The sequence below is a fragment of the Benincasa hispida genome, chromosome 4 (assembly GCF_009727055.1).
Source record: "Benincasa hispida cultivar B227 chromosome 4, ASM972705v1, whole genome shotgun sequence".
Taxonomy (NCBI): domain Eukaryota; kingdom Viridiplantae; phylum Streptophyta; class Magnoliopsida; order Cucurbitales; family Cucurbitaceae; genus Benincasa; species Benincasa hispida.
This window is the reverse complement of record NC_052352.1, coordinates 64,579,638-64,651,726: the sequence shown is the minus strand read 5'-3', so window position 1 is coordinate 64,651,726 and position 72,089 is coordinate 64,579,638. Positions and strand designations below refer to the sequence as shown.

Here is a 72,089-nt window from a genome sequence, read left to right as displayed (position 1 = left end):
GAGATGCCAAAGCTTATCGTATAGGAAAATGCCCAATCGTTTAACAAAAGCTATGCGTTCATCTAACTAAAGCTATGCGATCGTTTAACTCATCGTCCAGCTGAGTGTCTATCATGTAGAAACACTCCATGATCGTCTAGTCTCTCCAAGCTGTCGTTTAGTAAATCTGATTTACTTGACAACTTTTCTGTGAGAACTTTCCGAGATTGGAAATCTCAAATCAACATTCTCTAAATTTAGGAAAATATTTTTTCTTTTATCTCACGATTACCATGAAACTATCAATAACCTCTCACTCATTTGGTTATTAGAGAAAAAAAGATAATTATCCAATAATTAATATTATTATAAATATAAATGATAACCAACTTACCATATTATATTTATAACCTATAGTTTTAATATTTCATCTCGTGAAACATACAAACCATAACTCTTTTTCTATTTCATGGAACTTAATGTAAATCTCATTTACATTAACCCTCCACTTGATGTATCTCATATACCATACCGATCATATCATATATAATTGAATTACCTCTTGTCAACTTGAACATTTCAAATCAACACCAAGAACTCATCCTTAACTTGAATCCATTGAGCTACCAAGGGGACCTTATGGAGTTATAGCTCGAAGCTCCAACGGTATGTGAATAACTAACTAAACTCTTTAGTCATGGGATCCACCATCCGTTAACTGCCAGACACTCCACTAAAAACCGACAGCTGAACTCTCCTTACTACAAATATATTATATGTTCATCTTAACCAATCAACAGTGCAACAACCATTCACAAATCGCTTGTAAGTACAACTCGGCCAATAACCGTTATGCCCCTATAGTTACATCTAACTCCTTAAGTACCATTGATCTCTCTAATGAATAGAAGTCATAATCCTACTATGACTGAGTCCTCTCTTCTAAAAAGAAGTTGTGGCCGCTATGTTCAAGCCCCGGAATCAGCCTTTAAGTGAGCAATCTATCTACTTACCACTGCTTCAGGGAAGGAGTGAATTCCATCTTGTATAACTGAGTTTCCAGCTCCTAAATTAGACAAGTCCCTAAAAAGATAGGCATGTTGAGTTGGCAATCTGGCCACTCTCACCCATACTAATCAAAGGACAACCCTTAAAGGCAGAAGTTTCCAAAACACTCAAGATTGAGGTCATGTCACCTATGTTCATTTAGGTGAGATGTAAGTCTTTAGTATCAACGGTGTTATATACAGAGACGAATCATCTCGTGGTCTGGTCTTATACAAACTCTTTGTATAGGACACCCTGCTTGCATGTCTCCACATGAATGGTCAGGATCTACCATCTGTAGTAGTTTACAACACATGCAAACCTCTACAAAGCGGGTCGTATCCGGAGTGTCACAAGGATCAGGTATCCCACCTTAATCCGTATACTACAGACTTATTTAGGTTATCACTTAAGGCATGATCCACTTGTATATCTCATATGCATGCTTAAGTTTACATACAATAACCATGGAGCTTTGTTTATTGGATATGAGTAAATACATGAATGAAATAACGCTTATTTTATTCAGAAACAATGTGTATAATTACAAACAACGAGACTACAGGAGAATTAGAACACCAATCCTAACAGCTAAAATATATAGTGATGTATTTTATTTAGTAAGAACAATTGCTTCAGACTAACTAAAGAAAATGTAAAACTTATCATCATTTGGTAGCTTTTTTTATTCAAGTTCTTATTGTTAGTTTCTATTGCCATTTGGTCTTGTCACAATTGAATATTGTTCTGCTGATTTTTTCATGTTTGCTGTTAATACTTTGCCTACTTGTTTTTTATTATCTGTGTGAGTTTATGTACTGTTATTGACTATAGTTCTTCTATGTATTTCATCTTGAGTAAGCTTGAATGAGTATTCTTTTATGGATTTATCTTTTCCAGTTGATATTGAATAGTGTTCTCTTGCTTGGCTCAAGTAGCCAAATGATTGTAGGTAGGCCAATAGTACCAAGTGAAGTTGTGCAACTCCCTTAGTTGGTGGAGTTCAATTGGAGTGTCTCTTTGTTCTTGTTTTCTATCCCTAAAACTTGCTTGTGGGTTTTTTTTTTTTTTTAGTTTCTGTATTGTTTGATTGTAAAGAAAAGACATCAAGAAAGAGGCAAAATAAGTATGTTTCTATAGTGGACACTTTGAACAAGTGGAAGAAAAAGGAGGCAAAATGGGTATTTGGGTTTGTTTACTTCAAGATTTTTGTTCTAGTTTAGTACTTCAAAACTCTCCTTGTAGGTTTCTTCAAACATTCTTCACATAGGGTAGTGTAGGGATTTGTGGAGTCATTTCGCAATTCTTGAGAAATAGAAGTGTTATGCAATTGTTTCTATTATTGTTCAGAACAATTTGTGAACTTGAAAAAGCAACAAAATTTAATTTCGTATTAGAGAAAATCTCTTTTTTCAAATACTACAGGTCTTGAAGAACATCACTCGGAGAAGAGCAAATGTCAAGAACATCATTGTTGTTTATGTTTGAATGTCTGAAGAAACCCACAAGGAAAGTATTTGTAAATCATTGTTGTTTTTGTGACAACTTTTGAGATTTGAAGTACATTGTGAGCTAAATTTGCTTATTGATGTATATGTTCTTGTATATTCACTTTTTGGGAATTTTGATAGTTCTGTTAAGAACAAGTGGTTGTGGAATATTATTGGGAGTGTGTTTCTTTGAACAGGGTCAAGGTAAATTTTTGGTTTTTTTGTGGTAGCATCGTTATACTGTTGAAAATTTTTCATCGTCTTCATAGCTCATATCTAGGTAACCAAGCTTCTCTTCTTTGAGATATTGAAAAAGAAGATTCTTTCATTTATTCAACTATCGAGTTTTCTTGTTTTGCAGGTGCAACAAAGGAGTAAAGATTTGGTACCGCAACCTCTTTATGCTTTTTCTTGGGGAACTCTAGATCCTACACATTCACAACAAAAATTTTGCCTTGAATGTACCATTTATGCACATTAGTAATGTAAAGAGGTTACAATTATGAAAGTTTGATTTTTTTATCAACTTAAGAATTATACATGACATGTTTTAAGCCTCAATCACTTTGGTAATATAAACAGGTCAAAGAACATTATTTAATTTGAAAGGTTGGATAAAAGACAAGGTATGAGTTCTTACCCCTTGTTTATACAATGTAACATTTATAGTTGTGCTACTAGTGTGAGTGCATGTTTTTCTATCATATGAGTGCAGGTTTTTCTATACTTCTAGTGCTTGCATCTACCCTGAATTTAAGCAATTGGAAACTAATGTTCATATTTGCTTATGTGTTAATGATTTGGAAATGAAATAACTGTTAGACATGTGCTTATTAAAATCGTGTTAACGTTTGTTTCGTAGCCCCAAGATGCTTATGGTTTGGAGAAGCTTGCTACAGAGGAGTTATGCAAACATTATACTAAGGATTTCGGTATTGAGTGCCAAATTGGGAGGTTCCACAATATTTATGGTCCATTTGGAACATGGAAAGGTAGATCCAAATGCAAGAAATGGTTATGTTATCTATGAACAATTCATAATTTAAGATCTAATGTTATTGGTTCATTCATATAGGTGGAAGGAAAAAGGCTCCTTCTGCATTCTACAGAAAGGCCCTCACTTCTGTAGACAAGTTTGAGATATGGGGAGATGGTATTCAAACAAGATCTTTCACTTTCATTGATGAATGTGTAGAAGGTGTCCTGAGGTAAGAAAGCTTGTTGTCAATTCTATGTTTAAAATTTGTTCTTTCTTGGATTTGGTATAATCTTAAGCACCTCAAGAGTGTTCAAAGGTGGAAAGAGTTTAAGACATTTGGAGATACCCTTCAAGGACTTTTGGGATTAGTTGGGATGGGCTATGAACATAATGCAAAGGGAAAATAACCTTAATTTAAGTAGTTTTTGGCTTATTGGTTTCAGCTCAACTCTAGCTAAGGGAAAATAATTAGTGTATATTTTGTGTTATGAGTAACTTATGTTATATAAACTTTGAAAGGTTGGAATTGTATATTGAGTTTGTGAAGATGTGCAACATTGAAGAACAGATGACATATTTTCCTGATGTGCAACATTCTTTAATATATTTTTATAAATTCTTATTATATGTGATTTGGAATCCTTCTAAATCTAGGGTTTTCAAACAGAGGGATCAAGGATTTTTTGTCACATCCCTTCTAGATTACCCTCTTAATCCAGAAGAGGATGTAATGACAGTAATTACCAACCCTTTTATGGCACTTATTGCCTAACTAACCTGTTTAACCTACTTAGAAAAACCCTGGAATAACATAATAACATTTAAGAACTAGTGGAACTTAAAACATTTAAAATAACCTCAGGGCTTCATACATAGCAAACTTATATAATATATATATATATATAGAAGCAAGGTTCAGTGGTCTCACACTTATTACTAGTCCCTAATATGAAGACACATGTGTACAGATATTAATGGAATAGACACCTAAACTTTCTCTTTCACCTGAGTCTTTAAGTGGCAGAGCAATAGTGTAGTTAACCTCTAGGGAGATGACTACTACCTGGGAGAAGGAAAACATTTAAACGAGTGAGCTACTAACCCAATGAGTGACTAATACATCATAAACATCATGATTTTAAACTGAAACTGCCAAGCAAACTTATATTTAAAACTTTCGAGCATAACATAGCTTAAAACATAGCTTAACATAATCTTTAGTTGAGAGAGAACCCTTTTCCTCAATCCCTTAACATTAAACCTTAGTTGGTGTGAAGTATTCTCAACACAAACAACATCGAATCTACCTACGTGCATGTGGTTATTACTAAGTACCGTCAAAACCTTAGATAATATTGCCAAGATACCTTCTCATTGTCCTTCAGTATCGGGTTCTAATAATCATCATAAACTCTTACTTTGAAGTAAATCGTACTTTGAAAGCATAACATTATAAACCATATGCTTAAACATTCTTGCTATAAAGCATCACTTTCAATGCATGCTTTTTGAATAATAAGTATTGAAATACTTAATTCATGCTTATAAACTTCTTTGAACTAGCACGCGTTAATGGTTTCATGAAACATGGTTTGCTTGGAGATCATTTTAAACATTCTTTAACATAAGCAAGCATGAGTCTAAACATTTAAGTAAGCATGTGTTACTAAAACATTTGGAAAACATCAACTTTGTCACTCACAGCCTTGGGCGTTCCTTCTAGGGTTGATAAGCCCTTCCTATTAGCGTTAACCCTGTGGAAATGAATAACATGTTTAGCTAGTGTCTTTAATCTTCTTGTGAGACTAAATCACTTAAATGATCTTAACATTTAGCTTTAAACATCAATTTTCCTCTCAATACATACCTTCTTATGCATCTAACACTTAGGAAAATTCTGAGTAGTTAAGCCTTAGTCATGCGACCAACATAGCAATTCATGCGCCTATCGCATGTCCTATGCATTCGTCCAACGCATCAATGCACAGCCAGCGCCCCTTGCACCCAGCATTTCGCGTGTTTGCCCACACAGCTCACCGCCCACTCACCGCTCTCTTGTGCGCAACACACTATAATGCATACCTTACACACAGCTCAGCACATACCTTGCACCTAACCAGCTCCTCGTGCGCGTTTGCAGCCTACCTGGGTTGAGCAGCCTGCTTGCTCAACGATTGCAGCTGCCTGCTTGTTCAACCACAACCCAGTTTCAATTTCCTTCTACAAACTTGTTTAAAAACATCTTAACTTGCGTACTTTAAAATTTGAGCTCTTAATTCCTTGTGATTTGTCCGGAAACCTCAAATCTCTATCACTGACCCAGATTTATCTGAGAACTTGACCTTCTTGCAATCTCCTTTCAGATTTCAACCTATCTTTAGGAATTCTCTTCCAGCAACCCTAGAGCTTCAATTACACTCATCAAGCTTTTCGATTGGCTCTAGAATCACCTGTTTAGCACAAGTAAAAAGCTTAAACTGAGCCTTTGAACTGAAGTTTCTTTTTTATACTAAACACAGCATGTCCTCAAATCTCTCTTAAGCTGCCAAATCACCCACTAAGTAGGGTTTTTTTAATTTCGACAGCTGGTCCACAAGGACGAATGACTAAGTTGTTGATCACCGTTTGATCAATGCAAGGCTTCACATTAACTCACCATTGCTTGGCACAATCAATCCATAATCCTTGGCCTACACATGGCCACAACGTATCTAGCCATCACTTAGTCTAGTGCCAACTACTGACTTTCTTTGCCATGGCCTTGCTTGAACATCGCATAGACTCAACCATCGCTTCCTCCCCCGCAGGGCAACACCTCAACGCGTAGCTCACTAGCCAGTGCCATCGTATAGCCACCAGCCAGCGCACGCCTTGGTGTTTCATGCGTCTGTCACTTTGCCTAAGCCATCGCATAAACTTACTTGCCCACACCATGCATCTGGTCATCGCACGCATGCCCAATCTCGGTGCATACCTCAATTAGGTAGCTCTTTGCTTCGCGCGTTCTGCATCTACGCTCATTAGCGCATACGCTCAACCCCTGTGCCTATGGCCTTCATGCTCTTGCGTGCGCATCCTTGCCTATCTAACCTCTCATGGTCTTAACCAACACATGCCTTTGTTCAACGCATGACATCTCATGCAACCACCACTTAGCCTTATGGCCCATGCCTCCAATGCGCCTAACTAGCTTTCGTGAACATGGCTACCATACCCTAGGCCACATCCTTCAATGCATGGCTATTTTAACTTCCACACTTAGCCAAAAATTTCCTTACAAAATGCCTCATTGTCATGCTACCCGAGGCCATAACTAGAACATTTTTCCTTCTTTTTCCTCTTCAAGTTTTTCCCTACAAACATATTAATAACTTATTCTTAATATTGATTAACATGCTAATTATCATACTTAAGTAGGGATAATAGGGTTCGGGGTTTAAATTTTTTTCCCTTTTTTTTTTTTTCTAATGTTAATTTCTTGGTGAATGGTTTAATGTAAGTCTCTACTTTCAACGTGTTGTTGCAATTGACTAATTTATGTGTCTCCCACGTTCATTTATGGTCTTTGCTGCTATAACGTTATTCATGGTTTGATGGAGTGTGTGCTTTGTTATGAGATTTTAGGGTGAAAAAAGTAAATTTGATCCTTGTTTCTCTTTGGACTTGAAGATTCTTGTAACTATTAATTATTTTTTAATTGAATAGTGGGGTTTTGAGGGCGTAGTATTTTGTACACCCTTGTATTCATTCATTTATTTTCAATGAAATCGGTTATTTATGTTGCTTTCTTAGCTTTTAGGTGTATAAATTACATGGCCAAGGACTGTTGAATGTATGTTTTGGTTTCTACTTGCTGGTGTAGTGACATTAATGTGCATATAATACATTTGCTAGTGGTTGTAGTCTAATTTGCTTTTCCTTCTGTCTCTGCTGTGTTTGTTCTGGTTTCTACTATGTTTATCTCTCCAGTACTCTACACACTCCTATTTTGAGCTAAGTTTCAATTGATATTAGTTGTAATACAAGCACTCATGGAATATCGGGAGAACATTTTGCATTTGTAAGTCTCAAAACTAGTCCTGTGAAAAATATGAGTTAAAGTTAGCTCTAAAAGTAATATTTTAAATTTGAAATCTAATTACCTAGTCCACCTATAAGCTTAGCTTGCATTCAGTCAACTGTGTCAGGATTAAGGTAGGTAACATGATCTACCAATATCTGTAGTTAGTTTCTAAACTTCACCTAACCTTTGAATGGGAATGATAAGCTTGCTTGGTCTTTGCCTAATTATACCACCAAGATTGTGTCATTTGAGGAAAAAGAAGAGGATTACAACATCATTCAAAATTCATAGAAGAGGATTACAGCATCATTCAAAATTCATAAAAGACTAGGTAAAAATATTATGAGTAGAAAGAAATTTAAGTAACTACCGTAAATGTTAAATATGGTGATAGCAAAACCTCTTAATTACTAGGCCACCTAGTACCACATTGTGTTGCTTGGACAGCTATTGCAAACTTAGAGATTGATGCATATTATTAGAAATAAGGGGCTTTGTTGATATATTATAGCCCCGAGGGTATTTTAGTATTTTATTTCACCCTAGATTTATTTCCTTTTTAATATTAGGGCTTGCTAAAGCCTATAAATATGGCTTCTCTTATAACTTTCATTTCTTGGTTTTTTCTCCCTATTCTAGGGTATTCCACATAAACTTAGTGTTATCTATTTTCTATCTTTTGAAATAGTATCAGAGCGTGGAGATGAAACTCTAGCCGCCATTGGCGAAAACCAACAGGTGCAAGATAACCTTAGTTATGCACTAGCCCCGCTTCTGCCACAACTACCGATGGGGCTACCGATCATCGCCACTACTGTCGTCGACACTGCGATTTGGACGGTAGTAGCAGTGCCACTGCCCTTTTTTATAATGTCGCCAGCGCTCCTCCCTTGTTACCGAGTGTCTTCGTTGTTTATCCCTTCAACTTTGCTACCGGTAGCCGAAACATACACCTTGAAGCCGAGATTGGTGAGTTTTCTACCTACCACAGAGGTAAATCCCCTGGTTTGGCAACAAACCTCTTGCAACCGCCAGGAACCTACGGCTGCTTTCCCTTCCAGTCGCAAGCAACCTACCTGCAATCATCGGGCCTTCCTCATCATCCGCTACCTTATAATGTACATCGAGGTTCGATTGGTTTATCTTCGGTAATGGTTCAACAACAATTGGCTAATCTTCAGGCAAGTTTTCAGCAATAAATCGCTGCTCTTGAGGCAGCCCTAGGTGCTTCCACAAACTTAAATTCCAGTACAGTGAATTCTGACATTCTTGCTAAGTTTATCCCTCGTGCTCAGAAGTGTGTCTTAATTGGGTATCCCCTTCACCAGCAAGGTTATAAATGCTTCCACCATTCTTCCCAAAAATACTTCATCTCCATGGATGTAACTTTCCTTGTGTTGTGGTTGATGTCTTAAATCATGTAGAGATCTATAATTTGTAAACCTTGTATGAACAAACTTTTCTATGATTAATAATATTTGATATTTTATTCACTTTGTCTATGAAATATATGATATTTTAGTTGCATTAATGATGACATGCAGAAATGCATGTCATCTTAGGTCTTTTATTTAGAATTATGAGGGCTGTTAAGCAGAATATGCATCAGTTGTGTTAGGAATTCATGAGAAAATGAGCTTGCGGTGTTCAACATTGAAAATATCGGTTAAATCATTATTATGCGTTCAATTATCTATTTTTGTAGCTAATGCAGGAAATGGATTCAACGCGGAAGCTGGACTATCGCATAGACGACCGCATGCGGAGAAACTCTCAATCGCAAAGGCGAATGCATTCGATCAATGCATGGGTGTTGTGGTAATCAGCCGCATGTGTCCATCGCATGGGAGTTGTGATCGTCAAGCGATTGCAGTCATCGTGTAGAAGTTGTGGTATTAAGCGAATGCGGTCACTACACGATTGTGGCTACACGATAATGCATAATAGAGGGATCAATGTAAGGTTGGTGGAATGAATGCATCAATGCATACCTCGGAAAAATCAAAAGATGATGTTGACATCTCACCTACCACGCCATTAGCAGCAGAGACTCAGAAAGGACTAACGTGCTGCGAATGTCAGAATCAGAGCAATCCATTAATGCTGTCGACGATCCAAGCTCTATATAAAGAAGCCGATGAGCAGAATTTTAACTTATCCACGGTTTTCGCCTGAGGTTTGCCTTAGGGCGGATCCTTGTGATCCAGACAAATGTGTGAGAAGAAAGCTTGAGAGTTCATCATCTCCTTCATCCATTTTGAGTGACGACTAGAGCCTTCGATCGGAGCTAGATCTCGAGAGAGTTAGCTCCACCGCCCATCCATGGCACCACTGGCAGCCTTGACACACATCTGCTAGAAGCAAGAAATTGCTTCCAGCTGGTCATTTCATTTTCTCCTTTTCTTATATTGTATTGTATTACATTTTGTGATTAAGGAATTAATACATTATGTGTTTAATGCATTTCTGTGTTTCCTTCGATTCCATCTCCATCTTTCTCTACTTAACATTCTTAACTTTCATTGCATCACTTAGTGAGATTGCTAGAGTATCACATACTTAGTCATGTGGATTAGAGATATAAAGCATGTAGTAAACCACCGAGAGGTGTGTGTTGCGTAAGTGTGTGAGAAAACCTTATTTGCTTAGTGTGAAGCTGTAACAACACTTGTCTATAAGCAGACGCAACGCTTGTCTATGAGTAAAGTGAGCAACAACTAACTACCCGGGAGGGTAAGTGGTTGGTCGCATTAAGCAATGTAAGCTATTGTTCACTAGAGATAGGAATAATCTTATGTCAGCCAAGTTTATGCAGTTACCTTGTCTTATGAGTGCATCATTCATCACTTAGGCATGCTTGGGAGAGTAGTCTAAAATCCAAATCTAAGACTCGAGAGAGTGGATTGGAACGCATAAGCAAGAATGGGAACTTAGAAATAAGCTCTATTTGCTATCACACAGCGTATGCACCCTACAGAGAGGATATTGCATGCGTCCAGGAAGTAGGATATAGTGGTGATATGCGGCTATCACGCTCATGTGGCGAAAGCACTTGAGTGGGTTATGGAGGTTCAGGCATAGGCTTTTCGACACTATCGCATATACATCGCATGCATCCTAGAATTAGGCTCAAGTGTGTGTAGCATGATCGCATAGCTTGCGTTGGCTGAGGTTGCCCTTGCGGTCAAGCTCAGTGTTGCAGTGAAGACATCTCCACATTTTATCTATTTTTCCATCCTCTTACTTCCCGTCAAGAGTTACCGTGTCTCTACCTCTCATTCATATTCTCATTGCATTGTCTGTTAGTTAGAAGTAGGAGTAGTGTTAGCTTAACAACCCCTCCATCATTCTTTTATTCAACCGCCGCATGCACATACCGCATACATCTAGCTACAAGTCCCTGAGTTCGACCTCGGATCACCCGAGAAACTTGCGTTCGTGTTATACTTGGTGTGAGCGCAAGAAAACTTGTGACAGGAACGCATGGTCATCGCATACATTTGTTAACGCATATTGCAATTCTAACATATGACCATCGACGCATGATAATCAACGCATACACTAAGAACATGCATCGCATATTGCGTCCATGGAACTTTAGTTGTCAAGTAATTGATAGCTAATTTTCCGTCATCAATTAACCACAAACTAATAAACTAACATCCAAGGTTATCGTTGTAACTTAAACATATATGTGGAGACATACAGGTGGATCATGTTTAAGTGATTACCTAAATGGTCTGTAGTATATGGATAAGGCTGGGTACCTTATCCTGGGGACACTACAAGTATGACCCACTTTGTAGGTGTTATAAATGTTGTAAAGTGCTACAAATGATTTGATCATGATCATTCATGTATTAGACATGCGAGCAGGGATATTCTATACAAAAGAGTTCGTATAAGAACAGATTACGAAATGTTTAGTCTCGTTATATAATACCATTCATAATAGAGATTTTCATTTCACTAGGATGACCATAGGTAACTGATAACTTGTAGAAATATAAGTTATTGATGCTGCCTTATTCAGATATTGCGGTCAAAAGAGAAGAAATATGCGTCAATTGTATGAAAATTAGCTCAGAAATACAATAAATATAAATTATCGCAATTACACCCACTAACATCATTAAGATGGTAGAAGAGGATATTTCTACTCTGTTTTGCAGGAAACCAAGTCACTGCTTGCGATCAAGGCTCAATGAGAAACTGAACAACGCATCTCTATCACCTTCTGCCCATCAATAAAAAATGAAGAGACGATTAACGCAATGACGGCGCAACGCAACAGTCGATCCCGAGCTGAATTTCAACCGCATGCGATAATAAAAACAACACCGCATGCGAGCAACCGATCGAAAAATGCAGCTGAGCAACACAAACGTGAAGGATTGTGACACGTGTACAACTAACCATTGTGGAGATTTGACGGTCTGATTGCATAATAGAAGGAATATTTATTCTTCCATCTTCAGAATTTCCATGATAAGAAGTGGGGTCCACAAGCCAAGAGTCAAAGCTTTTCACCTATAAATACCCCCATAGAATTCAGAGAAGATATACTTGATACGGGGGCTAATTGATGCTAGATCATTGAGAGAGAGGCTGAGCTAAGTACTGATCGGAAGAAATTGGGGAAGAGACAAGGCCGAAAGGTGAGTCTCAGTGCAATTCTGCCAAATCCCCACCGTGAAGCTCTGTGCTTAGATCCCTGCTACCGGTTGAGCAAGCCTGAAAGGGAAGCTCATCCTTTCGCACGATCCATCCACGCCGACAAGCAAATCTCCATCCAAATCGGCGCTAAGACGTTGGCGCTTATTTGTATTTGTTCGAACTCTATTTCATCAATTGTATTTCATTCTCTTAATCTCTTCATTCACAAATCAAGTATCAGACGCAAATAGTTTTATTGAATGTCTCGATCACTTTCATTTCCATTTTTCTGTCTATTTCCGCTCCTCCATTAATTGATTTCTCCATGAAGTTTTCTTAACACCTTGGTAATTAATATGGATTAAATGAGTAACTTAATTTGTGCTAAAGAAATAAATGCATTTAGCTAAGGCATGCTAGACAACATCTTCACCTGTGAGAGCAGAAGTGAAGATGTCATTCTGATCTGTCGAGAGAAGGTTAGAAGAATGCGTTAACTAAAGCAAGTAGTACTTCCAGAGATGGAAGCAACCTTGCATTCATTACGTTCGTCCCTATTTCACCACAGAGATGTGGGAACACGGCCAATCACCGAGAGGTGTACGCCAAGGGAAAAAGGGAACCGTACCTATATCTTTAACGCAATCAAGGAACTTGCGATGTTTATATTAATTATCTTCTCTGTTTCTGCTGCACATATAAGACTTGTCACCGCATTACACGATCTTTATATAATCTTCACAGCCAGCCTTGACCTCAGTATCTTGTATCATGAAACCTGTATCAGTGTTTGTCTATTCTGTCCAACAACATAATGAGGACCTTGCGCATCTTTAAATTTGGGGGTGGGGAAGGTCTGAGTAGATGAGATCAAGAATATGCGGTCATTAAGAAAATGCATTCATTTTCTTTTTTTAAAAAAAAATTAACCCTCAATGTCCCAAAAAAAAAAAACATTTTCATACAAACTCCAATGTCAGCGCAAGGGAAAACCCTAAAAAATAATCCCAACCTGATAAGAGTTAGTTGTGAAAAGAACCTGCTCGTAATTGGATTTCGCATGACACCCGTGGGAGCAAACCAAAACAAAGGTGGGTTTCCAAGAACAACGCAGTATGAAAATGAAAAAAAAAAAAAAGAAATGCAAAAGAAAATAAAAGAATGCAAGAGACAACTCCTCTGAAAATCATGAGTTAAAGTTAAAATTGGCATACAACCGAAGTTGGATGTTCGCATGACACCCGTGGGAACAAGCCAAAACGAAGAGTGTAACCATGATCAACAGTCTCTAATAAATGATGCAAGATTTGACCACCACATACGAACGCATCAAGTTGTTTTGATAAAGAAAAGGTAAACATTTTTTTAAAAACTAGAAAAACATTTTTGAGCAGAAATTTGTAGTATAGAATAATAAAGTAGGGCTTTGTTAGGAATTAGCAAGGATAAGAGGAAATTTCGTTGTCAAGTAATGTGCCTAAGTGGAGCATTCGGAACAACCAATCGACACAAAAATATAGGATAGGAATTGAGCTTTATTGCCCTAGTAGAAGATATGCTTGAGGACAAGCATATATCTAAATTTGGGGGTGTGATAACTTGTAGAAATACAAGTTATTTATGCTGCCTTATTTAGATATTGCGGCCAAAAGAGAGAAAATATGCGTCGATTGTATGAAAATTAGCTAAGAAATACAATAATAATAAATTGTCGCAAATACACCCACTAAGACCATTAAGATGGTAGAAAAGGATATTACAAGTCTGTTTTGCAGGAAACCAAGTCACCGCTTGCGATCAAGGCTCGGAGAGAAACTGAACAACGCATCTCCGTCGCATTGCGCCCGTCAAATCAATACTGAAAAGACGATCAACGCAATGACGGTGCAATGCGACAGTCGATCCAGAGCTGAACTTCAACTGCATGCGGTAATAAAAACAACACCACATGCAGACACACGATCGAAAGATGCAAATGAGCAACGCAAACGCGGAGAATTGTGACACGTGTACAACTAACCGTTGTGCATATTCGACGAACTGATTTTATAATAGAAGGAATATTTATTCTACCATTTTCGGACTTTCCATAACAATAAAGTGGGGACCACACAAGTCAGAGAGTCAAAGCCTTCAGCCTATAAATACCCTCAAAGAATTCACTGAAACATATACTTGATATGGGGGATAATTGATACTAGGTTATTGAGAGAGAGCTGATCTGAGTGCTGATCGGAGGAAATCCGGGAAGAGAAGAGACAAGGCCGAGAGGTGAGTCTCAGTGCAATTCTGCCAAATCCCCACCGAGAAGCTCTATACTTAGATCCCTTCTATCGGTTGAGCAAGCTTGAGAAGGAAGCTCATCCTTTCATTCACTCCATCAACGCCGGCAAGCGATTCTCTATTCTAGATCTGTGCCAAGACGTTGGCGCTTATTTGTATTTGTTTCTAACTCTTATTCATCAATTGTATTTCATCTTCTTAATCTCTTCATTCACAACCATGTATCAGACGCTAAATAGTATTATTAATGTCTTGATCGTTTCCATTTCCACTTCTCTGTCTATTTCCGTTCCTCCATAAATAATTTTCTCCATGATGTTTTCTTAATCCCTTGGTGATTAATATGAATTAAACAAGTAACTTAACCTGTGCAAAAGAAATAAAGATGTTTCGCTAAAGCATGCTAGACGACATCTTCACCTGTGAGAGCAGAAGTGAAGATGTCATTCTGATCTGTCGAGAGAAGGTTAGAAGAATGTGTTAACTAAAGCAAGAAGCACTTCCAGAGATGGAAGAAACCTTGCGTTCATTACGTTCGTCCCTGTTTCACCATAGAGATGTGGGAAATGCGGCCGATCACCGAGAGGTATATGCCAAGGGAAAAGCGGAACCGTACTTACATCTCTAACGCAATTAAGACTTGCACTATTTATATTAATTACCTTTTCTCTTCCTGCTTCACACATAAGCCTTGCCACCGCATAACACGATCTTTGTATAATCTTCATAGTCAATCTCAACCTTGGTATCTTGTATCAGCATAGTTTAGGTTTATTTTATCGCACTTTACTTTCATCGCAATATATTTTATTACCGCATTTTTATCACTTAACTTTACTTTCATCGCAATTTACTTTATCGTATTTTTAAATACTTATACAAACAACCTTTTTATAAATTGAAAAAACCCTAGTCGCATATATCACAAGTATAACGCAATCAACCTAAAACAATCCCTGTGTTCGACCTCGGATCACACCGAGAAATTTACAGTGGAATTATACTTGGTTCTAACGCAAGGAAACTTGTGACAACGCATAGTATACTACAAGATTCTCATTTATAACGCATATCTAGACATAGTATTGCATAAAGGAAATAAAGTCATCATTCATCCATGCATTGTATGGCATAAGATATGAATACATTGTATCTCGTATCCTTGCTTGCATCATTGTATTGTTTATGATGATAAAGACCTTAAAAATGTGCGTGTCAGTGCAAGTGGGTGTTCACTCTGAAGTATAAATCAGATGGAACTCTAGATAGGTACAAGGCCAGACTTGTAGTAAAAGGGTTTACTCAAACTTATGAAATAGATTATTTGGAGACTTTCTCCCCTGTAGCGAAGTTAAGCACGGTCCGGGTCCTTTTTCTGTTGTAGTTAATAAAGACTGGTCTCTTGATCAACTTGATGTAAAAAATGTATTTCTGAATGGTGAATTAGAAGCAGAGGTTTATATGAGCCCCCCCCCTCCCCCTGCCCCAGGTTTTGAAGCTCAGTTTGATCATCGGGTTTGTAAACTCATAAAGTTTTTGTATGGCTTGAAACAGTCCCCGAAAGTGTGGTTCGACAGGTTTATACCTTTATTAAGTTCCAAGGTTTCACTTAGAGACACTCTGTTCACACGTTGTTTACAAAAAGCTTAGTATCTGGGAAAATTGTTGTTCTAATTATGTATGTAGATGATATTGTCTTGTTAGGAGATGATACTGTTGAGTTCACCAGGCTAAGAAAGAAAATGGCTAACGAGTTTAAGATCAAAGATCTAAGAAATCTAAAGTATCTCTTTGGAATAGAGGTGGCAATATCAAGGGAAGGGATCTTTGTCTTACAATGGAATTACACTCTTGACCTATTAAAAGAAACATGTATGACTGGATGTAGACTTGTTGACGCTCCTATTAAATTTATGGGAGATTTTGTTGATAAAGAGAGGTATTAGTGTCTAGTGGGAAAGTTGATTTACTTATCTCACACTAGACCAAATCCTATGTCGTTAGTGTTGTTAGTCAGTTTATGCAGACACCCTACGAAGAACATATGAAAGTTGTGAATTGGATTCTAAGATATTTGAAAAGCTTTCCAGGTAAAGGTTTGATATTTAGGAAAACTAACAGGAAATGCATTGAAGCTTATTCCGACTCTGGTTGGGCAGGATCAGTTATTGATAGAAAGTTTACCTCTGGATACTGTACTTTTGTGTGGGGTAACCTAATTATTTAGAAAAGTAAGAAGCAAAGTGTTGTTACTAGAAGTAATGCTGAAACTGAATATAGAGCTATGAATTTGGGAATCTGCGAAGAAATCTGGTTGAAGAAAGTTGTCTGATCTTCACCAAAACAGTGTTTTACATATGAAGCTCTATTGTGATAATAAAACGGCTATCAGCATAGCCAATAATCCTGTACAACATGATAGAACGAAACATGTGGAGATTGACAAGCACTTTATAAAAGAGAAACTGGACAATGGCAGTATTTGTATTCCGTATATTTCATCAAGTCAACAAGTTGTTGATGTTCTCACCAAAGGGTTACTCAGGCAAAGTTTTGACTCATGTATTAGCAAGTTGAGTCTGATTGACATCTACGCCCTAACTTGAGGGGGAGTGTTAGAAATAAGAGGCTTTGTGATAGTTTATAGCCCTGGAAGTATTTTAGTATTTTACTTTACCTTAGGTTTATTTTCTGTTTTGTATTAGGGTTTGCTAGAGCCTATAAATATGGCTTCTCTTGTAACTTTCACTTTATGTTAAAATAATAAAAAGAGACTCTCTATCATAAATTTTTCTCGCTATTCTAAGGATTTCCACGTAAACTTAATGTTCTTTATTTTCTATTTTTTAACACATATGAAATCGTTTTGAAGAGTTCCATGAAGAAAAACGTTATAAGTACTTAATTGAAAGAGGCACCCCCCACAAATGAGAATCAAACCAATTCTAAATGGTTTAATCGAAGAACTGAAGGCATCTTCATGCCTCAATGTGAATCAAACTAATTGTAAGTGGTCTAATCACAGAACTCGTGGCAACTTTGTGCCTCATTGTGAATTAAACAAATTGTAAGCTAATCTTAGAACTGGAAGCGTCTTCTTTAGTTTATTGATAACATTATAGGAGCCATGAGGGGAAGGGAAACAGATCTCCAGATTTAGTTTGGAAGGAGAACAACAGTTCCAACATTCATTGTCTGCTGCCAGTGCCAGGTAAGTATAGTAACAACCTAAACATGAAGTCGTTGAGCAGTATGGAGAAAGAAGAACATTAAGCAAATTGTTTCGGTTGGATGCCAAATCAGGATGGGTATTAGAAGAGTAGTTGGTGCCTGATGGTTGAGCCTTGAGCACACTTCTCCAAACTTGAGAGAAGATGAGATTTTTCATTGATGAACTAAAAGATTGGAAGTGATACTAAACATCCAGCAACCAAATTTTCAGATCCATCCAAAAGTTTTAATAAGCTTTACAATGTGCTTATAACAAGGTTGAGGACTGGCTGTCCAAAAGATTGAGTTTTATATCCAAACGATTGAACAACCAAATTACAAGCTTTATTCAAATGATTGGGTTATACAGACATCCACGGTGAGTTGGTTTGCTGCAAAGCAAGTATTGTATCGAAGACTTGGGATAAGAAAATTGTATGCCTTCCTTGTTTGACAGAGGGTTACCATTGATTGTTCTTGTTCTTGTTCTTATTATTTCAAGGAGAACTAGTTCTTTTCTGTTAGGTAATACTAAAAGGAATGTGATGGGGCATCTACGTCCTCATTAATCACATTCAATCATTCAAATCATATCTTTCATTGTATAAGTTTATTATTATTATAATGAATATAATATTAATAACGGGTTATATGACTTTAAAACTCTACCCTATCGTGCTTATTTGAGTATAGTATAACTAAATTGGTTAAGGTGTTATATCTTCGATCAAAATACCTACGTATTGAATTCAAAATGAATTTACTACATTTATTTAAGCTTTGTTTGTTAATGTTTTCATATATATTTGAAATTTCTTTTCATATTTCAGTACTGTCTTTTTACCTTTCTTAAAGAAACATTTGAGTTTTTAATCAAATTTAAAAAATAAAAAACAAAATTTTGAAAACGTATAAATAGTGATTATAAGCTTAAATTTTATAAATAAAAAAAAAAAATCAAATGATTATCAAATGAATCGAACAAGACTAAATGCAAGTTGAAGATCATGGCAATCTTATGATAAGGGGTGTTTGGGCAATAAGTTGGTTATTATAGTACTAGATTATAATAATTTGTGTTTGTGGTGTAGATTATTTTAGTTTGAGTTATAATAATTTTTTGAGATGTAAATTATTTTAGTTTGAGAATAAAATAGTAAATATTGTAGTAAAAAATTAAAAAAATAATGAATGTAAAATAGTAAAAACTATAGCAAATAGTAAATAAAGGGTTTTGAAATAGTGTGGAAGCTAATTGAGGACTTAAAATAGTATTTATTGTAGCAAGAGGTTGTTATTATGGTCTTAGGATAGTTTTTGCCCCAAATACCCCTATAAATTTAAAACATAGAATTTGAGATCAAAGACTTAAAGCTATATTATTGTACTCATGAAGAGATACTCTGTGAGTGTCTGGACCAACCTATACGCACCTCAACTAATCTTATGGGACATGTCGCGTGATCCTACAAATGTCAACGAAATCTGCAGATTACTAAATCTTAGGTAAATGGTCACTATAAATTGAACCCACAATCTCTTAAACTTTTATTAATGTCAAACCCTCTATTTATCACTGATGATCTATGATAGTTTATGCCAAGAATATTTGCTAGTGAATGGAAATGAGGGTTTCACCTTCTGGAAACATTGACAATTGGTCAAATATGATTAAAACTTTACATTTTCTTTTCATATATAGACATATTTGTTGAGAAAGAGGTACATGAATTAAAAATTAACACGTGTTGAAATCTGAAAACCTAAAATTTCCATCATGAAATAGAAAACTAGGAAGATGTCGAGACTGAAATTAGGAAAATATTGGGCGATATCCCACAATTTTTGGACCCTCAAAACGACAAATCGCAAAGGGCTGGGCAGGGCAATGCCTATATTCTTGTTTCGACATGTCGTCCAGAATATCATAGAACGGTGGAAAATTTTCCACAGCAGTTGAAATACAAAGCCAAGTTGGCCAACGATAGTATATCCTTCTTCAACGATCTTCTGCGAATTCAATCGGCGGCTTTATATTTAGTTTCAGCCTAACAAGGTAATTATAGCTCGATTTCTGATCATCTTTAGCTTTTAAAGTTGGTGGATTTTGATTTGCACTAGTTTATCTTTCATTTATTTCATCCTCTCCGTTTTATACTTGTTCTTTAATCAATCTGTTTCTTTGTTTGCTTGTTCTTCAATATTTTACTTTCTCACCATTGTTTGAATCCTTTTGTTTACTTGACCTTTTGTGCTTGTTCCAATTTTCGTTGCCAAGGGTCGAAATAAATTCGCATCCATGTTTGCTTTCCTATTTTCAGGTTCATTTTGACAACCATTCGGTTTAATTTCCTAAGAATTAGTGTTTTTCAAGGATTTGTAGACGATGGATTGTTTGTAATTCTTGCTTTGGGATCTAGAATCTTGCAGCTGCTTGTTCTTGTTATGTATTTATCATTTAGTTTATTTTATATTATCCAACGCGAAGATTGTACTATTTCTGACTTGGAGGACGTAGAATAATGTTGTTAGTGTATTGGAAGGCTGAAGCTACACATATGATTGGTTTAAGCATATTCTCGTTTCTGAGTGTGATGAACATAAGCTTTCTCTTGCCTGAACTTATAGTCTATATTCTTTGATATTTCTGTTTGAATAATTCATGGTACTCGTTGATAAAAAAGTGAGCTCTCTTATTCGAGCTTATAGTTTATACCCTTTGTTTGAACTCTGCACGTGTAAGACCCACTTTCAGCCTCCTAGCATTTGAGAATAATAGGTATATTGGTGTTTAGATTTTGAAAATTTTTGGTGGAAGAAAAAGCTCAAAATAAGTGAAACTAAAGGAAATTGAAAATTCAGATCGGTGAAGCACCTTTTTGAACAAAACAAAAAGACATATATATGTGGTTTCCTCACACATGGTTGAAGCCACACACATATCCACTCTGTTTCAAGTCAAATCTGTACACTAGTAACTCCAAATCATATTATCCATAGCTGGTAGAGGTCAGAACTGTAGATTCATACTTGTTTGAACACAAATTAACAAAGATCCAAGCCTTTTGGTAAGTTTTATGAGGCAATGGATCACTAACTTCTTTTGAATTGGATTGAAGTGTTCTAGTTTAGCTTTAGCCCTAAAACCCCTATGAGTATGGTTTTGGATAAGATCGAACACATCTTAAAAACACATTTTGAAAAACATGTTGGGCATTGGAAAAGTTCTAGATAATGCCAGAAGTAGTTCAATTAAACTTTTACACAAGGATTCAACTCGGTAAAGCTATCTTGTGAGGAAAAGTTTGGAAGAATGGAATTTAGATGATTGTCACATGAGTTTTCCTACTTTTGTTAAATGTTGTTTATGAATGCCTTGATGGAGCTCAAGAAAATGTATGGGTCTCTGTATGTTTTAATTTTGGAGTTAGCTCAAGTAAAAAAACGAAAGAAAATAGAGAATTTTCAAATTGTTAGCATCAAATGAGCAAAGAAGGAAGTTTGGAGTAAAAGCAATTGTTTTTGGAGAAGAAGGGAAAAAAGAGTTGAAAACTTTTCTTAGAAACAAGGACCTTGTTAATTAGCAAGGGGCATAAGGGTGTTTGGATAAGGAGTTGGTTAGGATATTTGGTTATAAGTAGGAGTAGTAGGTGTGGAGGAAGGAAGGCGATTATTGAGTCAATTGAAGCTTGGGACAGATTTCAAGAGGTAGGGTGCAAGTACCTCGAATTACTTGTTTATATTGTAATTTCTCTAGACATTGCAATATAATTATCTTTAATGTTTTCATATATTTTCTTGTTATGGGGTATCCTAACATATTTATGTTGCATCAATGAGTTGAAATTTTTATTTTTTATGAATATTTTTTAAAGTTATTTCTTATTAATTCTCCACTCACGGGTCTTTTTAGCTCATTCGTTTCCAAAAATTTTCATCATGTAGCATTAGAGTTTCCAAAGAGCCTACTGGAGTCAATTTCTGCCACCAATTTTCATAGAATTCATACCATTTTATATTCATGTTAATGTAGATGCATCTTTCATATGTTTTGTAACTAAAGTGGCTAGCATCTTTTGACAACACGATATAATTTAAAATTTGATGACGAATGAAAATTGAAACATATATGCTTTTTCATTAGTAGATTTTACTATGCAAGTGATTTTTGAATTTCTTTAAGTGATTACTGATTAGTGTGTCACGAGACAGACTTGGTGGTACAGTTGAAGTTTGAACTTATTATTTGGGAGTGAATATCTTCTTTTCAGGTGTGTTTTATCTGATTTTTTTCAAAGTTTTTCCCATTAAAACTTCTAATAAATTTATAAAGCAAGTTCTTGTTAGCGACTTGTTTTTCCAAAATGTATTTAGTTTTTATAACATTGACAATAGATACCATAGTTTTATTGGGATCTATTGTCGGCACGCTACGTCCTAGGTTTGCTAAGGTAACCTAGGGAAGGGTGTGACGAGATGAAGTATGTCCTCAAGTTTGATGGACATGAGTTATCCTTACATAAATTATTAGTTCATGTCATTTGATAATATTCCTCATTACTATTCTGACTCCGTATCTTACTTTCTCTTTGTTTGAAGGTAGTCGAGCTCAGGATTCTGGAATTAGGTTGAATAACAAATAAAATTTGTAGATCTTATTCTAAGTGAATAAAGGAGCGTTTTTTCGTTATATGGTGACTGCTTGCAGCTGGATTGGTCTCTAATGTGGCCATTCTATCTTCTCTTCAACAAGATTCTCAAGCTTGAGGAACCCAGAGAATTGGGTGGAAATGACTTGAGTTTAGTAGAAGTGTACCCATCTGAGAGGTTTCTAAGTAAAATAAAATGTGATGCTCCAATTCTGCCCCGCTCCCAGTTGATTGAAGTAAGCTTGTTTGATTTTGTTTCTTGTATCCTAATATTTTAGGACCTTACTTGAAGAGGACCCACTCTATAAGTTGTACAACTGTGACCTTGAGTCCTAAGTATCCTAATATTTTAATTTTCACTAGGCCAATAATCAATGTAATGATTCTGGCATAGACTAAAAAGTCAATGTGTAGCTATGTGGCAGTAAACCTTTTTTTTTTTCCTTTCAAATTTATATTTGTTGAGTTTTTTTCACTCTTCTTTTTTTCTTGCCAGGTACCACACATAAACCAGCTACAACAATGGGATTGTGGCCTTGCTTGTGTTTTGATGGTTCTGAACACTCTTGGGATCAATGATTGCCATATTCAATCACTGGCAGATCTATGCGGCACAAGAAGGTCTGTTTTTTTTTTTTTAGTATGATGCCCTTTTTCATCACGAATATTTAACATTCTCTACAAAGCTATTTTTACCATCCATATACGTATATGTATGTATAAATGGAAGGGAGTTTGTATTCACAACGATGTCTTAGAGGAACATGAAATCCGCCTGCAAATTACAAGATTTCCAAAGAAGATCTCCCTCAAGTTTTGACATTTATAATACTTTCAAAATGATTTCACTTAAAATGTAATTCACAAGAGAGTAAGAGTAGATATTGTACTTTCATGTTGCGTCTTTTGTTTTCGAAGCCTTTCACATGATGAATATGTAGAATAAAACAAAAGCTTTCAGAAGAAAAAGAGGAGGGGAAAAAAAACTAGCATCCACCACATTATCAAGAGGTTCAGCCACAATCACGCCCATGTGAGAATTCAATATTAGTTGTTTAACGATCAAGTTTGCATGATGTAATCCAGAAAATAGATGAATAATATTGTGGAATATCTCTCATAGGATCAAAATATGAATTGAAAAAGCCAATGAGAGTCATCAATTTTACTTGGGATTCTCATCAAGTTGTATTTTGGTAAATTCTAGAATTGAAAAATCTTCAGAAATTAAAATTTTCTAGTGTGTAAGAATCTTGAAATATATTTTCTCAAGTATTGACGTCTGGCAGTGAGATTCTCTTAGATTTTCTGTCCACCTAAAGAGATGTGAAAAACATTTTGAAATTTTAGTTTTCATCAATCTATGAGCGTCAATGTTATGCTGCAATAGACCCTGGCAAAAAAAACTAAGTAAATGTAGCCCAGACTTCAGAGTTTCACTGACGATAGTTAAATAATAGAAATAGACATTCAGGTTAGAAATGTTGATACTGTTCACGAGATTTTTACATGTCATCATATTAGGTTTACCTTTTCCCCCCCTTCTTTTTCAGTTTTTTTAATCCAAGTTTTAAATGGCCTCTCCTTAATGGTCTTGTTACTTGCCATTCCTCTCCTCTCCGACCATAGTTGATATTTCAGCATACAACCAATAAACTAACTAACCACTGTTCTCTCAAAATTTAGTTATCATAACAGTAGAACCATTCACTCAACCTCCTTGAGCTCTAGGTCTTATCTTTCTCATATACACAAAACTAACTGTGGCCTTTATCCTGTCCATACCCTTTGTCCAAACCCTGTCTTCAAGGTGAAAAGTTGGGTACTGACTGCAAATAACCACAAAAAGGCTCCCACGAAGCATTCTGCAAAGACTGATGTTCCCTGAGGATTAAAACAATTAAAATTAAGGATGAGAAGAAGAACAGGGAAGGGTGAACTCCCAAGAATGGAAAAGTCTTGGTGGAAAATTAAGTTCTTATGAGAGTTAGGGGAGAATGGAGTCAGTGTCAGTGTCAACTGAGTTTCAAGGTGATGCTACTTTCCGGGCCCTGATTTCCTCTCGTTATTTTCCCATATGCTGAGTCATTGAAGCGATGTTATGCCCTCAAATTTGATGGTTGCATCTTCTTCCACTCTGGCTACTTCATATTTATGCATTTTCTGCCTTCTTGGCTTCCTTTTACGCACATGAAACCTTTTCTCCATGACTTTAAAAAACAGGTCAGTGTCTATGTTGTGGGAATTTTCTGTATCTCACTCTAATATCCGATTTTTTTTCATTTTCTCATAAAGTGATTTGAGGCAATCATCAATAGATTTTGTTTCTTTGTCACATTGGCATAATTTTGAAACTGATGCCCAAAATCAAAGTCAATAGAATTAGCAATTGGAAAACCATAAATGGGAACAGTTAAAAGATAGAAAATAGAGAACACTAAGTTTACGTGGAAAATCCTAGAACAGGGAGAAAAACCACAATAGAGAGTCTCTTTTTATTATTTTAACATGAAATGAAAGTTACAAGAGAAGTCATATTTATAGGCACTAGCAAGCCGAATACAAAAAAGGAAATAAACCTAGGGTAAAATAAAATACTAAAATACCCTCAGGACTATAAACTATCAACAAAACCCCTTATTTCTAACACTCCTTCTCAAGTTGGGACGTAGATGTCAATCAGACTCAACTTGCTACATGAGTCAAAACTTTGCCTGAGTAACCCTTTGGTGAGGACATCAACAACTTGTTAGACTAGATGGAATATACCGAATACAGATACTTTCATTGTCCAATTTCTCTTTTATAAAGTGTCTATCAATCTCCAAATGTTTCGTTCTATCACGTTGTACAAATTATTGGCTATGCTTATAGCCGCTTGATTATCACAATAGACCTTCATAGGTAAAACACTGTCTTGGTGAAGATCAAACAAAACTTTCTTCAACCAAATTTCTTCACAGATTCCCAAACTCATAGCTCTGTATTAAGCTTCTGCAGTGCTTCTAGCAACTACACTTTGTTTCTTACTTCTCCAAGTAACTAGGTTACCACACACAAAAGTATAGTATCCAGAGGTAGACTTTCTGTCAATAACTGATCCTGTCCAATCAGAATCGGTATAAGCCTCAATACATTTCGTGTCACTTTTCCTGAACATCAGACATTTACTCTGAGAGTTTTTCAAATATCTCAGAATCCAATTCATAGCTTCCATGTGTTCTTCGTAGGGTGCCTGCATAAACTGATTAACAACATTGACAGTATAGGAAATATCTGGTCTAGTGTGAGATAAGTAAATCAGCTTTCCCACTAGACGCCGATACCTCTCTTTATCAATAGGAACTTTGTCAACAGAATCTCCCAGTTTCGCATTGAATTGAATAGGAGTGTCAACAAGTCTACATCCAGTCATATCTGTTTCTTTTAACAGGTCAAGAGTGTATTTATGTTGTGAGTCAGAGATCCCTTCCCTTGATCTTGCCACCTCCATTCCAAGGAAATACTTTAGATTTCCTAGTTCTTTGATCTCAAACTCGTCAACCATTTTCTTTTTTAGCCCGATGTTCTCAGCAATATCATCTCCTAACAAGACAATATCATCTACATACACAATCAGAACAACAATTTTCCCAGATACTGATCTTTTTGTAAACAACGTGTGATTAGAGTGTCCCTGAGTGAAACTTTGGGACTTAACAAAGGTAGTAAACCTATTGAACCACGCTCTCAGGGACTGTTTCAAACCATACAAAGACTTCCTGAGTTTACAAAGCTGATGATCAAACTGAGCTCAAAACCTGGGGGAGGGCTTATATAAACCTCGTCTTCTAATCACCATTCAGAAATGCATTTTTTACATCAAATTGATGGAGAGGCCAGACTTTATTAACTGCAACAGAAAGAAGGACCCGAATCGTGTTAACTTCGCTACAGAAGAGAAAGTCTCAGAATAATCTATTCCATAAGTTTGAGTAAACTCTTTTGCTACAAATCTGGCCTTGTACCTGTCTAGAGTTCCATCTGATTTATACTTCAAAGTGAACACCCACTTGCACACAACTGTTTTACGCCCTTTAGGAAGAGCTACAAGGTCCCACGTATTATTCTCTTCAAGAGCCCTCATTTCTTCCATGATGACAATCTTCCACTCAGGAATTTTCATAGCCATATGTATATTTTTTGGTATTGTTGCTGTATCAAGGCTGGCAGTGAAGGCCCTGAACTCAAAAGATAGATTACTGTAAGACAGAAAGCTATGCATGGGGTACTTGATGTAGGACCTAGTGTCTTTTCTTAATGCAATGGGCATGTCGATAGATATCATAATCCCCTGGTTTGTCTGAATCCTCATCTGTAATGGGATTTTGATTACATTTTTCAGCCTAAGGAAGAGTCTCACTCTCATGTGTTTATGTCGAAGTTTTATCACTGCTTGCAACCCTGTTATTCTCTAGAACTAACATATCAGTCTTGTCATTCTCAGCCAAATCAACAATACTCGACACACAAGTTAGTATTATTAGGGCTTGTAGTACCTTGAGCTTGTGTTGGTTCAGATTCATGGACCGGAGCCAGCGGAGCAGTAGGGGACACCATTTCCTTTATGAGATTCTTTCTGTAGTAAGTTATCCAAGGGACTTGTTTAGTGGGTAGAACGGTATCATGGGCACTCAGGATGGGTTCAAGAAGGTCAATAGGGGTTGAAGATGTGGGGACTAGTTAGTCTCTTCACTAGTACTCTCCCTCTAAAGATGACTAACGGGGAAGAAAGGTTTATCCTCAAGGAATGTTACATCCATAGAGATGAAGTATTTTCGGGAAGAAGGGTGGAAACATTTATAACCTCGCTGATGAGGGGGATACCCAACGAAGACACATTTTTTAGCACGAGGGGCAAACTTAGTTTGGTTAGGGCCATGACTATGAACAAAGGCAGTGCACCCAAAAACTCGGAGAGGGATATCAGGAATAAGCCACGTGGTAGGGTATGACTCCTTGAGGCATTCAAGAGGGGTTTGGAGTTGGAGGACACGAGAAGACATTCGATTAATAAGATGAGCTGCAGTCAGAACTACATCCCCTCATAATAAGATGGAAGTGAAGTAGACAACATGAGAGACGTGCAACCTTGAGGAGGTGACAATTTTTCTTTTCAGCCACCCCATTCTGTTGAGGGGTTTAAGTACATTAGCTTTGGTGAACAATGCCTTTAGAGGACAGAAAATCACGAAGGGTATGATTAAGGAACTCACGACCATTATCATTACAAAGAACAATAATTTTTGTGTTGAACTGAGTCTCAACAATAGTGTAAAATTGTTGAAATATCGATGAAACCTCAGATTTATCAGTGAAGAGAAAAACTCGTGTAAGATAGGTATGATCATCAATAAAGGTCACAAACCAACGTTTCCCCGAAGAGGTGGTAATACTCGAGGGACCCCAAACATCACTATGAATAAGGGTGAAGGGCTGAGAAGGTTTGTAAGGTTGAGACGGAAAGGTGACCCTATGTTGTTTTGCACGAATGCACACATCACAAGACAGAGAAGAGACATCAACTTTATTGAATAAATGAGGAAATAAATATTTCATATATTGAAATTTTGGGTGACAAAGACGAAAATGCCACAACATACAATCTTTTTCTGAAGTTGAAAAATAAGAAGACAACAAACTAGTCCTATAACAGTTCTTAGAGGAAGCATCATCATCAAGGAAATAGAGTCCCCTATCGTGTCAGGTAGTGCCAATCGTCTTCCCCAAGCTCAAGTCCTGAAAGAAAACATTATCTAGTGAGAAGGCAACTTGGCAATTTAGATCTCTAGTTATCTTACTGTTAAATAGTAAATTGTAAGATATTTTGGGTACATGCAACACATTCTGTAAAGTTAAACCATTACAAGGAGAAATATGACCCTTGTCCGCAATAGGAGAAAGGATCCATCTGCAATCCGAATCTTTTCATTTCCAGCACTCGGAAGATATGATAAGAAATCATCGGAAGATCCAGTCAAATGATTTGTAGCTCCTGAATCAAGTATCCATAGTGTCTTACCATTTATACCGAGGAGACTTAAGGATTGAGAGGTACCTGATTGAGCAACGACCCTAAGAGAAAAGACACCAGGGTCACTTTGGCAATGCACTTGAGGTTGTGATTGGGAGGCACTCGTAGATTCACTCATAAGAGCCTGACCAAGATTGGACTTGTCATTTGGATGACGTCTTTTGCCATTCAGTGGTCTACCATGTAACTTCCAACACCGATCTTTCGTATGCCAGGGTTTCTTGCAATGTTTACACACCGTGGTCTGTTTCCCATTTTTGCTTGTCACTATCAGAACCAAATAATTTCGCATTGAAAAGCAACAGAATCAGCAATAGATACAGTCGTGATGTTCATAGCAGTAACTCTGTTTTCCTCTAGACAAATCTCATAGTACACTAACATAAGAGAAGGTATAGGCCTCTGTCCCAATATACGGCTCGCATTACATCGAACTTGGAGTTCAGACCAACTAGGAAATCATAAATATGATCGGCTTCCTCAATCTTGGAATACTGGACACCTCCACAAGGACAATCCCAGATAATTTCACGACATAAGTCCATCTCCTGCCAAATTAGGGACAATTTGTTAAAGTATGAAATGGCATCCATCATCCTCTGTTTGCACTCGTGAACCTGTTTACGCAGATTGTAAAGACGAGATACATTCTGCCTCTTAGAATATAATTTCTGAACTGCATCCTAGTTATCTTGAGCAATCGCAGCATACAACAACGGTTTCTCTATCTGAGGTTCCATACTATTGATCAGTAGTGATCGAAGTAGGGAGTCTTCTCCTTTCCAAATGCGCTCCTGAGGATCCCCTAGCCTAGGTCTTGGTATCTCACCAATTAGATACCCAAACTTGTGACGCCCCTCAAGAGCCATTTTAATGGACTAAGATCAGGAGAAATAATTCTGATCATTCAACTTTTCTCCTGCAATTAACCCTGAGGAATTTCCCATAGATCCAGACGAATAGTTTGTAGTAGTTAAAGCAGGGAAAGAGGTTACCTGATTCTCTGGATACATCGGGAAACCGGAAGAAATGTCAAAATTCACCATACTAGAATTTAAGTTTGTGGAAGCACCTAGGGCTGCCCCAAGAGTAGCGATTTGTTGCTGAAAACTTGCCTGAAGATTAGCCAACTGTTGTTGAACCATTACCAAAGATAAACCAATCGAACCTTGATGTTCATAACTAGGCGGCGCATGATGAGGAAGGCCCGACGGCTGTAGGTAGGTTGTTTGTGGCTGGAAGGGAAAGGAGCCAGGGATTCCCGACGGTTGTGAGGGGCTTGTTGCCAAACCAGGGGATTTACCTCTATGGTAGGCAGATGACTCACCGATCTCGGCTTAAGTTGTATGTTTCGGCTATCGGTAGCAAGGTTGGAGGGGTAGACAGCAGCAACACTCGGTAACAAGGGAGGAACGTCGGCTGCATTGTGAAAAAGGGCGGCAACGGCGCTAGGGTTTCCATCAAAGGGTTGCGGCAGCGCTAGAGTTGGACAGATATGCGAGGACTGAAGATACCGATCAACAGCAGCTTGGACGACATTAGCAGTGGCAGTGTCGGTGGTTGGAGGCCCTATCGGCAACTGTGGCGGAAGCGGTGCTGGTGCAGAACTAAGGTTATCTTGCACCGGTTGGTTTTCACTGATGGCGACTAGGGTTTCATCACCACACTCGGATGCCATGTTAAAAGATAGAAAATAGAGAACACTAAGTTTACATGGAAAACCCTAAAACAAGGAGAAAAAACCACGATAGAGAGTCTCTTTTTATTATTTTAACACGAATTGAAAGTTACAAGAGAAGCCATATTTATAGGCTCTAGTAAGCTCTAATACAAGAAAGGAAATAAACCTAAGGTAAAGTAAAATACTAAAATACCCTCGGTACTATAAACTATCAATAAAACCCCTTGTTTCTAACCCAAACTTACAGAGAAGTTTATTGAGTTCCAAGCTTTCAAGAGGTTTTCACTCTCTTTCAAAGTTTAATTTTCTGTAATCCATCCCGGCTTTCTTTCCCTTTCCCTCTCCCTCTCTCAACCAGTCAATAAACTACCTCCCTCTCTTTTCGCCAACTGCCGTTTCCAGATAACCATTCACCTCCTTAACTGTTCCTCAGTATAGGAAACAGGGAGCTTTAGTTTCTAGAATAAAAATCAATGAGATTACTAGCTGAAGCGTTCTTGACTTTTATGGATCAGTTTTTACTCCTTTTGATAGTAAAAATTGCACTTTTTCAGTATACAAACGTGGGAGCTGATAATTTCTGGTTGTAACTTTTTTTGGGCAGCATATGGACTGTCGATCTGGCATATTTGTTGCAGAGATTTTCAGTCAGTTTCTCCTACTTCACAGTGACCTTTGGTGCGGACCCTAATTATTCTGTTGAATCATTTTACAAGGTATTTTTTTCCCCTGTTGGTTTCGAGCACAGAAATTATTCGACTGGCTATTATTCCATTTACCATTGTACCTGTCCATAAGATTTTTGGTTTGTCACGTGTGTAATTGGCTATGGAAGTCGCACAAGGTTTGAATTAAAAGCCAGTTCTAATGAAAAAGCCTCATATTTTCATTGGGTGAAAATTAAAAATTTTTAAAATTACATTTTGTTAGGCAACGATGTTTTAGCACGGCCCTCTCTTTCCTGCTGCAGTGCTTCTGAACACAGTTTTCTGCAGGAGGAACTAGCGAATGATCTTGTACGAGTTGATAGGCTATTTCAAAAGGCACTGGAAGCCGGAATCAAAATTGAGGTGTAGTCACTCACCACATCCAATTATTTCTTTCTGGAAGATTAATACATATCTATATATTACATTTTTTTTTATCGTTATGAAAATATTTAAAGTATATATTCTGTATGTTGTATTCATTTTATGTTAAGCCAAGATTATTATACACTTTTGGTCTATAAGATTCGAACTTAGTTTATTTGGTCGTTGGGCTTTAAAAACAAACATTTTTTTTTAAAATTTTGGGCCTAGAGATTTGAATTTAATTTCTATTTGGTTATTGAGTTTCAAATGCGACATATTTGGTATAGTTTGAATTGATTTTTAGTTGGTCCTTGGTTTCCCGTTTGAGAAAGATATTGATTATCACTCAGGAATATGTTGCGGTGCCTTTCAAAGCTTCCAAAATAGGGAAATAAATGATCAGTTTGTTGCTAAGAAATACTCATTCTTTTTCTAGTTGACCCTTCGTGGCTCGTCTGAAGAATAAGACATGGATTACTCACTGTGGCTTTAGTTGTGTTCAAAATTTATGGTTGAGAAAGTGATAGAATCTTTGGATATTTTTTTGTGTTACTCCCAACCAGATGTCAAGAATGTTAGACGTCATGTTTTGTTATATTGAAAATGCCTGACGGAAGTTGTATATTAAAATAATCCACCAAAACTCCAAATTTGTGTTTGTCATAAATAAATCTAGGAAAAAGTACATTTTTTGTCTTTAGGATTTGAACATGGTTTCTATTTGATCCTTGAGTTTTTAAAACTAACATTTTTGGTCCTTGAGATTTGAATTTAGTCTCTAATGAGTCCTTGTGGTTTCAAAGTTGAAACATTTGGTCTTGATATTTTAATTTGATTTCTAACTGGTATGGTTGAAATTGGTTTAGTTTTTAATTGGTTAGTGAGAAGAGTTGACCATTAGTCATCCAACTCATTTAAAAATACACATCGGCAAACTAGCAAAGTCTTGTCAACGTATATTGTTTGTCACATCATCATTTTGTTAGGTTATCTATCAGTCAACTCAACTCAAAGACTAATTCGTCACCGATTTTTAAACTTTAGGGACCAACTAAAACTTATGAAACCAACTCAATCACCCTTTTTGTAAATGGCTTCTTCATTTGAATATAATTTCTATTACCTAAAAAAAAAATCTTTAGGGGCAAATTAGATATTAAACTCAAACATTGAGGGCCATTCATGTAATTTTTTAAACCTCAAGGACTAAATAGAACTAAATCCAGATTGAAGACCAGAACGGTCAGTTCTGAAAACTTAGGGAAAAAAATAAAAATAAGTTCAAATCCGGGAGCCAAAAGTGTAGTTACTTATAAATCTAACCGAAGCTAATTAGTTAGGGAAAATAGAACAAAATGGAAGATTTTCATTTAAGCTCTTGACGACATGAAAGATGCTAAAGAAAACCCATGGCACATCATAAGGGCAAACGGCGATGGATGCTTTCAAAGAGATGGCTATCTTGGATTCTTGGTCATTTGGTATCTCTACCTTATTAATCAAAATTGTGAACATAACATGGATGCATGTTTTTATTCTTTTAAATTTTACTAGAAGAATTGGGGACTTATAGTTCGAAGGAATATGTTAGGAATCTACCCCCTATGCTCAATAAAATCCAACAATACAACAACCCCAGAAGTAACCAGCAAAACAGAGCAACAATTTATGTCACAAGATCTATTTATCAGAGAATAATCAAAAGCTTACACTGAAAACAAAGAGCATAACAATAGAATAAAAGTAGGACAATAATAAGAGCAGAAGAACTAGCCAATTCGAGAGGGCTAGAAATCTCTCCTTCAAAAGCTGCCGTAGCTTTTCCCAAAATGTTCCGTCCTTTCCTTCAACCTCCCTCCGTTCTGTTTATAGCCTAGCTTAGACCACCCCCCCCAACCATCTCTTTCCTCACGGTTATTTCCTCCTCCCACAATCTTTGGTGTAATTCCTCTTCTACCCTTCCTCTTATAGGCGTATATGATTGGAGGCTTAACAATACCGCCCTCCTCGAAACGCACCTTGTCCTCAAGGTGGAGCTAAGGAAACTGTTCCTTCATCAAGTACACCAACTCCCATGTCGCTTCACTCTCTAGCAATCCTTTCCATTTCACCAATCATTCATTTGCAGCCAATTCCCTGTTCCAACGTATTCCCAGAATGAATTCAGGAACCACCTGCAAGTCCCCCTCTTCAGTTAATGTTGGGGGATTTTGTTTCACTTTGATTTGCTCAAACTGGGATATATGGAATACGTTGTGTATATTTGCCTCAGGTGGTAATTCTAGCTTGTATGCCACCTCTCCAATCCGTTCCAACACACGATAAGGACCATAGAATGTTGGGGCTAATTTTTCACATCATTTCCTTGCTAAAGAGCGTTGCCGATAAGGCCGGAGTTTCAAAAACACTTCATCTCCCACTTCAAATTGTAATTCTCTCCTATTCAAATCAGCTTGCTTCTTCATTCAGTTCCTTGCTACCACTAGGTGTTCTTTCAGGGCATTCAAAGCCGTATCCCTTGCCATCAGTTGTTGCTCCACCAAATCATTTGAAGCCTTGTTCTCCCCGTATGATACTAATGGTGGGGGTTTTCTTCCAAACACTACTTGATATGGAGTGGATTTAATTGAAGAATGGAAAGTGGTGTTGTACCAAAGTTCAGCCCAAGGAATCCACTTACTCCATTTCGATGGTTGCGCATTACAAAAACACCTCAAATAGATCTCTAAACATCGATTTACTCTTTCATTTTGTCCATCCATTTGAGGGTGGAATGTTGTGCTCCTTTTTAGTATTGTCCCCATCATGAAAAACAATTCCTTCCAAAAATTACTAAGATCTTATTGCGATCAGTCACTATTGACTTTGGAACTCCATGATGACGCAAAACCTCTTGTATAAAGACTTTTGCTACTTGCTTGGCTGAAAAATGATGTTTTAACCGAGCAAAATGTGCACATTTACTCAATCTGTAAACGACTACCATAATTGCATTGTACCCTTCGGACTTAGGCAATCCCTCCACGAAATCCATAGTGAGGTCATCCCAAATTTGGTAGACCCGCTGACTTGAGAGCTTCCGTCTTGTTCCTTTGGCAAGTCTCACATTGCTCAACATATCACTTGATGTCTGACTTCATCCCTTGCCAAAATAGTTTACCAGACATTCTCTTGTAGGTTCGTAGAAAGCCTGAATGTCCACCCAAGACTGAGTTGTGGAAAATGTGCAAGAGTGAAGGTATTAAGATGGAGTTTTTAGAAAGGACTAACCTCCCTTTATACAATAACTTCCCACCAAAAAGTTTACTTTTAGTTCAAAACGATCAATATGTAGAATCAGAACAAGTGATTGCCGAGATTCGCGCGGGAACACATTCTGGGAAAATAAAACTTCCATCGAAGAGAAGCAAATGAAAGGCTTTCATAAAAATTCTCGTAGAATCGATTGGCAAGAGGTCAACGATTAGTTTCGTCTTTCATTTCGTTTCCTTTTCGTTTGTTTCGAGAAATAGAAAGACATTACGATCCCCTGTGGAAAAAAAATTATTTGCTGAGACGGAAATAAAGATATCAAATCCCTACCAAGATAACTGGAAGTTCCAACCAATATATATAGGGTAGGGGGCGGATGTAGCCAAGTGGATCAAGGCAGTGGATTGTGAATCCACCATGCGCGGGTTCAATTCCCGTCATTCGCCCATGAATCCATTGGTAGCTAGGCTTACACTCCGAATCCTCTTGCAATTTAGCTATAATTTCTTGTAAGTCATCATCTTCCTTCACTTCCTTCAGTACTACGTCTACGTCCAATAAGGCTAGAGTCGTTAATACCAACAGCTCTTCAGTCGGGGGCAGCCGTGACAATGCATCAGCAGCCTTATTCATGAGACCTGGCTGATACAAGATCTCGAAATCATATCCCATTAGCTTCGTTAACCATCTCTGGAATTGGGGTTTACCTCTCTTTATTCTATCAAGAACTTCAATGCTTTTTTATCTAACACTTGTGAATTTGTTGCCCAATAAATAGTGTCTCCATTTTTGTACTGCCAACACCACTGCTATCAATTCTCGTTCATAAATCGATTTCTCTTGGGCTCGATGAGATAACTTCTAACTAAAATAAGTAAATAGGTTTCGCATTATGAGTCAGCACAACTCCAAATCCCATCCCAGACGCTTCTATCTCGGTTAAAAATGGGAGTGAGAAATCTGGTTAGGCTAGTACTGGGATAGTGGACATGGCTTGCTTCAATTCTTCGAAGGTGGGATTGGCTTGTTCATTCCAATGGAATGCGTTTTCCCGAAGTAATTGAGTTAGAGGGGCGGAAATTTGTCCCTATTTCTACACAAACCTCCTATAGTACCTGGTGAGACCAAGGAACCCTCACAATTCTGTTACATTCTTAGGACGTGGCCATTGCACCATAGCTTTTACTTTCTCTCCATCAGCCTCTACTCCCTCCTGTGAGACCCAATGACCCAAATATTGGATTCGAGTTTGACAAAATATGCACTTCTTTCCATTTCCAAAGAGTTTGTGATCCCTTAAAATGTTGAAGACCACTGCCAAATGTGTTTCATGGGTAGTGATATCTGGGCTGTAAATCAAGAAGTCATCGAAGAAAACCAAGATAAACCTCCTGAGAAAGGGTCCGAAAATTTGATTCTTTAATGACTGAAATCTCGCCGGAGCATGAGTCCAAACGGCATTACCAGAAATTCGTAATGCCTTTCATGAGTCCAAAATGCTGTTTTCTCCACATCATTTTCTTTCACCCTGATTTCGTGATATCTGGATCTTAAATCCAATTTCGAGTATACTGCTGATCCATGGAGCTCATCGAGTAACTCTTCAATAACAGGGATTGGGAATTTATCAGCAATTGTAATCTGGTTCAATTTTCTGTAATTGACACAGAATCCCCACCCCCCGTCTTTCTTCTTAACCAACTGAACCGGGCTTGAGTATGGGCTTCAACTTGGTCTTCTAATCCCAATTTCTCAATTTCCTCCTTCTGGTGATGTCTGTATTTGTACCATCTAACGTTCACTGGCGATTGCCCTTCCTTAGTGATAATTTGATGATCGATTTCACGCTTGGGTGGTAGTTCTGTAGGGGCTTTGAACACATCTTCGCTTTGCTCCAACAAAGATTGAATCATTACCGACAAGCTCTCCTCCTCTAGCTTACTGTCTTTCTTTTCCAAGTCGCTGTTATTAGTTATTTCCACATTCTGGAATTCGATTAAGAACCCCAGATCTTCCTCCTCCCAGACTTTCACTAAGGCCTTCAATGAGATTTCTGACCGTGTAAGGGACGGGTCTCCTTTCAAAGTCACCACTCGATTTCCTTCGGCAAAGATCATTGTCAGTGTTCACCAATGAACACCCATAAATCCCGTCGTAAACAGCCATTGCATCCCTAAAACCACAACCATTTTTCTTAGGCCTATTGGGAGGAAATCAACATGGATGACTAACCCTTGAAGTTGCAAGGTTATTGATTTACAAATTCCCTTTCTTCTGATCGCATCTCCGTTCCCAATCACCACTCCATACTTCATCGTTGGTGTTACAGGAAGCTTCATTTCATCAATTAAATTTTGATGAATGAAGTTATGGGTTGCCCCACAATCAATTAGGACAATCACCTCTCTGCCTCCCACTGTCCCCTTGAGTTTCATGGTCCCCTATTTGGAAAATCCCATCATCACGCGTAAAGAAATATCGACATCTTCGATTACTTCTGCTGAATTTAATTCAGGTACTGCTTCGGTTTCTTCAACTTCCCTAGTATCCTCTAAGTCATCCTCGTTCGTGATGAATAACATCAGTTCTCAATTTTCCCTGATTTTGCAACGACATTTGTGTGAGTATTTTTCGTTACACCAAAAACATAATCCCTTCTCCAGCCTTTCTCTATACTTAGTATCGGACAGTCGTTTAACCGGCGCATCCTTCTTCACCGTGTTTCCTTTGATGGGAATAGTCACTTGCCTGATCATTCCCGCCTTTGTTCCTTTAGGATTAGGTTTGTTCACCATGTTATTTCCCTTCCCAGCTCCTTGGGCCTCCTTTTTATCCGACCTATTAATCCCCAACTCAGTAAGGGCCGGTTTAAGCGCTAGATTCCTATCGTTAATTAGTTGGGCTTCTCACATATTAGCGTCCAGGCCCACCAGATGTCGGCTAATAACTTCAACCCGGATCGCAGTTCTAATCCGTTCAAAAACCGCGTCCACGAGCACATTTTCCGCCACCGGCAACGGAGCAGAGTAAGTCACAAATTTCTTCACATAATCAGCATAACTCTCCTCCTAATTGATCCTAAGTAGTTGAGCTTCGAGGCTTCCTTCAACTGTGGGACGATAATGTTCAGAAATTCTTCGTTTCAATTCTTCCTACGATTCTATTGCCTTTCGATTTTGGCCCCATCCGAAGCAATCTACTTCGTTCAGCGCAAAACTCACCACTGCTACTTTCACCTTCTCGACGTCACTAAGTTCATGGATCTCAAAATAATGTTTGGCACGATAAACCCATGATTCCGGATTCTCAGCATTGAGGATAGGCATTTCCAACCTCTTTTGTCAACTTCCCCGATCCCCTAATTTTGATTGGACTCCACTTCCTCCACTTTTCCCTTTTTCCTGGTACGACTCTTTTGCCACTCCTGAATCTTCATTCCTCTTTGTCAAGTTATCCCTCAGTTCCTCTGATAATATCTCACACTTTTGCAGAGGCCCAGGATCAGATCTTTCATCCCTGCGAGCTCCTTCTCTGTAGCTTCCATTCTCTCTTCGATTTGCTTCTGTGCCATTTGTCTTGTTTGCCCCAAGTTTGGTTAATGGCTCTGATACCAATTTGTTAGGAATCTACCCCCTGTGCTCAGTAAAATCGAACAATACAACAACCCCATAAATAACCAGCAAAACAGAGCAACAATCTCTGTCACAAGATCTATTAATATCAGAGAATAATCAAAAGCTTATACTCAAAACAAAGAGCATAACAATGGAATAAAAGGAGGACAATAATGAGAGCAAAAGAACTAGCCAATTCGAGAGGGCTAGAAATCTCTCCTTCAAAAGCTGTTGTAGCTTTTCCAAAAATGTTCTGTCCCTTCCCTCAGCCTCCCTCCATTCTGTTTATGGCCTAGCTTAGCCGCCCCCCCAGGTATCATCTCTTTCCTCACGGTTATTTCCTCCATTCTGTGTATGATTGGAGGCTTAACAGAATACTTTTAAAATACCTATACACAGTGTAGATTATTGTCATTTTATCTAATCTCAAATAGGAAGCTTATTGTCTTTTGATATTAAGTTAATGATCCTTGAATATACAGTGCAGATCTATCAGCAAAGAAGATATTTCTCTCTTAATGTTATCTGGGATATATGTTGCTATTGTGTTAGTTGATCAGCATAGATTGAGGTATATTACATTTTTAATGTTTAGAGTTCCTCACTGTTTTTTCTTGTAGTAACTACTTTATTGGCATTCTTGTAGCAACCATATTAATCCAAATATGATCGTCACCTTTTCACCACAAATTGCCTCTTCTTAGTTTTAGTTCTAAAATACTTATAAAACTAACTCTTTGGGATATTTGTGTCACAGTGGGTCTTGGCTGGAGGACGTACTCGTGTCAGGCATCTGTGACGGCAACTCTAGCTATACTGGTTAGTGTGGCTACGTTCTCACTAGATACACTGCTTACATAGGCTTGTGATGTATTACTCTCTCTGGACCTTATATTTTAGTTCGAATTATTTAGTCATTACCAATGAACGTGTTCTTCAGGTCACTATATTGTAGTATGTGGCTATGATGCTGATGCGGATGAATTTGAAATCAGAGATCCTGCAAGCACTAGGTTCTATCTTCCCCTTAGTTTATATTAAATCTCTTCATTCTATTAAAATAATCTCTGGCATGTTTTATTCTAGATTTAAATAGGATGAGTAGATTACATTGCTGCTAGGTTCAGATGATGGTACATTACCAGTACAGTCTATACGGTTTTAATTATTTGAATTCTAAATAATTGAATAATACATAGGTTGGTCCACGGTAATCATGTAAGGCCAATTTACCGATGCAAACTAACCTCGATACGTCCTTTATAGAAACCCAGATATGTGCTCTTTAGATTAATTAAGATGATAGTCAAGATCAGAATAGCATATTGATAGCAATAAAGTTCTCAAGGTTTTATGGCAATCAAAACTAAAACTACTATTTTTAACAAGATATTGTGTTTTTAAGACAATTCACAGATTTCTTTTGTATTTGCAGTCTGTTCATGATTATTACAAATTAGGGTATCCTTTTTAATGGTTTTAATATGTCCTTAATAGGTTTCATGTGAAAAAAGAGATTGTATTCTTAAGACTTTGATCTGATTTATAGGTATTGATAAATGACTTTAGCTAGTTATAAAAAATTAGAAGCTAATTCAACAAAGTTTTGCAGAAAGCATGTGAGGATCTCTTCAAACTGTCTAGATGATGCACGCAAATGCTTCGGTACTGATGAAGATATCTTATTGGTACTTTTTTAACTAACTTCATCTTGTGATCTGTTCCATGGCAATTTGAAAATAGAAAATAACACGCTCAGTTCTATCTTTTTCTTAGTCTGTTTTGCTTTGTCTTTTGACTTTTTGGGGGAAATACTTTCGACAGCTTTGCTTGTCCATCTCAGCTTATTGTGACTTCATTCAATGCTAAGCATATAATGAGATTTAGTGAATACTCACTAAACAATGGTAAACATGGCCTGATAAATTGTCTAAACTTTGAGAATGAAAATTGAAGAATCTGAAATCAGCCACGTATTATTCACAATGGATTAGGGAGACCAAAACAACTATAATCCATACCAGTTTGATTACTTAGTCAAGCCAAGTTTAAACTTTAAAAAAATAGTTTTTAAAAACTTATTTTGGTTTTTAGAATTTCGCTTCGAATTCAAATGTTTCATAAGGAATTATGAAAAACATTATAAAAAAAACTGTGAGAAAACAAATGTAATTTTTGAAAGTCAAATAGTTATCAAATAGGGTTCAAAGTCATATATGATTATATTTTCTTTTGGATTTGATTGTGTGCATAGGTATCTTTGGAGAAGAGTAGGAAGCAAAGGACCGAATCACCTCATCATTCTCCAAATGTCAACATCAACTGCTGAATATATATCTCTGTTTGATTGAAATGTTATTAATACTTAGGAGAGTATTAAAACTCCATATTATGTTCTTCACTGTATAGTTCATTGATATCTTTTCTTCCATTTTATGTATAGTGATTACGTATCCATATTTGTATCAACATCAACTGCTGGGTATGGTGATTGTAAAAAATGGGATCCTGTTTTTTAATCATACTATAATTCTCTTCAGGGTGTGTTCCATCAGTTCAAAGAAGACAATGCCCTGCTGTCCACTTCATGATTTCATGTTATAAGGTATGAGTTATGTCTCTCAATGCTCATTCTTTTTGCAGTACCACATAAATCTCCCACTTTAGACCGCCCTCATGCCATCTTCCTCCATTATTCTATGGCTAATTTACACAAAACTAAATAATAATAACAAAGCTTTGTAAATATGTTTAGAAACTATAATGTGTTATATAGATAGAAATGTAGAAGGATGACAAAAATATAGTGATCATGACCTTGATAAAGGGTTAAAAGATCATAGGTTCAATTCATAATTAGTCTACCTATCTAGGATTTAATATCCTACGAGTTTCTTGACACTTAAATGTTGTAGGGTTGGGTGGATTATTCTGTAAGATTACTCAAAGTGTGTTTAAAGTTAGTTCAGACACTCACGAACATAAAAAAAAATCAGTAATATTTTAATATATATAATCAATCATATAAATGTTAATAATTATGTTCCTAGTTTTAGTGTGACTACTATTATAGAAGTGATTCTTGAATTGAAGCAAATGTAAAATTAGAAATCGAGCCTAATTCTAGTATATGGTACCACCCGTCATGAAGATGATTTCTAATAAGAAAATAAGGCAATAGAGGCCAGTTTTACGATTTGATTGAAACAATTTAAAGGTAAGACGTTAATTTCCATAAAATTGGTAAACAAATCACGTTGATTTACAGAGAAAAACTTTGCTTTCCACTGTAGGTTAACATATCTTTAGTTAATGATTATTGGTTCAGTTTGTAAGGACATACACTGATTGGTACTAAAAGCATTTAGAGCCGGGTTTTTTAATTTTTTATCTTTTTATTTTATTTTATTATTATTATTATTATTATTATTATTATTATTATTATTANTTTATTTTATTTTATTATTATTATTATTATTATTATTATTATTATTATTATTATTATTATTATTTAGAATGAATGTTGCTGGAAATTTTTTTAGATGTCTGAAATCGTAGAAACTAAAAAAATATAGATGTTTGGTATCTTTAAATTTTAGAAAAAGTGTAAGGATGCTTGAGAATATCTAGATAATCATATTTGTTTTTGTATGATTTTTTAATGAGAATGTTATGAAATGATAGATTATTCCCACATGAAAATTTATATATTAATTTAATATAAGTAAATTTATAGGACAGTGTCTTTAATTTATATATTAATTATTTTCTCAAGAAAAAATATATATATTAATTTAGATGCTTGGGCAATTAACATTACCCCAAAACGTTGGTTCCATTGAAATCTTGGATTTCCATGGAAGGTAAAAATTGAAAACGTTTATTAAATAAATAAATAGATCTAGGTACCGAGGAGAAGGTTTTCTTTTAAACTATATTTTTACCACTGTATTTTAACTAGTGTCACAACTTTTTCCCGTAATTTTTATAACACTTTAATCGCATCCTTCCCTATCTAGAAACACAATGGCTAATTAACCAAATTTCACTAACAAAAACACGTGGTTCTCAAAATTTAGATCAAGCTTCATAGTTAATTTTATGGGATTCCTTTTTTCAACAAGTTATTCAGTAAATAATTACTGTAAATTAATTTTTTTTAAAAAAAAGAGAGAGAGAGAGAGAGAGAGAAACAATTGTTTAGAATCATCTTTCATTTTCAATAACTCCCTTGTTTGCTAAAAGGGAAAACTTAAAAATAGAAAAAGAGGAGAAGTAATCTTTTTCTGGAATATATGAATAATAATATTGCTTTTAAAAAGGTAAAGCAACCCAATATATATATAGAAATAGAAATAGAAATAGATACAGTTTGGGAATTGGTGGGATTCATCATTCATGGCATGTGGGGGATGGATGGATGGAGGTTGAGTTTATGCCCTGTCTTATGGATTTGGGCCTATGATGAATATCCATGTGACACGTGGAGCCATCTAAATAATTGAACATGTTATGATCATCTTCTTTAGGGAAAAAAAATTAACAAAATGAATTTAGAAAAAAAATAAAACATCATAAGAGTAACACCTTATGTTTTTGTTAAAGAGATGATTATAAATGGGCCCAAAACTTAATAATGTACAACACTCACTCACTCACTCCACACCCACTCTCAATCAGACACTCCATACTCCCATTTGGGTGTTAGATTTGAATTTTTCAACCACCTTTCTTTTGTATGTTACTATTTTTAATACATACCATTATTCATTTAATTACCCCTTCTTTCCATTGGCTTTGAAATGGTCTTTCTCAATTGTACACCCCTAATGCCATTTCTTTTTAATACAAGACTCACACCTAGGGAAAATCTTCTTTCTCTTTGTACTCTAATCATCTTAGCTATAAGTTCCATTTTTTTCTCCATCAAATCTATTTTTTGAGCGAGTAATTTAAAAAAAGAGGGGGGAAAATCAATTTATACTGCACTCGATTAAAACTCTAAACTAAACTTTTGTAAGTAAATCAAATTATAATTTGATCCTCCTTTAGGGTTTCATTTTAAAAGTATCGAGACTTTTTTTTTTTACATGTATAGACTTCTTTAAACTTATGGATTCATAAAATATTAGAGAAAAATGTTGGAATCAAATGAATATTAGCAAATTTATATTAAGATGAGTGATTTTTAATCTTTATGTTTTCCTCTATGAAGATGTGTTTTAAAGTATGTGTTAGATGGTATCATATTAAATTTATCTTACTCATCAATTTAAGCTTTTGAGTTAATTGATGATTTAAGATAGTATCAAAGCAGGTTGGTTCAAGAGGTCCTATGTTCAAACCTTTGCTATGTTATTTCCTTCCTGAGATTTTCACTTGTTCGATCTTTTCATATTTCTTAAGGTTTTGAGTCACTTGATGATTTAAGAGTAAGGAGTATAAGAAAAGAATGAGAGAGGAGGTTTCATAATTGGAATATTTTCTTGCAAAACCTTCTAATCATGCATTGTAGGAGAGAAATATATATATATTGGTTAGTGATTATGAAGTTCAAATTTTGAATTGGAGGTAGCACCAAAAATTTCCACCTTCCCTCTCTTGGATAAATAATGAGAGAGATCAAGCTTTTTTGAACTTCATGTTGTCCAATAACTAGACAATATTTTCATGTATAATAATAATAATAATAACAATCATGTGTTTGATATAGTGGAAACCAAAATCAGAACTTTACAAAACCAAAAGAGGAAAAAGGATTTCAAGCTACTGTGTGTTTGTGTGGACAAGAGGAAACATTAATATCTAACCAGTAACCACTAGTGCTCTACACAAGTGATTGGTTAATTCAAACAAACCTAAAGTTGATAATATTAGAAAATAATATAGCTGTGTTCCATATATGTATTTAAAATAACTTTAAATAATTAAAAAAATTATTTTAAATTATACAACTTTTAAAAATATTTATAAATAATAACAAAATATCATAGTTTATCGCGCCAATCATGACATAATGTCATATAGCAGTTTATCTTGATCAATCGTAAATAAATAATGAAAATTTGCTATATCTATAAATATTTTAGTGGAATGATTTTTGAATAAATGTATTTGAAAGTTTAGAGAGCTTTCATGTTTCTTAACAAAATGAAAAAAAGAAGAGGGTTGAAATAGTTGAGAAAAGAGCCAAATGCATGAATAAATGAAATAAAGATGGAGAAAAGAGGTGGTTTCATGAACAAGTAGATACACAGTGAAGTTTTTTAGCATAGCAAAGATTTTGGTATCATTTTATATTTCATACCAAATTTAGCAAATGGTCCCCAATCTTCGAGATCTTTTCAATTGAGTTCTTAATTTTGTAAAATTTTCATTTTCATGTGGGGGTATTATTTTCACTTTTTTAGATTAAATTATACAAAATACCTTTGAATTTATGGGTTGAGTTTTTATAGTTAAGAATTTTGGAGTTGATTTCAATTATACTTCCAAACTTGAAAAAAATTCACTTTTAGTTTTGTTGTAAAAATTCAGATTAAATAAGATTTAAAAAGAAGTGATGTTAGGTTAGATGATGGATATATAAGTAAGTCGAGACCATCGTTGTGTTACGTTATTAAATTCGGAAAAGAAAAATAAAAAGTGAAAAAAATTTAGATGCGTTATTTATTTTCTTTCTTGAGACTCCTAGAGGAATTGGAAATTAGAAGGATTTTATTGTTTGTTTTCTTTTTTCAAAAATACAAAAATCAGTCTTAGACTGATAATTGTACTTACACTCCCAATTTTTCAATCATAAAAAGTTGGGTGCTCAAACTTCAAGTATTAAAATTAGATCATCAAACTTATAGTAGTAGTAAAAGATATTAAATCTCTAAGGGGCTCTTTGGGACACTGAGTTAAGATAGAATGTCTGGAGTTCATATGTATGTGGAGTTTATATATCTGTGGAGTTTATATGTCTGTGTTTGAGGTGTAGAGTTATTTAGTTTGAGTTCATATATCTGGGTGCAGAGTTTAGTTCATATGTTTTGGTATCTGATGCAGTTTTTTGAACTCTAAATAATATGCTTTTATGATTACTATTTTTGTTTTGAAACTTTTTTATTCAATAATTATACCTATCTTTATTTGAATAAAATATAGATTGCAGTTTTTTTTTCTTTATTTTTTAGAACTTTTCTTTCTTTCTTTCTTTTTTCGGCAATGAACAATAATTAACCCATTACATTTCTGGTAGAAATATGGTTAAATAAATGAGAAACTAAAACAAAATAAAAACTTTTTAGCCAATTTTTTTCCATGAATTTCATTATCATCTTCTCTTTTTCTTCTTCTTCCTATTGTTGCTCTATATTTTTACCATGCCATGTATCTTTTTTAATTAAAATTTCCTCATCATCGTAACAACTAATGAAATGTCATCACATTTTTTCAACAATTTCACTTGCACTTCCTCTAAATTTGGAGGATCTCTATTTTTCACTAATTCTTGTTGAAAAATGTTTCGGGAATTTTTTTTTTCATTTTATGGTTTTTTTTGTTATATATTACATACTTTTCAATTATATACATATTTTTCGTCTAAATATTCTTAACATTTGATATGTGAATTCATTACGTATAAATATTGTACTTAATGTAGACAAAATAATATTTTCTATATAATCAACAACCATACAATATACTTTAACAATCATCAGTCTTATAGCAGTCGGAAGTGGTTGTCGAAGTTGATTCTCGAATATGATTTTTGTTGGAGTTTCTAGTCGGAGGTCGTTGTCGGAGCCTGAAGTTGGTCACATAAAGGTGTATTGGAGTTGGTTGTTGAAGTTTTTCATCAGAGGTGGTTTTCGAATCCCTGAGTTGGTCGGACGAAAGTGATTGTCAAAATTGATTATCAAATATGATTTTCACTGGAGATTGTAGTCGGAAGTGACTGTCAGAGACCAAAGTTAGTCACATGAATGTGGTATTAGAGTTGGTTTCCAAATTTTTTTGTCGAAGTCTCGAGTTGGTCGTCGGAGTTGCTCGCTCAAAGGTGATTTTCATCGGAGTTTGTAGTCGGAAGTGGTTTTTCGGAGCTTATGAAGGTGGTTGTCGGAGTTGGTTGTCGAAGTTTGTTGTCTAAACCAATTGGTCGTCGCACTTGGTAGTGCAAAGGTGGTCATCGAAGTTGGGTCATGAAGTGAAGGATCTCGATTTACAAGATTCATGAGTGGAAGCAGATCGTCCAAATTCCATTTAGATTGAAAAACAAACATTTACAGCAAACATACAAATTATGCATTTTAACTAAAATTACAACATGCTTTTGAACAACAAAAGTGTTCAAGTAATTATACCTTTGAAGAACAATTCTTCGTGCAAATCCCTCGTGCTATCACGAACTCTTTGAACAGTCACGAACTCCTCAAACAAACAGCAATAGAACTCGAACCAAAAGTGATGAAGATACTACTACTTGGTATCCTTAGTATTCCCAAGGTGAGAACTCATGAATAATGGACTCTGACTATTTTGATTGGGAGGGAGTTTATGTATTTGGAGGAGGAAGACGATTGAGGAAGAACAACACTATCGCTTAGAGAATTCTTCAATCGTGTAGTCTCAAAGTCTATCGTATAGGCTCTGAAACAAATCATGTAATCTAGTCTCACAAGTCATGTAACTCTGTTGTGGAAAAATAAAATCATATTTTATTTATTCCATTTTGCCATAAAACATCAACTAACCTCCCCACTAAGGTGGTTAGAGAGAAAAGGGGGTTAATTATCCAAATAACTAATAATATAAATACATATGATAACCAACTTACCTTATGATATTTATAACTATAGTTTTAATATTGCATCATATACAATATAAACTATAGTTCATTTTCTCTATTTTATGGCATTTAATATAAATCATATTTATATTAAATTTAATAACTATAAATCTCATTCATAGAAAATATATTTGAATCATATTCCAATATTTATTTTTTCCGATTAAACTATAATGTATCAAATACATTATGTCAATTATATCATATATAATTTAATTAATTTAATTATATCATATATAATTTAATTAATTTAATTATATCATATATAATTAAATTCCCTCTTATTAATTTGAACAATTCAAATTAACCCAAAAACTGATTCTCAACTAAATCTTTTTGAGCTACCAAGGGGACTTTATGGACATGTAGCTTGAAGCTCCAACGGTACGTGAATAATTAATTAAACTCTTTAATTACATTATCCACCATCCGTTAATTGTCGGACACTCCACTAAACACTGATAGTTGCACTCTTTGCACACAAATATATTTTTGTGTCCATTTGATATAATCAATTAACAGTACGATGACCTTCGCAAATTGCTCGTAAGTACAGTTAGGCCAAATTACCATTTTGCCTCTATAGTTACCTCTAACTCCTTAAGTACCACTGATCCCTCTAATGAACAATAGATCATAGTGCTACTATAACTAAACCCCTCTCGGGCCAAAAGAGGGTGTGGCGCCACATTGTTCAAGACTCAATATCAGCCTTTAAGAGAGCAATTTATCTACTTATCCTTACTTCGGGGAAAGAGTAAATTCTATCTTGTGTAGCTGAGTTCCCAGCTCCCCAATCAGAAGAATCTCCAAAATGGTAAACATGTTGAGTCGGCGATCTAGCCACTCTCACTCATACAAATCAAAGGACTACCCTTATAGGCATGAGTTCACAACTCACTCAGGATTAAGGTCATGTTACCTATGGTCATCCCAGTGGAATGAAAATATCTATTATAAACGACGTTATATAATGAGACTAAGCATTTCGTGGTCCGCTCTTATACAAACCCGTTTGTACAGAATATCCTCGTTCGCATGTCTAATATATGAATGATCATGATCAAATCATTTGTAGCACTTTACAACATTTATAACATCTACAAAGCGGGTCATACTCGTAGTGTTACTAGGATAAGGTATCCAACCTTATCCATATACTACAGACCATTTAGGTTATTACTTAAACATGATCCAATTGTATGTATTCACATACATGTACGACGATAACCTTGGATGTTAGTTTATTGGTTTGTGGTTAATGCAACTAAAATATCATATATTTTATAGACAAAGTGAATAAAATATCAAATATTATTAATCACATACAAGTTTGTTCATACAATGTTTACAAACTATAAAACCCTACGAGATTTAGGGCATCAACCCTAACACGAAGATGGTTGTCGGAGGCCATAATTGGTTGTCGGAGTTGGTCACACGAAGTTTGTCGAAGCTCGGAGTTGGTTGTCGGAGCTGTCATCGGAGGTGGTTGTTAGAGTCCAGATTTCATCACCGAAATTGTCATTGGGTGTGGTTTTTGGAGCTCGAAGTTAGTTGTCAGAGTCTAGAGTTGGTCGTCAGAGTTTTCATCAGAGGTGGTTTTCGGAGTCGAAGTTAGTTCTCGGAGTGTGAACAATGGCCGATGGGTGGAGGCATTGAAAACATGGGAAAAAGGGAGAGTTGGGGTGAGTTGATAAAATATAAGAATTCAACTTCACCGACATTTAAAGTTGGTGGGCCAAATAATGAGTTGGTATATTATACCAACTCAACTCAACTCATGTTGGTGAGCCAAAGATCTCCTAAATGATAAAAATCTAACTTTCAAATTTATACAATTGTTACAAATTCTACAATTATATAAGTTTGAGAGTCCAATTTCAACACTTATATTAATTTGAAGGCTTAATTTTTACAATTAAGGGGATGTTCGGGGCAAGAAGTTAATTATTATAGTTATATGTTATTATAGTTGGGTTATAACAGTTTATGTTTGGGGGTAGATTACTTTAGTTTTGGATTATAATAGTATGTGTTTGATATGTAAACTATTTTAGTTTGAAAATGAAAGGGTAAACACTATAGCAAAGAATAAAAAAATATGAATGTGTAGCAAACAAGGTTTTAAAATAGTATTGATTGTAACTAATTGGGGACTACAAAATAGTATTTGTTGTAGCAAGAGGTGGTTATTATAGTTTTAGTATAGGTCTTTACCCCAAACACTACCTTAAGAATATTATTGCTACTACTTTCATACCTTAGAGGTTGTTTTTTACAATGTGGATTTTTTTTTAAAAAAATGAGATAGTGTAGTATAATATAATAGTAGATTTTTATAGTTTATAGTTATTATGACTATTATAATCAGTGAGTTACAATAGTTAAGGTGTGTTTAGGACAAAGATTATCCTAAAACTACAATAACCACCTCTTGCTACAACAAATACTATTTTGTATTTTCTAATTAGCTATAATTAATATTATTTTAAAACTCTCATTTGCTACAATTTTTACTATTTTATGTTCATATATATATATATTTACTATAGTGTTTACTATTTTCTTTTTAAACTAAAATAGTTTACACCTCAAACATATTCTATTATAACCCAGACTAAAACAATCTACATCTCAAACAAAAACTATTATAACCCAACTACAATAGTCTATGATTATAATAACCAACTCGTTGCCCCAAACACCATATAATGTTTAGGGTGCAGACTATTTTTATCTTAATTATAATAGTTTGTATTTTGAGTGTAAATTATTTTTGTTAGGTTAGAAAATAGTAAACAATGTAGCAAAGATAAATGATGAGTTTAAAACAATAAATATCATAGCAAAGAGATTTTGAAATCGTGTTTATTATATTTAATTATAAATTATAAATAGTTATACAATTATAATAATAACTCACTCTACCAACTTTCAAAATGCCCCCTTGTGTTTGATTTGTTTTGTCTCTATATTTTGTATAGAGAGCGACGGCTGCATTCGAATTTTGTGCTTATGTTTGGTTTTTGTTGGCGGGATTTTCCTTTTTCTTTTTCTTTTTTCTTTTTCCACTAAAAATTAAACCCTGCACGCTAGCCGACCAGTCATGGGCCCACCACCACCTTATAACCTATTGCATCTCTCACGCGCCCTCTTCTTTCCTTGCCTTAAACTCTCCACTCCCACAACGCTCAAAGGTACTCCAGTCTTGCGCGTGTGGTACACGCGCAGTTCGGTGCATGTGGTTGTTAGTTTGAATAAAATCCTTGATTTTGACCGGTCTTTGTATCATTTTTTATTTTAATTTAATAATCTGGGTTGTTGTAGCCACAACCATACGCACCTGTTCCCTGCTCCCCCATTTACTATTTTTTTCCACTCCTCATTTTCAAATTTTTTTTATATATATTAAATTTTATAAAATAATATATTTTTAGTCTCTAATTTTTCTTTTTTTTTTTTTATCCAAGATCATGTTTATATTATCTTTGGTGTTGTTTACTTCTGTTTTACATTCATACTAGTACATAGGATCCACTTCCAAATTTATAATTAAGAAAATGCAAACTGATTAATGAGCAGAGTGTGCTTAATCTAATTGGATCTAAAATTTACGTCGTATCAATATCGTTACAATTACAATTACCATTATTATTATTGTTCTAGAGGAAAAATTATGAATTTTTACACCTTTATTGTTTTCGTCACCGTTTGACTTTCAAAGATAACAATAATAGTAAAATTTATAATTCTATGCAAACGCGATCAAAATCAATCCAATTACATTTGTGATTTAGACTCATTACGATTGATCCACTGATGAAATTTTATCACGATTACACAACTTTCATTGCAATTTGGTAAATGTGACCTAATTTTCATTTGAATTCAACTCTTGAGTTTGGTTTCAAATTATTACTTAGGTTTCACAATTTTACCATTGAAATGTTGAGTTTTGTTTCAATTTTATCCTACATTTTAGGATTTACATATTAATCTCAATTTTTCACAAAATACTTCTTTTCAATATTTTTACATTAATTTCTGTTAATATATTTAAAGTAGTTATGAAGTGAAATTTTAAAATTAATTGTAATAATAATCAAAAGACAGTGAAACATAACTAATCTTGAATTTTTTTTAAAATTAATTTAGAGATATTAACACTATGTAATGAAAGTCGATGATAAACATGTAAATATTGAAATTCGAGAATGAAATTGAACAAAAACTTGAACCAAGAAGTAAAATGCTAAAATTTTGAAACCTAGACATCAAAAATGTTTTTTTTTTTTTTTCATAATGGTTAAATAAAGCATTGTATTTTATACTACTAATATGTTTGTTTCTCATGATTTTTTCCATTTCGTTTTTAGAGGGATTCAATTTTACACCTCTTCCAATTTAATGTTCACTTGAATTTCAATTAATTCTGACAGCAAAATTACTCAAAATAGATACATAAATAAATACGATAGTACAAACATTTTTCGTTTCAGTTAAGTTATTTAGTTTTGGGTCTTTATTGTTTTTATATATATATATATATATTTATTTGTAATATTTGAGGAGTAATGTGGCTTTGAATATGAACGTTTCTTTTTTTGGAGTGGACGTGTATTTGAGAATAGGATAATCGATATTAACAAATTGATAATTATAAGATTAAGATTGGTTGTTACTATTTGTCAACTGCCTACTTAAATTTGAAAATAAAATTTAAATGTTGATCTTTTTCTTTTAAGAAGCTACTAAAGTATCCATTAAATTGTTTATTATGGGGAACTTTATAGGGATGTGTGTGGGTACTGTATTTTTTTTTTAAAAAAAAGGAGTACAACAAAATTCAAATTTGGAAGAGGTCAATATAGCCTTCCAATCAAGTCAAATCAAATCATTCATTCGTTTTTTCTTTTTCTTTTTTTTTTTTTAAAAAAAAAAAATAATAATTACTAGGTTGAGTTGCAAGACTAGTTTCTAAAAAAATTCATATTTGTGTACAAGTTTTTAAAAATAAAATATTTGATATATTTTTGTAACGTTGTGTAAGATAAGAGAATCGAATTTAAAATTTACAAATTTTTGAACCTGTCTAATAAATTTCTTTTAATTTTTTATTTTATATCTAATAAATTCCTAAATTTTCAAATTTTTATCTAATAATTATATTTTAAAATTCATAAATTTATTAATGGAAAGAGTTGTAGGAGTAGAAATTTAGAATAACAAAGTTAAAATTTTCACTCTTTTTTTTGCCTAACAAACTTTTGGGTTACACAACTAAAAAACATAAATTTTAAGCTTGGAAAGTTCACAACTTCGTTATTTATCTCAAGTCAGATTCAACACAATAGGGTAAAGAGTAGAATTATGAAATTTAGAGTTAGTTAGCAATGAGACCCACAAACATCTTGGACAATTGGACCACATAAGGAGTAAGTTACCAACTCCAACTCTTTACGGACAAATTTTTAATCTCTAAAAAAAATGACATGTCAATTATCGTTGAGCTAAACTCGTTTTACTGTTGCCAAATATGGGATATTAAATGATATGAATGATTATGAGCATTACTTAGAAAAAAAATGGTTAAGAAAAAGAAGATTAAATAGATGTAAAATGGTGTATAAACATAATTTATTATTGTTTATTATTATTAATAGAGTAGGGTCGTTGTCGATGTCCTAGTTGAGTCAGTGTCCTTTTGGGCAGGTAAACCTGTCAGTCCCCACTCTCCAGACTTGCGTCTATTTCATTTCAAACTTTTTTATTATTATTTAATTTTTAATTTTTAATTTTGGCGGGAAATTTATCAAATCCACTGAATAGTCCTTTTGGGGTCCGCTACTTTATCCACAACCCGTCAACAAAAGAAGAAAAGGAACGGCGTATTGAAAAAAAATGTCACATCCGTTAAAAGAGACGGGAAGAATTGGATAGGCAGTTAAGAGTGGTGAAACTGTATTGGTGCCACGTCATAGATTCAGATTCTACATTGATACACCCATTAATAAGGCTGGGGATTCTCTGTTGAGAGGCACCGAATTTGTGTGCCTCTTTTGTGCCACCCACAGATTTTTTTTCTTTTCTTTTTCTTTTTCTTTTATAGGGGCCAACTCATTCTCCGCTGCCCTGTCCCACCTCTTTCTATATCTTTTTCTTTTTTCTATTTTTCTTTTAAATTACAAAATTATTAAATATATCCAAATATCTCTACACATATATATTAATATTTTATCATATTTATAATTTAAATTACTCACTTAACTATATTTCAATGTTTATCATAGGACAAATATCAATTTATACCCTTAACTTTTATAAGTGTATCCGTGATATAAATTGATATCAATCTTACTGCATCATTTTAATTATAAATATAACATAATATTATTGTCTATTAGTTATTTTGGTATATTTGTAAATATTATTAACGATTTTTTTATTTAAAATAATTATCCTTAAAATTGTCCTTAAAGTATAAATCCATTAAATTTTTTAATGGAAATTAGGATAAAAAGCAGGTCTAGTGGTGATTGGAGACAATATGGCAATATTTGGGTTCTAATTTCATTTTGGGTCCACAAGACGTAGCTTAGTGCATCAATTTTCGTTGGAAATTTTAATAAATTATTTTGTAATTTAACATGTTTTGGAAAATAAAAATTGAAAATGAACGTTGATGGATTACTAGATTAAAAAACGTTAAAAACTTCAAAGATGTATAGTGGAGCCTTCGAAGTAGTCATGGTGTGATCTGTGGTTGAACTTTATTGGATAGGCAGTATGCTTCGATGAAAAAGAGTTAGCTTAGATATGAGTTAGACGGATGGATGACTGTTTAAGGGGAGGCTCGGTGGTCTTTTCTTCGAGCAAAAGATGGTTGGGAATGTGACCAAAATTCCACATTGATTAGACAAGGGAATGATCATAGGTATATAAGTGAGGATGACTATCTCTATTGGTATGTGGTCTTTTGGATGACACTAAAAACAAAACCATGAGGGTTTATGCTCAACGTTGACAATATCATACCATTATGAAGATAATTTGAGGATCGTTGTCCCTATCATTTTGAAACTATTTGCAAAATTTAAGCTTTTTTTTTTTTTTTTTTTTTTGTCTTGGTTGGATTGCTCTTAAAAAAAAGACAACATCAAGGAGATGTACTATACTCACTCTTGTTGCGACTTTGTAATATCACCACTTTGCATTGGCTATCTTAAAGAGACAAGACGAACCAACCATAACCGTAGATGGTCTAAAAATTTGAAGAAAAAAAAATGAAAAGAAATGTTGACAAGGATTTATATATAAATGTATGCTTCATTTCAAATTTTAGATTAGAGTCACTATGTAAAAGAGAAAAATTATTTGTTTTTATTTATAATTTAGAAATAAAGGGCAGTTACTTTTAGTACGTCTGTATCTATGTTATATGCAATCTACCCCATTTAAGATTTTAATGATTTATGATCTATAATAATTTTTTAACTTGGTTTATTTATTCAGTGAAAATACGTAGAGTTTTTCTTTCTTTCATTTTCATTTTTGAAAAAAATGAATAATGGGAAGAAAATATGTTTGCGTCATATTTTAATTTTCATAATTTTGAAGTTTACGAAACTTCTCCTAAAATATCCCTTTAAAATTTGTTCAATTATGAAATGTGGAATATGAATTTAGCTCTTTATTGCTTTATTTTTTTAAAAAAATAGAATTGCCAGTGATCACTATATTAAATTTGGATATGATCGACCGTTTTTTTCTTTCAAGTTTTTTTGCCCAATTTGATGTGGTAGGAAAAGTTAAAACGGTATACACATTCTAAACAAAATTTGAAAAAACAAAAAATATTTATATCTAAATCATTATAAATATTTCTTTTAAAATTATTTTTGGTTGGTTGGACGCGACTCAATATATATATATATATATATATGAGAGAAATCATATCTAGTAAATTATTTAAGGTTCAAATATAATTTTGATATGCATACTTAGAAATTTATTAAATCATAATCTATGTACTTTCATACGTCTAAATTTTAGTTTCAATAGTTTTAGTTAATCTTAAATTTAATCCCTCGAAATTGATTAAATAATCATAATAATTTTCATGCAAAGAACCACAATATATGAATATATTTCAAATGTATAGTGTAACATGCAAATAAAAAATAAAAAGTAAAGAAAAATCTAATAAGTAATAGAGACTAAATTAAAGATTATACAGAGACTAAAATGAGACATTTGAAAATATAGGGACTAAAGTTAAACAAATTATAAAGTATAGAAATAAAAAATGATATTTTAACCATAAATTAAAGAGTGGCCACAAATATCTTCTTTCCATATGCTATAATTGAGCTCTTAATTGGAATGTTGATTAATGAGAAAATTTGAAAGAAATGATAATGAATGAAAGGTAATTGTAATTGGTACAACAAATAGAATATGATAATGATTATGTCAGTGGTTTTGATTAGTGAGTGACATGAAGTTTTGATGCTTAAAGCCGAAACCCGAGACTGAGATTGAGAACACAAAAAACACTACTTTGTCTCCCTAAATCTCTTTACCTAACTAATATGTTCTATTCATTTTACACTTCAAATCAAAATTCTTTTTCGTTTGATGCTCAATTTTTGTTACATAAATAGCTCAAATCATCTTATTTGTTCCAACGACACACTTCAAACACGATTTGATGTTTAAAGTTCGATAATGTATTAAAGTTTTGATCAATATATATTATATATATATATATAATATATATATATATATATATATATATAATATATATATATATATTTATATCTTGATCATTTGACCAAGGGAGAGTCGATAGTAATTACTTTTGTTGTCCTGATAGTAACCAATACTATTTAATAAATTAAACACTTGTGATACCATATATGTTTGTTTATAATTGAACATGTGTGAGAAAACTATTTTGGGAATCATGATGAACTGATCGATAGATTAGATTTTTTGAATTCATAATTATTTTCTTTCCCATATGTTGGGTAGATTTCAACCAATATCATGAGGAGCTTAAAAGGAGCTCACTTGACCCATGAGAAAGCCTAGAATGTGTTCATATGACCTATGAAAGAGATCAGAGTGAGCTTAGATAACCTATGAAGGAGCCTATAGGAAGCTCAAAGGACTCATGGGGAGCCTAGAAGTAGCTCAAGAAACCCATGATGGAACCTAGAAAGAACTTAGTGGAGGCTTAAATGACCCATGGGCGAGTGCAGTAAAATGTATGAAGGACTTAGGAGTCACATGGAGAATCTTAAAGGACCCATAGATGACCTCTGCAGAACCTATGGAAGACTTTAAAAGACCCATGTGTTAGTGAAAAATGAGTTGTCAAACAAGAAATTCTCTCCCTGACATGATTTTACTACCCATTTTACAGCTTTACATTGATTACACATTTTACTCCTTTTGCGTCTAATCAATCGTGTCTTCTATTGTGTCTTCATCTCAGGACATGCATGATACCACACAAATCAAATAAGAGAAGAAGAATGAATGTGGAAACAAAACTCTTCCTTACTCGAAATTGCAGCAGTAGATAAATCACGCAAAGCAAAAATTAAGATCAAAGGAAGAATAAGAATACATAAAGTAGTTTTAGTGGTTCGGTGATTTTTCACCTATATCCATTCTCAAGAATGCAGTAGTAGATCTTCATTCCATCAAGTGTTTATGGAAAATACAGAAGTATGAACTCAAAAATTTCTTCTCTCTTTCAACTTTTACAAAGTAAAACAGAGTTCTCTCATTATCATTTTTTCTTTACATGCTTCTTCTATTTATAAGTAATGTATGAGTACGGGGAATGGGAAACAGAAAGTTGCTGAAGGTTTCAAATCTTCAACAAAATATTTGTGAGGTAACTTCTTTTCTATTTTATTTTTTGGTTACAAAGTATTTGTTTTGCAAGATCTTTAACATTGTGGAAGACCTCTACAGGATCCATGAGGGAGTTTAAAGGATCAATGAGGATAGAGGTAGCTCAAACGATCCATGTGGAACATAGAAGTAGCTTAGTAGTTATGAGCTTGAGCACTAGTTACATATTACTACCTATATGTACAACCAAAGTTATTGGTCGAAAGGAGCGCTAAAATTCTCTAATATTTTCTACTGTCAAGTCACTCAGAAACCCGAGACTGACTTGAGCGATGGAGTGTGTATGGCTTGACATCATATTAATTGTATCATATTTAGCTAACTTAAATTGCCTTAAAATTTGAACAATTCAAATTCTTCCAAAACTAAATACTCTTTGTTTTACCTTTAGTGAGCTAGCAGGGAGACCTAATAAATCTACAGATTAGAAGCTCCAATGATTCGAGATTAATTCATTAAACTCTTTAGTTAAGTTTATCAACATTCATTAACAGTTGGTCACTCCACTAAAGACTCACGGTTGCACTCTTTGCACTGTAGAATATTTCTATATCCATAGATATAACCAATTATCAGTAAGTCAACCCTTCACGAATTGCTCATAACTACAATTGGGCCAAATTACCATTTTACCCATATAATTATATCTCACTCCATAAATACCATTGATCCCTCTAATGAACAATCGACTTATAATCCAACTATAAACTAAATCCTTCTTGGGCCAGTGAAATAGTGAGACCTCATTGTTCAAGATCTGGAATCAGCCCTTGAGGGAACAATTTACCTACTTACCCTAAATATGGGAAGAAGTGAGTCCATCTTGTGTAACTATGTTCCCAGTTCCCTACTCGGAAAAAATTCCCAAAATGGTATGCTTATTGAGTTGACAAGTCGAGCCCATCTCATCTATACAAATCAAAAGACTGCCCTCATAGGCAGAAGTTCATAACTCACTCAGGATTGAGGTTGAGTTACTTATGGTCATCCTATAAAATGTTAATATTTTCAATCAACCGTGTTATAAAGAGAGATTAATCATCCGCGGTTCGGTCTTATATAAACTCTTGGTATAGGATACCTCCACTCGCAAGTCTCTGACGGAACAAACACATGCGCAGCGGAAGGAAAAATGGGTCTAAAGTACTTTAATTAGCTTAATTTCAAAGAATAAGCATGCAATTAAAGCGAGTATAAAAGGATAGAAGAAATACAACCTTTGTATACTTGAATCTTCTCCAAAATAGCTCCAATCTCCTCACAAACGGGATGGTGAGATCCGATGAGTGATTAATTTGGAGAGGAAAAGGCTAAGTATTTGAGAGAAAAATAATTATGAGATTATCAAATAATCTCATAAAAATCCACTTTGGCCAAGAGTTTTAAAATTCATTAATTCTTTCTTTTAAAAACCATTTCATGCAAAACGTGCAACTTTGAGTTTAATGAGAATTTGACACTAAAAAATAGACTAACTCAATGTGGGATTAGTGGGGCAAGTGTCTTCAATTGAAGACAATACTTAGCAATGCAAAAATTGGCATTTTCCACTCACAATTGTTGGATCTTTCTACTAACTTGGTCAAATGTCAAAGTTTGACTCTCAAAGTCCAAAGTGAATAATTTGACTTTTTGACTTTCAAAGTCAAAAGTCAACAATTTAACTTTCATTGCATTTTTTCCCTAATCAACAATTTTGGCTTTTTAATGCAATTTTGGCCAATTCCATTTAATTTCAAAATTAGTTCTAATAGTTAATTTTAAAAATTAAATTAATATTAAATAATTAATAAAATAATTTATTTAATTTAATTTAATATTAAATCAAACACCAATCTCAATTAATATGAATCTCTATTCATAACCTTGATATTTAAATCTAATTTAAATATCTCATATTTTCTCTCTTTATTTCTAATTCATAATTAAACATCAGGTAATATATCGTATATATTTAACGCTTTGTTCCAAAAATTGAATTTGAACACTTCAAGTTCATTCGTCACACTGTTCTAAGGTTTAGTCCAATATGAACTAGTAGAGGGACCTCATGGACCTACAAATCATGAACTCTAACGATCAGAGATTAACTGGCTAAACTCTTTAACCCAATTAACCACTATTTATTAACTACCGAGTCACTCCACTAAAGCCTAGTAGTTGCATTCCCCTCACTGTAGATATATTATGTTCACTCGATATAACCACGATCAGTAAATCAACCTTTCACAGGTAGTAATAGCAGCTGGGTCAAAAGTTGTTTTATCCCTGAGATTACATCTTGCTCCTTAAGTCCCACTGATCCTCTAATGAACAATTGGTTTGTGATCTAATCACTAAAGCGAGTCCCTTTCGGGTAAATGAGAGGGTGAGGCCCCTTGTTCAAGACCCGAAGTCAGCACTTAAGAGAACAACCTCTTTACTATCTCTAAAAGAGAGTAAGAGTGAATTCCATCTTACACCCTATGTCTCCAGTTATCTACCCGATCTTACCCCCTATGAAAGACTTATTAAGTCGACGCTGCTAAGCCAACCCTCACCCATGCAAATTTAAGGATAATCTCGAATAAACAAGAGTTCGTAGTTAGCTCAGGACTAAGGTCAAGTTATCTAGGTCATCACTTGAAATAGTTAGTCTTAAATAGTAAACATCGTTATAAAGTAAGAATGACTTATTTCTTGGTCCAATCTTATGCAAACTTATTGCATAGGATGTCACACTCCTCATGTCAATATATTAACGAATCAGGATCATTTCGTTTGTAGCACTTTACAACAAATTGTAACAACTACAGAGTGAGCCACATCTGATAGTGTTACTAGAATAAGGTACCCAACCTTATTTGTACACTATAGACCGTTTTGGCTATTTACTGAACTTGATCTACTTTTATGTCTCCACATAAAGTTCAAGTATTCATATAATAGCCTTAGATCTTTAGTTATTGGATTTAGTTTTTACAAGTGTCATTTACATATTCTATCAATAATATCTTTATTGAAAATAGAATATGTTTAACATTACAAACTACGAGTTTTAGGACATACAACTTAACAGTCTCCACATGAACGATTTGGATAAAATAGTTTGTAATACTTATAACTCTTGTAACATTTACAAAGTGTTTCATATCCATAGTGTGACCAGGATAAGACACCCAACCTTATCCATATACTACAAACCATTTAGGTTATTACTTGAATATGATCCACTTGTATGTCCACCACATACTGATCAAGTTACATAAAATAAGCTTAATACAAATTTTTAATAACTCAATACTCTTTAGATATTCTCAAGATGATAAATTCATGCCTTTAATGATTTTCTTTGACTCACTGCTCATAATCTAGGCTGCAAGCTAAGAGATTAAGATGAACAAAGGTTTTATAGTATCATTTTTCGTAGAATTATTACAAAGGAGAAATAACAACCACCTTAATTGGTCTATGATAGAAATGTGATATTGGCTAAATATATTTGTTTTAGATTACTGGCGTCGATGCCCTAAATCTCGTTTGTTTCATAGTTTCTAAATTATTTATACACGAATTATTTATTTAATAAAATAAAGTGATATTTTATTTGATATTTAGGTTGCATTAACCCAAATCCAATAAACTAAGATCTAAGGTTATTTGTAACTTAAATATGTATGTGGTTGACGTACAAGTGGACCATGTTTAAGTAATAACCTGAATGGTCTGTAGTATATGGATAAGGTTGTGTATATTATCTTTGTGACGGTGGATACGATCCACTTGGTAATTGTTACAATGTTGTAAAGTGTTACAAATAATTTGATCTGATCGTTCATGTGGAGACATGTGAGTTGAAGTATCTTATACAAAGAGTTTGTATAAGATCGGATCACGAAATGAATAGTTTCTCTTAATACACCATTACTTGAAGAGACTTAGGGTGTGTTTGAGGCAAGAACTATCCTAAGACTGTAATAACCACCTCTTGCTATAGTAAATACTATTTTTTATTTCTTAATTAGCTACAGTCAACACTATTTCAAAACCCCAATTTGCTACAGTATTTACTATTTGCTATAGTTTTTACTATTTGATATTCATCATTTTTTTATTCTTTGCTACAAGGTTTATTACTTCCTTTTCAAACTAAAATAGTTTACACCTCAAACACATACTATTATAACCCAAACTAAAATAATCTATACCCTAAATACAAACTATTATAACCCAATTATAATAACCAACTCCTTGCCCCAAACACTCCCTAAAGGGTGAGTTCGAGGCAAGAACTATCCCAAGACTATAATAACCACCTCTTGCTACAGTAAATACTATTTTTATTCCCTAATTAAATATAGTCAGCACTATTTCAAAACCTCAATTTGCTGCAGTATTTACTATTTGCTATAGTTTTTACTATTTTATATTCATTATTTTATCATTCTTTACTATAGAGTTTACTATTTTCTTCTCAAACTAAAATAGTTTACACCTCAAACACATACTATTGTAACCCAAACTAAAATAATGTACACTACAAACACAAATAATTATAACTCAAACCACAATAACCTAGGACTATAATAACCAATTCCTTGCCCCAAACACCCCAAAAGAGTGTGTTTGAGGCAAGAACTATCCCAATACTATAATAATCACCTCTTCATACAGGAAATACTATTTTGTATTCCCTAATTAGCCATAGTAAGCACTATTTCAAAATCCCCATTTGCTACAGTATTTACTATTTGCTACAGTTTTTACTATTTTATATTCGTCATTTTTTTTTTATTCTTTGCTACAATATTTACTATTTCCTCCTCGAACTAAAATAACTTACATTTTAAACACATACTATTATAACCTAAGCTAAAATAATCTACACCACAAATACAAACTATCATAACTCAATTATAATAACTTAGGACTATAATAACCAACTTCTTGCCCCAAACACCTTCTTAAGGTGTGTTTGGGGCAAAAACTATCCCAAAACTATAATAACCACCTCCTGCTACAAAAAATATACTATTTTGTATTCTCTAATTAGTTGCAGTCAGCACTATTTCAAAACTTCCATTTACTATAGTATTTACTATTTGCTACAGTTTTTACTATTTTGTATTCATTATTTTTTTATTATTTGCTAAAATGTTTACTATTTCCTCCTTAAACTAAAATAGTTTACATCTCCAACACATACTATCATAACCCAAACTAAAAAAAACCTATACTCCAAATACAAACTATTATAACCCAACTATAATAACCTATGACTATAATAACCAACTATAATAACCTACGACTTTACATTATAATATAAAGTTTGATGAAAGAGATAAATATTTGAATATGATTCAAATATTAATTATATAAATGATATTCATATTAAAACTATAGGCTAAAATCAATATGAATATGATTTATATTGAAACTATAAGTTATATGAGAGAATATAATTTGAATATGAGTCAAACATGTGATGGTTATATTATACGTGATATGATATAAGGTTTTTTATTTAATTATATTAAATTTAATTATATAATTAAATGTAGAATAACTCCTTTGGGAGTTATTTTATGTAATGATGGGGAGTTATTTTGAATAGCTTCCCCTTACTTACTATTACACATAACACATCATAGAGTAGTTCTGTACAGCGTGAGAAACACAGTGAAGAATACTCTCTACAATTATTCTTCCTCTCAACTCAAAAATTCTCTCTAAAAGAAAACTTGCTTCTCCCTCACCAAAATTAAAAGACAACCTTACGACTCTGTCTTGACTCTTACCTTGAGAATAGCCAAAGAAGGCTTTGGTGTTGGTGTCCAAGAAAAGATGTGAATTTGCTATGTTTATGGAAGAAAAGTTCGTGACGTGGAGAAAGAGTTTGTGATCTCTAGAGAGGAATATGCTAAGATCGATTTTCTTCAAGGGTAAGTTGTTTACTTTTCCCTTTCCTCTCTGTGTAATTAATTTAGAAAGCATGCTTAGAATTACTGTTTATCCTTTTGTTTTGTAATTTCTCTATTTTAAGTTGCTTTCCAAAAAGAATTCATTGGCACAAAGGCGATCACTTGCTTCCGTTAGGATTCAATCACTTCAGTTAATTCCTTGGATTTGTTAGAAGTTGTCTCGATTTTTGTCTTTGGTAGATTTTGTCTCAAAGGATGTTCTTCTAGATATCAAGTCTGCATAATATTTCATTCCTTATTTAACTTATTCTGCATAATATTTTATTTTGGATATTTCCTTTTTGGTGAGCTAACAATTTTATATGGCGATATTTCATCATTCCTTTATGCTCTTTAAGTTCAAGAGGTACTCATGCTAGGATTGCCACATCAATTATTTGTGGGATTATTGTGTGAGCTTTACAGAATTCTTACAACACTACATTGTTTTCAAGTAGAAGTTCTTTAAGCTATTTAAGCTATTTATCGTGCCATGTTCTTCACTGGTTCTTGCTTCAATTCACGAAGGTTGATTAGTCTTTAGGGGAGCCTAAGACTTTGTTCATCGAGAAAGAAGTTCTCAAGACTTAGGGGAACCTAAGTTCTCATGTGAAGGGAGTTCACAAGTTGAAGAAAATATATCATCAAGTGAAAGGGAGTCTCATACACTTAAGGAGAGTCTATGTGTTTCAACATTAATATTCACATACTTAGAGGGAGCCTAAGTTCGAGATAAAGTGAGTCTTACATCTAGAGGGAGTCTAAGAAGCCAAGTCGGGTTGTACGTACGTCATTTTACTTGTTATTTATAGATAAGTACAACATTGTAATTACTTGACTTTTATATATTAGTAGAATATCTTTCCCAAGCACATTACCCCCAAGACGTAGGTGGTTTATTACTAAATTGGGTTACCAATCTCGGTGTGTTTATTTTGGTTCACTCTCTATTATTTTACTGTTGTTTCCAAAATTGTAATGACAAATTGTGCGAGACAAGTGTATTGAGTTCAACTGACCACTTTCCAAAATTTTATTTAGTAGTAGAGTGGGTCACTTTTATCTTAGGTGGATGGAATTAAGGAAGGTGGTTCCACAACGCGTGCTCCTGTCCTTGATGGGACAAACTACTCCTACTGGAAAGATAGGATGAAAACCTTCTCGAAATCAATCGATAGTAAAACCTGGAAGGTAGTAGTCATAAGATGGTCTCATTCAACTATGAAGAGTGTTGATGACAAATAAATCTTGAAACCAATGATTCGGTGGTATGAAGCTGAAGATGAAGCTTCTTTGGGGAATTCACATGCGTTAAATGCTATATTTAATGGTGTTGACTACAATATATTCTGTTTAATTAATATGTGCACCTCAGCTAAAAAAACTTGGGATATCCTATCAGTTGCTCATAAGGGAATATAAAAAGTCAAGTTGTCTAGACTGCAACTGCTGACATCAAAATTTGAAAATCTTAAAATGAAGGACCATAAATCGATCGTAGAATGTAGTATTTGAGTGCTTGACATAGCCAATTAGTCATTTACGCTAGCAGAGAAAATTTCTAAAGAAAAGTTGGTCAAGTACATAGTTCTTTACTTAAGAAATTTGATATGAAAGTTACAACCATCAAGAAGGCTCATGACATCTCCACTATGAAGGTTGATGAATTACTTTGCTCTTTATTGAGTTTTAAGATGTCTTTGGATGAAAAACTAGAAAAGCAAAACAAAGGGTTTTCCTTGCAATTTCCGTTGAAGAAGAGTGATAACTTGTAAAAATACAAGTTATTATATCTCTTTTATTTAAAATAATAAGGCAAAGACATGCAACTTAGATAAATTTTGTCAATAAATTTATACAAAAAGCAAAGCATGCGATCACTTACTTCTAACGCATAACATATTTAAATTCCAGACTAATTTCGCTACTTCTGTGTAGTGTACCCTTCAACAGTCTGATGATCGCATGATTGCATGCTCATTAATTTGTTCAAAGAAAGAAATGGCCTGAGAAGAAAATGAAGATGACCGCATAGGCTGCAAGTGATACGACATGACATGACATGGGCGGTGGGTGTCACATCATAAGTTGCGTTGGTGGCCGACAGGAAAGTTATGTTGAAGATTCAATGAACCACTGACACGTTGTAGTCGGCGCGACAGAATATGGAATTTAATATGCCCCATCAACGCAATCATGAACTTAAGAAAAGCAGTGATCGTAAACACCTATAAATACCCATGCAAATACCATGCAGAAGAATACATAATGAATAGTGAGAGGAGTTAGTCGTTAGTTGTTAGTTAGAATTCTGAGTTTGAAGTTCTTATTGTACTAGGGGATATATTGTGGGAGACATGGAGAACACCCTGAGAAGGGATTCTGCTTGAAACCTTTATCATTCTTCCATAGAAACTCCTTGGTGAGAGCTTATGACTCTAGGGAAAGAATAAGATTATTCAGTTCGATTATATAAAGAAGCAGCTATAAAACAAGCCGGAGGAAGGAAGGCATTGCGAACCACTTTTTCTCTCTCTCTCTCTATCTCTCTCTCTCTCTTTGTATTTGTATTGTATTTCTTGTATTGACAAATTCAGAATTGTAGTATGAATACATGTTTATTATACATCTTGTCTATCATTTCCACCAATATCATGTATAGCTAAATCGCTTCATGAGTTGGAAAGATTGTAGCTAACACGACTAAATAACTGGAAGAATCATGCGATCAACTTGTTTTATGCATGCTTATATTTGTTGCTTGAATCAATTGAGAAATTGTTCTAAGTAAAGCTAATCTAAGTTTGAGAGAATTTAGATTAAGACCTCATAAAACGAGAGAAAATGTTCCTTAGAAATAAGTACATTCTCTGTATATTACACCTATCACATGCATCTTAGAGATATGACAAAATACACTGAGAAGTGTTGGTCGTAACATTGAGTGTATAGCTTGGTTGTATATTTCATCCAGTTGTTTAGAAAATGTTAGTGAAAGTTCTTCTCAACCCTCCTTTCGCATAATTGTTATTCGATTCACACTGCTTCACTTTAGACATAATCCCATCACATATTTAGGTTTCAGTTTACTTATTTAATCACTATTTTGAACATTTTTAACAAACGCGAAGATCATATTTTTAGTTTCATCGCATACTTATAAGCAATCCCTGCGTTCGACCCTGGACTCACTAGGAACTTTGGTCAAATTTGCACTTGGGTTTGACTAAAAAAAACTAAGCTTTTAATTATCATACGCATTATTATTTCATCGCATGAACAAAATGCATCAAAGAGCATGATGATCCTAATAAAGAGCCTGATGAGTCTTTCGCTGACTCTATATCTTACCCGTCCAAACAATTCAACCATTTTCTCAAACAATTTGAGAAGAAGATATGAAATCAAAGTGCTTGGAATTTTAGATCTAGAGAAAATTCCACTCCTAAACAGTTTAAAACTCAAAATTCTCGAGAGGAAGTTGAAGCTGGTTCAACCAGCTATCAAAACAAGGAGAAGACCTTCAAATGCAGAGAATGTGAAGCCTATGATCATTTTTCAAGCTGAATGTCCAAATTTTTTGAACAAGTGGAAGAGAAATTACATCCTGACCTGGTCTAATGATGAGTCTGATAGCAGTAGCGACTCTGAAGCTGATGTTAAGGCGCTTGTTAGTAACATCTCATCTGACACTTTGTCCTATGAGAATCTTGAACTTGATGTGTTCATGGGAAGTGAGGAAAGTGAGAACAACCCTATGTTTCCTCATCCTTCTTATCAGACACTGCTCAATGAGCTGGGGTAGTATTTATCCTTGAATGCTTTCTTTAACTTTCCTCAAGTCATTGCCTTAGATCTATTTCTTAATCTAGGACTTTCCACCACTTCTCTGCCCCTTTCTTGAGCATGAACACAGTCAACCCGACCTTTCGGTCTTCAGAATATTTCATCACATCTAAACATTTCTCTATCAACTCAAGCCATACCTCGACGTCTTCTGGGTTCGCTGATCCTTCGAATGTCGTGGCACCTAGTGCCTTCAACCTCTCTATACCATACTTTTTCTCTGATTTACCTGTACAGATCCCACATTTGCTGCTAGCCTCTGTGCAATCCTATAAAAAACTCTATCCTCAATATGAGGATCGCTCTACCTTAAGGGGTACTAGACTCTCCTTCAGATGTAGTCTCTTGTATTGTTGGATCCTTGTTAGTATTATGATCTCTACCGACCTCAGGTTCTCTAATAGGATCTCAACCCCCTTATACTATGGGATTTCTGGTAGGGTTACGATCTTCGTTTGTCGTTTGCTTACTCAGTCTGCCATTTCTTCTAGGCATTCTTCCTGTAATAATGTAACAATATTAGGGACAATTCATTGTTTACATGCTCCTATTCTAATGCATGAGTTTAATTGCCAAAATCTTATGTTCAAATACCAACTTGTCACACCCCTCCCAAATTTTCTTCCTAACCTAGGAGAAGATGTAAGGACTGCAGATGTCAACCTTCTTATGACATCTACCGCCCATCTCAACTCTCATAACCTATTTCTCAAAGCCTTTAACACTAAACAATTTATAAGCATACAATCTCTAAGACACGCCATATCTAGAAACAACTAAAGACAGGCACACAAACTTATATATACACAACAAAATATTTATACAGATACACACTAGTGGGTTCTACTCTCAGTTTTACTCGTAGTCTTTACTATGTACATGATGTTTAACTCTTAGACAAAATATGTTTAACAACCTAAACTTTTATTCAGCTTCTTCTCTTCAAGAGTTGTTCTTTTGGTGGCAGACCGACAGACCAACTAGGCTCTAGGGGTTGACCGCCACCTGACGAAAAGAGAAAACATTGGAAAAGGTGAGCTAAATGCCCAATGAGTGACTTCTTAAATCTTGCTTTTAGTAAACATGGTATAAAACATAAACATACTCAAGTAAAAACATAATAAATTAGGGCTCGGTAAGCAATAAAAAGCATTCAAGCATAATATACTTAAAAATGCTTTAGGAAACCTGAAAAATCTCGAATATCAATCAAATAGTTTGGAAAACATCATCCTTTAGCCTTAGTTGAGGATAACCCTCTTGCTCAATCACTCCACATCGATTTCTTTAGCTAATGTAGAGTAATTTCAATACAATGGAGCTGATAATATAAAACCTACGTACGGTGGTCAAGCCTTATAGGCTTCTCATATGCCCTAAATATCGTCTTCCTTAGGTATCAGGGGACCCAAATACCTTCATACCTTTAATATTGGGTTTCCTCAATAAAAAAATCATAAAATTTAACATTCCAATGGAAATACATCGTGGCATAGAAATTACCGAAAAATAGCTCAACTCATGGAATGCTAGCTAACGTATGCTATAAAGCATTTAAACTCGAGTATGCTTCACTAATTTCTTTTAGAATTCGTTGCACATAACCTTTAAGCTTGGTTTTGAAAGCTAGGAAAACATACTTTAAAATTCATAGTATAATTCATCAAGGCATGTTGTACTTCACATAAAACCTTAAGCTTTCGAAAGAAAAGGGACCATGCATCCATATCTCAACTTAAACTAAAGCATGCTTTGAAGTAATACTTAGGAAAACATACTCTATTCAGGAAAATTCATCGCATAGTTAGCATCTCATGCATTGAAAACATTTCAAGAAAGCATCCTCGAAACTTATGAGTTCAATCATCAATCACTTCGAAAACTCTTAAGTACGTTATTCATCAAACTTATGCGATCAAACCATTAAATTGAAAACATTTATAAACAAGTCACTCACTGTCTTAGGCTACTTCCTCAAATGATGGTAAGCTTCTCCTATTGGCATTTACCCTTTGACTTAATAAGTACCTTTGGTTAATGTCATTAGCTCCCCTTTGAGCTTAACTCTAACACTTAAACCTAACATCAAACTTAACATTTCCTCATAACTCCTCAATGCATAGCCTAGCTCAATGCATCCTCAATACTTAGGTAGTTTCAACACTCTATGATTCTCAACCAAATGTTACCTTGAAACTAGGTTGGTGGGTGCCAACACGCATACAGGTGCTCACTGGCATCAGGATGCGCCCACCTTGCCTAGACAACGAGTGCTCGTGGTCGCAACCCTCAGTACGGATAACCGTCACATGCAGCCTCATGCTTTTTTGCACACACACCTCAACAAATGCCCGTTTACAACAACATATGCCCTCGTAAATCCCGAACATTCACCAAATCACAGACTTAGTATGCCAACTACTTGCTTATGCTCGAGATGTGGCTGCCTGCTTGTATATCCTATCAAAATTTCATATTCAACTTCTAGCTCAAATAACTTAAATTTCAAACTTCATCTCACAAAACTTCTTCCTAAGAACTTCTTTCTAAACATCTTAACTATCTTACCTCAAAATTCCAACCTCTTGTTCCTCTTAATAAACTTGAAATCCTTCAATCTTCCATATTGCTCGAGTGATCCAAGAGCCTTGAACACTTGTGAAAACCTTCAGCCTTCAACTCAATCTATGAGAATTTCCTTTTAGCAGCCCTGGGTCAACTTCAGCACTAGTCAAACATCAATTTAGCAGCAATTACTCTTTCTTTGCACGAGTAGTTTGGGCAAACCGAGCTTCATATTCCAACCTTCCTTTTATACTAAAGGTTGCATGATCATATTTAGTTATTAGGGTGACACCTACCCCACTAATACTTGTTTAAGTCCCCTAATTAGGCCACTTAGCTTACTAACTAGGTGATTAAGCTGGTTGCTTTAGTCTTTCCTCAATGCATAGGCTTGCGACCATGCACGCTTCTTTTCTCAACCAACGCATACTTTGATTGGCGCTGCACTTCCTTGGTCATTGCTATCCTAGCCATCATCGCATCTTCTTGCCTTAGGCACTCCTTACAAGCCTTGTCAGATCATCCTTGCCTCACTTAACTCCCATAACATACCGCACTGCACTGACAGAGCAACGCCACTTACCCATGACATGATTGTTATTGAAGTATAGTGTATGCCCTAGTTTATTGTATTTTGTACTTTATTTGTATTGTACATTTGGCTCCCTAAGCTTTAGGAAAAGGGGAGATTGTTGGGATTGGTGTCATAAATCTCTCTTGTATTCTCGTAGTTTGTAAACTTTGTATAAAAAAATTGTTATTATTAAAATAATTGTTATTTTATGAGAATACACTCAATTCAATAAACAAAGATTCTAGTTTATTTTATGTAATTTAAACATGTATGTAGAGACATATAGGTGGACCATGTTCAAATGATAACCTAAATGGTCTGTAGTAGATGAATAAGGTCAGATACCTTATCCTGGTGACACTACAGGTACAACCCGATTTCTAGATATTACAAGTGTTGTAAAGTGCTACAAATGATCTAATCCTGATTATTCATGTGGACATTTAAGTGAGGGTATCCTATACAAAGAGTTTGTATAAGATCGGACCATGAATTGAATAGTCTCATTATATAACGCCGTTAACAGTAGAGACTTACATTTCACCAGGATGACCATAGGTGACATGACCTAAATCCTGAGTGAGTTGTGAGCTCCTACCTATGAAGGCAGTTCTTCGATTTGCATGGGTACGAATGGCCAGATTGTCGACTCAATATGCCTACCATTTTGGGGATTCATTTAATTGTGGAGCTAGGAACATACCTACATAAGACAAAGCTACACAAGACGAAATTCACTCATTATCTGATGTCGAGACAAGTAGATAAATTGATCTTTTAAGGGTTGATTCTAGGGCTTAAACAATGTGGCCACACCCTCTCTTTGCTCGAGAGGGATTTGGTCATAGTTGGACTATGACTTATTGTTCATTAGAGGGATCGGTGGTACTTAAGGAGTTAGATGTGACTATATGGGTAAAACAGTAATTTTGGTCCAGTTGTACTTATGAGCAATTTGTGAAGGGTCATCACATTGTTGACCGGCTATATCCAATAGACATAGAAATATATCTGCAATGTGAAGAGCGCAGTTGTCTGTCTTTAGTGGAGTGTCGGACAGTTAATGGATGTTGAATAATTTAATTAAAGAATATTATTCAAGTACCATTGGAGCTTCAAGCTACAAGTCCATGAGGTCCCCTCTATAGCTCAACAGAGATTTAGTGAGAATCAATTTTGGATTAATTTGAATTATTCAAATTAAATGAGTAAATTATAATTAATTTTACTTAATTATATATGATATAATTACTATAATATATATGATAAATTATAATATAAAGTTTATTTGAGAGGAAATAAATATTTGGATATGATTCAAATATTAATTATGTGAATTAGATTCAAATATTAATTATGTGAATTAGATTCATATAATTAATTTGAGAGAATTAAAACTATAGGTTATATCGTACATGATACAGTAGTAAACTATAGATTACGTGTTATATATAATATAACATAGAGTTATATATATATATAATTAATTTATTTTAATTTAAATTTTAAAATTTAAATTTATAGGGAGGGAAATAACTTCTCTCCCTTTTATTCTCTCAACTAACATAGTGAGTGGGAAAGTTATTTTTTTGTGATATCTTATTCTCAGAAGATTAGAGAGAGTCGTACGATGACTTCTAGATCTCTCTGGGAAATCTATAGAAAGTTTTTTTTTTTTTTTAATCTTCTCCTCCTTTTAATTACTCTCCCTCTACCCAAAACTAAGAGCCCACACCTCCTTAAAGACTCTCTACCCATAGGAGAATACAAAGGAAACACTTTTGGTGGTGACCATTATGGATTACGATCTGTTCATGATAGATCTGGATAAGGGATTTTTCGTGAAGAAGATTTTTTCTTCAAGGGTACGTATTTTTATAACCCTTTTTCCTTTTCTCTTCCTTATGGGCATGCTATAAAATTTTAATTTCACTACATAATTTGTTTAAGTATTTTGTGATTTTGTTAAAAACTAAAAAATTAGGACGATTCATGATTTTGCTAAGGGCCTTCACAGGTTCCTTCAATTCTCAAACCCTAAGGAGAATACAGGAGGTTCTCTTGTGGTGATGACCATCTTGGATTCCTGCAATTTTTGGAAACTGGGTTCCAGACGAAGTGTTCGTGATCAGATCGAGAAGGGATCTCACAAAAAATTGGTTATTCGAGGGTAAGTTTTTATTCTTCCCTAATTCCCTCTTCAGTGTTAAGCATGCTGTAAAATTTATGGTTTTGCATAAACTATTATTATGTAAATTTGCAATTCTGTGTAAAATTCGAAACTGAGACGATCCTGCTTCCACATTCGAACTTCACTATTCCTTCAATGGCCTAAGCCTACGACAGCCTCACA

At 34.6% G+C, this 72,089-nt stretch overlaps 1 protein-coding gene across 4 annotated transcripts; it reads left to right on the top strand.

Annotated features, from left to right (window-relative positions):
• The first annotated feature begins 19,592 nt into the window (after positions 1–19,592).
• LOC120075496 (guanylyl cyclase 1) lies at positions 19,593–41,008 on the top strand. 4 transcript variants are annotated; one of them, XM_039028943.1, is made up of 10 exons: positions 19,593–19,763; positions 22,307–22,592; positions 22,853–22,977; positions 30,715–30,826; positions 31,106–31,180; positions 38,532–38,620; positions 38,807–38,868; positions 38,990–39,062; positions 39,662–39,737; positions 40,590–41,008. In XM_039028943.1, the coding sequence occupies exons 2-10, from the start codon at positions 22,431–22,433 to the stop codon at positions 40,638–40,640; spliced, it is 825 nt and encodes a 274-aa protein (XP_038884871.1). In that variant the 5' UTR covers positions 19,593–19,763; positions 22,307–22,430; the 3' UTR covers positions 40,641–41,008. The 4 variants fall into 4 exon arrangements, with proteins under 4 accessions (XP_038884871.1, XP_038884867.1, XP_038884870.1 ...); XM_039028939.1 differs by lacking the exon at positions 40,590–41,008 and adding an exon at positions 40,304–40,588 and having other exon boundaries at positions 19,613–19,763; XM_039028942.1 differs by lacking the exons at positions 19,593–19,763; positions 40,590–41,008 and adding exons at positions 19,777–21,415; positions 40,304–40,588.
• The last annotated feature ends 31,081 nt before the right edge of the window (positions 41,009–72,089 follow it).

Bases quoted from the DNA above. Each gene is read 5' to 3' on its own strand.
- LOC120075496 (XM_039028939.1), top strand. From the start codon at position 22,431: ATGTGGCCATTCTATCTTCTCTTCAACAAGATTCTCAAGCTTGAGGAA. The intron at 31,181-38,531 runs GTGTAGTCACTC...TTGAATATACAG, and splicing joins AAGCCGGAATCAAAATTGAG to TGCAGATCTATCAGCAAAGA. The intron at 39,738-40,303 runs GTACTTTTTTAA...TTGTGTGCATAG, and splicing joins CTGATGAAGATATCTTATTG to GTATCTTTGGAGAAGAGTAG.